The 70,632-nt window shown below is 47.1% G+C and overlaps 18 non-coding genes and 1 pseudogene across 18 annotated transcripts; 3 read left to right on the forward strand and 16 right to left on the reverse strand.

Moving 5' to 3' along the window:
• Positions 1-6,217: 6,217 nt before the first annotated feature.
• On the forward strand, positions 6,218-6,380 carry LOC134899404 (U1 spliceosomal RNA). Its single transcript, XR_010173080.1, has one exon. It is a non-coding gene; the product is annotated as a U1 spliceosomal RNA (small nuclear RNA).
• Positions 6,381-7,050: 670 nt separating this feature from the next.
• Positions 7,051-7,214, forward strand: LOC134899024 (U1 spliceosomal RNA). Its single transcript, XR_010172710.1, has one exon. It is a non-coding gene; the product is annotated as a U1 spliceosomal RNA (small nuclear RNA).
• Positions 7,215-7,366: 152 nt separating this feature from the next.
• LOC134899625 (U1 spliceosomal RNA) lies at positions 7,367-7,529 on the forward strand. Its single transcript, XR_010173278.1, has one exon. It is a non-coding gene; the product is annotated as a U1 spliceosomal RNA (small nuclear RNA).
• Positions 7,530-30,319: 22,790 nt separating this feature from the next.
• LOC134899446 (U1 spliceosomal RNA) lies at positions 30,320-30,482 on the reverse strand. Its single transcript, XR_010173124.1, has one exon. It is a non-coding gene; the product is annotated as a U1 spliceosomal RNA (small nuclear RNA).
• A 152-nt stretch (positions 30,483-30,634) lies between these two features.
• Positions 30,635-30,798, reverse strand: LOC134898834 (U1 spliceosomal RNA). Its single transcript, XR_010172524.1, has one exon. It is a non-coding gene; the product is annotated as a U1 spliceosomal RNA (small nuclear RNA).
• Positions 30,799-31,469: 671 nt separating this feature from the next.
• LOC134899362 (U1 spliceosomal RNA) lies at positions 31,470-31,632 on the reverse strand. The gene has a single exon (XR_010173041.1). It is a non-coding gene; the product is annotated as a U1 spliceosomal RNA (small nuclear RNA).
• A 152-nt stretch (positions 31,633-31,784) lies between these two features.
• On the reverse strand, positions 31,785-31,948 carry LOC134899000 (U1 spliceosomal RNA). The gene has a single exon (XR_010172688.1). It is a non-coding gene; the product is annotated as a U1 spliceosomal RNA (small nuclear RNA).
• A 671-nt stretch (positions 31,949-32,619) lies between these two features.
• LOC134899217 (U1 spliceosomal RNA) lies at positions 32,620-32,782 on the reverse strand. Its single transcript, XR_010172898.1, has one exon. It is a non-coding gene; the product is annotated as a U1 spliceosomal RNA (small nuclear RNA).
• Positions 32,783-32,934: 152 nt separating this feature from the next.
• Positions 32,935-33,098, reverse strand: LOC134898878 (U1 spliceosomal RNA). Its single transcript, XR_010172566.1, has one exon. It is a non-coding gene; the product is annotated as a U1 spliceosomal RNA (small nuclear RNA).
• A 671-nt stretch (positions 33,099-33,769) lies between these two features.
• Positions 33,770-33,932, reverse strand: LOC134899500 (U1 spliceosomal RNA). Its single transcript, XR_010173172.1, has one exon. It is a non-coding gene; the product is annotated as a U1 spliceosomal RNA (small nuclear RNA).
• Positions 33,933-34,084: 152 nt separating this feature from the next.
• LOC134899067 (U1 spliceosomal RNA) lies at positions 34,085-34,248 on the reverse strand. Its single transcript, XR_010172753.1, has one exon. It is a non-coding gene; the product is annotated as a U1 spliceosomal RNA (small nuclear RNA).
• A 671-nt stretch (positions 34,249-34,919) lies between these two features.
• On the reverse strand, positions 34,920-35,082 carry LOC134899236 (U1 spliceosomal RNA). The gene has a single exon (XR_010172917.1). It is a non-coding gene; the product is annotated as a U1 spliceosomal RNA (small nuclear RNA).
• Positions 35,083-35,234: 152 nt separating this feature from the next.
• LOC134898734 (U1 spliceosomal RNA) lies at positions 35,235-35,398 on the reverse strand. The gene has a single exon (XR_010172425.1). It is a non-coding gene; the product is annotated as a U1 spliceosomal RNA (small nuclear RNA).
• Positions 35,399-36,069: 671 nt separating this feature from the next.
• LOC134899501 (U1 spliceosomal RNA) lies at positions 36,070-36,232 on the reverse strand. The gene has a single exon (XR_010173173.1). It is a non-coding gene; the product is annotated as a U1 spliceosomal RNA (small nuclear RNA).
• Positions 36,233-36,384: 152 nt separating this feature from the next.
• LOC134899068 (U1 spliceosomal RNA) lies at positions 36,385-36,548 on the reverse strand. Its single transcript, XR_010172754.1, has one exon. It is a non-coding gene; the product is annotated as a U1 spliceosomal RNA (small nuclear RNA).
• Positions 36,549-37,219: 671 nt separating this feature from the next.
• Positions 37,220-37,382, reverse strand: LOC134899456 (U1 spliceosomal RNA). Its single transcript, XR_010173134.1, has one exon. It is a non-coding gene; the product is annotated as a U1 spliceosomal RNA (small nuclear RNA).
• Positions 37,383-37,534: 152 nt separating this feature from the next.
• Positions 37,535-37,698, reverse strand: LOC134898735 (U1 spliceosomal RNA). The gene has a single exon (XR_010172426.1). It is a non-coding gene; the product is annotated as a U1 spliceosomal RNA (small nuclear RNA).
• Positions 37,699-38,391: 693 nt separating this feature from the next.
• LOC134899559 (U1 spliceosomal RNA) lies at positions 38,392-38,533 on the reverse strand (annotated as a pseudogene).
• Positions 38,534-38,685: 152 nt separating this feature from the next.
• LOC134898789 (U1 spliceosomal RNA) lies at positions 38,686-38,849 on the reverse strand. Its single transcript, XR_010172479.1, has one exon. It is a non-coding gene; the product is annotated as a U1 spliceosomal RNA (small nuclear RNA).
• Positions 38,850-70,632: the final 31,783 nt, after the last annotated feature.

Raw genomic sequence — 70,632 nt, forward strand, 5'->3', positions numbered from 1 at the left:
AGTAATTATTCCTGTTATAGTATAGTACAGTATGGTTGCTGGGGACGTCTTTAATGAAAAGAGAGGGAACATCTAATGTGTCTCCTTATGGGTAAAATACTTGCAAGCTAAGTGCTATGAATAGCATCAGCATGTAGATAAATGCTGAGTGTTAGGTGAGTAATGCAGATAAATAGGGATATCTAATAATTCTATAGAATAGTGGGTGAATTATTAGATATCCCTATTTATCTGCACCTCTAAGCACACTATTTGACTGTCCACACCCTGCTGTGCCTATTACCCATCTCCTCCACCACCCTCAACACTGACCCACACATCATTCACCCACAAAGATACAATAAAGGTAGTTTGGATAAATTAGCTAAATGAAATGGATTTAACCAATTTATCTAAATGACCATTTTTGGATGTTTTCCAGTGTTTGGGAGCAAATGGTCAATTGTCATTTGCTGCCACATATTAGCATAATTTTGTTTCAACTAGAAAAAATAAATGGACAGATAATCTAAGTGTGGATCCAGTTTAATGCTGATTTCAGAGCCAACTATAGACTTGATTGAGGTACTGTGTCCTCGGTACCAAATACCAATTAAAATAATATTGTGAGGTGTGAGGTGTTCAAAAAAGACTGAAAATGAGTGGAAATTATGGTTATTGAGGTTAATAATACTATGGGATCAAAATGACCCCCAAATTCTATGATTTAAGCTGTTTTTTAGGGTTTTTTGAAAAAAACACCCGAATCCAAAACACACCCGAATCCGACAAAAAAATTTCGGTGAGGTTTTGCCAAAACGCGTCCGAACCCAAAACACGGCCGCGGAACCGAACCCAAAACCAAAACACAAAACCCGAAAAATTTCCGGTGCACATCACTACTTAATTAGAACTTCGGTCAATGTGAATTAACCATTGGACTCAACCATGGTTATCCTTAAAACCCAGGGGTCTATTTAAGATCGATCTTAATCGATGTTGGGCTTCCAGGTTGAAAAAAACACACATTTACTAACATTTTAAAATTTATATAAAAAATCATCTGTTCGTAAATGCAGTGCACATGGTTTTGCCCAACTGCTAACAAAAATCCTGCTGCGATCAACTCAGAATTACCCCCCATGTGCACTGCAGGGAAGGCAGATTTAACATGTGCAGAGAGAGGCCCTCATTCCGAGTTGATCGCTCGCAAGCTGCTTTTAGCATCATTGCACACGCTAAGCCGCCGCCTACTGGGAGTGAATCTTAGCATCTTAAAATTGCGAAAGAAAGATTCGCAATATTGCGAAAAGACATCTCTGTGCAGTTTCTGAATAGCTCGAGACTTACTCTGCCAGTGCGATCAGTTCAGTGCTTGTCGTTCCTGGTTTGACGTCACAAACACACCCAGCGTTCGCCCAGACACTCCTCCGTTTCTCCAGCCACTCCCGCGTTTTTCCCAGAAACGGTAGCGTTTTTTCCCACACGCCCATAAAATGACCAGTTTCCGCCCAGAAACACCCACTTCCTGTCAATCACACTCCGATCACCAGAACGAAGAAAAAACCTCGTAATGCCGTGAGTAAAATTCCTAACTGTATAGCAAATTTACTTGGCGCAGTCACAGTGCGAACATTGCGCATGCGCAATAATCGGAAAATCGCTGCGATGCGAAGAAAATTACAGAGCGAACAACTCGGAATGACCACCAGAGTTAGATTTGGGTGTGGTGTGTTCAATCTGCAATCTGATTTGCAGTGTAAAAATAAAGCAGTCAGTATTTACCATGCACAGAAACAAATTAACTCACCCAAATCTAACTCTTTCAGCACATGTTATATCTGCCTCCCCTGCAGTACACATGGTTTTGCCCAACTGCTAACAAAATTCCTGCTGCGATCAACTTGGAATTACCCCCATCGATTGATGTTTTCACACTGCTCGTTCCAACCGCAAAAACTATGAAGAGGATGGGGGCATATACGCAGGGTCCATCCTGTGCATGTGCCTACATTTTCTCCGGGTGCCCCGCAGAAAATGCGAATGCCTCTGCCTGTCAATCAGTAGAGGGCGTACCTTCGCAGGTATATCGCGATCATGAGCCATGTCTCCCATTTTTGTCATTATAGGTGCTCTGTGAGGTGCTGACCATGCCCCAGCCCCTCTGTCTCCCGTGAATAGACATTGTGGCTTATTCAGACCAGATCGCTTCAATTTATTTTCACCCAGCGGGCAATCAGGTCTGCACTGCACATGCGTATGCGCCACAATGCGTAGGTGCGACGGTCCGGAGATCACAAGAAGATTGAGAAGAAGAGGGTGTTTGTGTGGGTGGCAACTGAATGTTTCTAGGGAGTGTCCGGAAAAACACTGGAGGGACCCGGCGTTTTGTGGGAGGATTTGTGACGTCACCTCAATGGCTGAGTAAGTGCTGAGCTGTGCAGCTCTTGTGCACATGTGATCACACACCTGCACAGCAAATTTTCCCTTCCGCTGTAGGCGTCAACTACCTGAGCACAGGGATGCAAAAAACACACCCTAGCGATCAGGTCTGAATTACCCACAATGTGCATATTTGCAGAGCAACAAGCAACAAGCCTTCCACCCCCCCCTTCCCCATGACTATGGGACACTGGGGGGGGGGGGGGTTGTTTGGGTTAGCTGGACATTCCCCAAAAAGTGACTGTCCTGCAAAAATTGGGTTAGTTGGGAGGTATGTGCAAATACATTTATTGTTTTGCATGCAGGGTAAATACTGGCTTCTTTGACATTTAGCCACAAATGCTGCACAGTTGAATTACAGTATTACACTGCAATTAACAGTTATGCTAGGACATTCCTTCTCCCAAAATCTACCTCTCTCTGCATGTTACATCTGTCCCACAGTGGCGTGCGGTGAGGTCAGTGGCTAGTGAGGCACTACAGCCATAATGTCCGCTGAATTCTGCCGATGACCCTTAGCCAATGCCCGCTACTGCCTCTGAGCCGATACCCACTGCCACCGCCAATGGCTTACAAACTCTCCCACAATCAACTGACCCAGCCCTCCACCACTAATTTCTATCTCAGTCCGATGCCGCCAATGCCCTGCTCATTGTTCTTGTGATATATTGTAAATTTTTAAAGAAAAAAAAAATGAGTGTTTGGGACTGGGAAGGGTGAGGGAGGAGGACATGAATGCACTTTTGTTGTCCAGGGCTTCCATTAACTTAAAGGAGAAGGGTCTGAATGGGTTAAAAAAAAATGTGTGAGGTCCCCCCTCCTTAGTATAACCAGCCTCTTTGAGCCGGTCCTGGTTATTTAAATACTGGGGGGAAAAATGGACAGAGGTTCCCCGTATTTAGACAACCAGCACCGGGCTCTTAGACGGGTCCTGGTTCCAAAAATACGTGGGACAAAAGATGTAGGGGTCCCCCATATTTTTAAAACCAGCACCGGGCTCCACTAGCCAGAGAGATAATGCCACAGACGGGGGACACTTTTATGTAGGTCCCTGCGGCCCTGGCATTACCCCTCCAACTAGTCACCCCTGGCCGGGGTTCCCTGGAGGAGTGGGGACCCCTTAAATCAAGAGGTTCCTCCCCTCGAGGCACCCAAGGGCCAGGGGTGAAGCCCGAGGCTGTCCCCAGCACCCCTGGGTGGTGGGTGCCGGGCTGATAGCCATAAGTGTAAAAAAAGAACATTGTTTTTTTGTTGTGGAAGTACAAGGCCCAGCAAGCCTCCCCCACTTGCTGGTACTTGGAGAACCTCAAGTACCAGCAGGCGGGGAAATAACGGGCTCGCTGGTACCTGTAGTTCTACAACAAAAAAAAAATACCCAAATAAAAACACAAACACACACACCGTGACAGTAAAATTATTGAGACAGGCTGTAGCATGTGGATGCATGTAACCCTATAAAAGTGATGGATTGGGTGACTATTACAATACCCACTGTTGCTGTCTGAAAAATGATGGATTTATAGATTGCTCTGCCGAGATATGTTTTTTTTCTAAAATGCACCACAGGTATGGATGGATAGTATACTTGATGACACAGAGGTAGGTAGAGCAGTGGCCTACTGTACCGTACTGCTATATATTATATTATTTATTATTATTATTATCCTTTATTTATATGGCGCCACAAGGGTTCCGCAGCACCCAATTACAGAGTACATAAACAAATAATCAAACAGGAAAACAGCAACTTACAGTTGATGACAATATAGGACAAGTACAGGGTAAATAAACATAGCTACATCAGCAGATGACACTGGAATAAGTATCAGGTGGCAGAAGACTGCTGGATTTGGTGCAGCTGAAGATTATTAAAGTAAGAAAAGAGTAAGCACATGAGGGAAGAGGGCCCTGCTCGTGAGAGCTTACATTCTAAAGGGGAGGGGTAGACAGACAGGGGTGAGACAGATGGGGTACATAGAGAGCGTGGAACAGAGGTTTAGGATGAGATTTGGCTGGGTTTGGTGAAGAAGTGGGTCTTGAGAGCCCATTTGAAGTTTTGTAGAGAGGTGGAGAGTCTGAGGGGGAGAGGTAGGGAATTCCAGAGAAGTGGTGCAGCACGTGAAAAATCTTGGAGGTAGGAGTGGGAGGAAGTAATCCGTAGGCAGGAGAGTCGGCGTGCATTAGCAGAGCGAAGAGGACGGGTGGGAGTGTAAAGCGAGATAAGATCAGAGATGTAGATGGGAGAGGAGTGGTTAGGGGCTTTGTAAGCAAGTGTGAGAAGCTTGAAATGGATTCTGAAAGGGAAGGGGAGCCAGGGAAGGACTAGTAAGAGAGGAGAGGTGGACGTAGTGCATTTGGTGAGGAAAATGAGCCGGGCAGCAGCATTGACGATATATTGGAGTGGAGAGAGGTATTTGTCAGGAATGCCAGTCAGGAGGAGATTACAGTAGTCCAGTCTGGAGATGACCAGTGAGTGGATAAGAGTCTTAGTAGCATCCTGGGTCAGAAAGGGTCTGATCCTGGAAATATTTTTTAGATGAAAACGGCAGGTTTGTAAGAGGTGCTGAATGTGTGGTTTGAAGGAGAGGGAGGAGTCAAGGATTACTCCAAGACAGCGCACTTGGGGGGTAGAGGAGATAGTAGTGCCATCAATAGATAATGAGATTGTAGGAGGTGAGGTTATGCGGGAGGGAGGGAAGATGATCAGCTCGATCTTAGACATGTTAAGTTTAAGAAAGCGCTGGGACATCCAGGAAGAGATAGCAGAGAGACAGTTGGAGATACGAGTGAGGAGAGTAGGGGAGAGGTCTGGAGAGGAAAGATAGATTTGAGTGTCATCAGCATAGAGATGATATTGGAAACCAAAAGAACTAATGAGCTTACCTAGTGAGGACGTATAGAGAGAGAAGAGGACCAAGGACAGAACCTTGGGGTACCCCTACAGTTAGTGGAAGTGAGGGGGAGGTGGAGTCATGAGAGGAGACAGAGAATGAACGGTCAGAAAGGTAGGACGACAACCAAGAGAGGGCAGTGTTACGCAGACCAATGGAGTGAAGGATTTGCAGTAGGAGAGGATGGTCCACAGTGTCAAAAGCAGCAGAGAGATCAAGTAGAATAAGTAGAGAGTAGTGTCCCTTAGATTTAGCAGCATGGAGGTCATTGCATACTTTTGTAAGGGCAGTTTCAGTGGAGTGGAGAGGACGGAAGCCAGACTGGAATGGGTCAAGCAGTGAGTGTGAGGAAAGAAAGGAAGTAAGGCGGTTGTAGACAATACGCTCAAGGAGTTTGGAGGCAAAAGGGAGAAGAGAGATGGGTCGGTAGTTGGAGAGAGTGTTTGGATCAAGGGTAGGTTTTTTAAGAATAGGAGAGATGAGAGCGTGGTTGAAGGCAGAGGGGACAGTGCCTGATGAGAGGGAGAGATTGAGAAGGTGGGAAAGATGGGAACAAGCAGAAGAAGAGATGTGGCAGAGGAGGCGGGAGGGGATAGGGTCAAGTGGGGAGGTGGTGAGGGGACAGGAACGAATGAGGGCCATGACTTCCTCTCCAGATGCATGGGAGAAAGATGACAGAGTTGGTGCGAGGGATGGGGAGGGTTGGTAAGGGATGGGAGAAGGCTGGTTACTGATAGTCTGGTGTGATGTGATGTCAGCTCTGGTAAAAGTATGATTTCTTTGTCTCAGATCTTCCTCTAGCCTTGTTCTTATTTCGAGAGTTCCCTTGTGCTGCCTCAGTTGGATCTCCTTCACTTGACAGGGGGGTGCCCGAGCAGCGACCCTTCCCAGCTCTAGCCCAACTCCTACTAACCTGCCAGGTGAGATACTATAATCACGAAGGTGCTTCTCCCAGGGCAAGGCTCACCCATTGCACTCTGGGTGTGCTGCTCCTGCGATTTCCCCAAATGTGGGAAACTTGACTGCATAATTTGTGTTTCCCCTGGTCGGCTCTCGTATAATTCAGATCTCTTTGTCTCAGGTCTCTCTCCAGCCTAGTTTGCTGTCTGTTTCCACTTCTCTTTTCTTGAGCTGCTCCCTTCTATGCCCTTGCGCACTATCCTGACTTCTCCCGTCTGCTTACTTTGTGCCTTCCAACGCACAATGCGAACTACAGGTAGTGCTGCAGGTCCCACACCCTTTTATTTGCCTTACAGAGCAGCTCTGGAGCTGTTACAGTGCCCAGCTGCTGCAAGAAATCAGCTTGAATGCTTCGGGGCTGGGGCATAGCCAACATGAGCCCCACACCGAAGGAGGGTGGAGGTGTTTAATGCGAACTAGGGGTCATCCAAGCGCCGAAAAATGCTGCCATGCCCTGCACGCCCCTTTTCTCTTTTCATATGCAGACGAGGGTTGAAGCCAACTTTGACCCACTGCTTGGATGACATCACCATATGCAAATCCATCTGCTGCAGGCCTTCCCCCAGGAATGCTTGCACTAGTTGTTGCATTTGGTTTGTTGTTTGGGGGTGCTTCAGTATTAGGTAGCCTTCTGCCCTCCCATGTTCATCTGAAAATATGTGTTCTCCCTGCAGTTGTTGTCCCCAGATGAGAGTTCCCTTGTGCTGCCTCAGTTGAATCTCCTTTACTTGACAGAGATGTGCCTGAGCAGCGGCCCTCCCAAGCCCTATCCCAAATCATACTTATTTTGCATAGGAGATACCATGGTCATGAAGATTGTTCTCCCAGGGTGAGGTTCATTCATTGTATTCTGGGTATGCTGACCCGTATGATTTCCCCAAATGTGGGAAACTCGACTGCATTATTTGTGGTAGTGGGGGACTGTGTTTGTTCTTTCCTCTGGTCAGCTCTGGTAAAAGTCAGATTTATTTGTCTCAGATCTTCCTCTAGCCTTGTTCTTCTTTCGAGAGATTCCTTGTGCTGCCTCAGTTGGATCTCCTTCACTTGACAGGGGGGTGCCCGAGCAGCGACCCTCCCCAGCTCTAGCCCAACTCCTACTTACCTGCCAGGTGATATACTATGATCATGAAGGTGCTTCTCCCAGGGCAAGGCTCACTCATTGCACTCTGGGTGTGCTGCTCCTGTGATTTTTCCAAATGTGGGAAACTTGACTGCATAATTTGTTTTTCCCCTGGTCGGCTCTCGTATAATTCAGATCTCTTTGTCTCAGGTCTCTCTCCAGCCTAGTTTGCTGTCTGTTTCCACTTCTCTTTTCTTGAGCCGCTCCCTTCTATGCCCTTGCGCACTATCCTGACTTCTCCCGTCTGCTTAATTTGACTACAACCACCAATATATTCTGCTGCACTATATATATGCAAAGCTAATTCTGCTGGGTAATTACAACTGACTAAAACCACCAATATATTCTGCTGCACTATATCTATATTTGCAAAGCTAATTCTGCTGGGTAATTACAATTGACTACAACCACCAATATATTCTGCTGCACTATATCTATATATGCAAAGCTAATTCTGCTGAGTAATTACAATTGACTACAACCACCAATATATTCTGCTGCACTATATCTATATATGCAAAGCTAATTCTGCTGGGTAATGCAAATTGAAACATTATTGCATAGTATGTGATTTTGAAGTACTTTTTTAAAGTTTTGAATGATATAGACCCAGTTTAATCTTTGTGGAATGCCTGGTTGTTGTTTTTAAGGTAATTTATTGCCTGGCATTTGAGGGGGTGGGGTGTGGTTACAGATTTCAATTATTGGTTTCACTTGTAATAGTCTTCTACTTAAGTCCAATGGTGTAGGCTGTGCAAAGCCGTTTGGCTGTGCATTTATTGATCTAAGCATGCATTTTTATCAAAGCGTGATAAAATTGACACATAACAGCAGTGTTCAATCAGCATTAATTTATCTTCAGCTGATATCGATTGTGAATTGACGTTTCTTCTCTTCTTGTCACCTACAGGTAATTACAATTGACTACAACCACCAATATATTCTGCTGCACTATATCTATATATGCAAAGCTAATTCTGCTGGGTAATGCAAATTGAAACATTATTGCATAGTATGTGATTTTGAAGTACTTTTTTAAAGTTTTGAATGATATAGACCCAGTTTAGTCTTTGTGGAATGCCTGGTTGTTGTTTTTAAGGTAATTTATTGCCTGGCATTTGAGGGGGTGGGGTGTGGTTACAGATTTCAATTATTGGTTTCACTTGTAATAGTCTTCTACTTAAGTCCAATGGTGTAGGCTGTGCAAAGCCATTTGGCTGTGCATTTATTGATCTAAGCGTGCATTTTTATCAAACCGTGATAAAATTGACACATAACAGCAGTGTTCAATCAGCGTTCAATCGAAGTGAAAAAGAAGGAAAACAGAAGCACACCAATCTAACAAAACAAAGAAAACTGAAGAACTAATAACAAATGTGAGTCACTTACTCCTCAGATCACTCACCTCCTGATTGTTGCATCTGATTACATAGCACAGAACTACCTTACTTGGACATTTCATAAACCATCCATTTCACCTACAAATGCCTGTATCTGTATTATTGTAATTTTGTTTTTTAAGCACAGCTGCACCAATACAATTTTACCTGCAAACACTTAAAACATCTAACATAATTACCATTGCTTCTTAAACCTCTCACAATCCTTTCATTTCTTACACTCCAAATACTTTTCTGCACCCACTTTATCTACGCTTTTGACTCATTTCATACTAAATCTACACCCCTTGAGCCTACACAGCTTTTCTCACCTGCATTTCTGCAATTCTTCTGCTCGGATTGCCTTACAGTCTCCTCTCCTACTTCCACTTTCCCTCAACCTATTTACCTACTTAACACTATGTCAAGGTTTTCTTATACTCCCCACATCACTAAGTGTCTACCTAATAATGTATCTTTAGCCTTCCCCCCTAGTCTCCTCCACCTCCTCCTCTCTCCCCTCCTCTGTCTCCCCTCCATCCCTCTGTTTCCTTCCCCCACCTTTCCTGTTACCCCACTTTCATTCACCTCTGCCCCATGGTCCTGCTACCCCACAACTCAGCCCTGCTCCCTCTCTCCCTTCCCTGTCACCTCCCCACACCCCCATCCACATCACACTGACCTCCCTCCCTGCCCACCTCCTGCAGTTTCCCCTCCTAGCTCAGGCACCCGTACCATCACTACTCTCTCATCATCCCTGCCCTCAAAGTTAATCCCACCTCATCGCTACAGCAACCCTGAAAATCTAATTCACATCTCTCCCACAAACTCATACCCCCTATCCTGTGCCCTCTGGAATGCCAGATCTGTTTATAACAAACTGGTCCCCACTCATGACCTTTTCATTTCCAACTCCCTACACCTACTAGCCATTACTGAAACTTGGATTACGCCCTCTGACACTACTTCTGCTGCTGCTCTCTCTGCTGGGGGCCTTACATTCACACACACACCCCGACCTGGGGGTCGCCATGGGGGTGGTGTTGGGGTCCTTTTACCTTCTAGTTACTCCTACCAACTCATACCACCAGAACCATCCCTTATATTCTTTACATTTGAGGTCCACGCCATATGCCTCTTCCAACCAGTTTATCTTAGAGTAGCTGTCATTTACCGCCCCCCTGGCACTGCTTCCAAATTAATCGACAACTTTGCTTCCTGGCTTCCTCACTTCCTCTCTTCTGACATTCCCACCATTATCCTAGGCGATTTCAACATCCCTATTGACATCCCCACACAATCCCCTGCCTCTAAACTCCTTAACCTCACCTCTTCACTTGGTCTCTCCCAGTGGACCTCCTCACCCTCCCATGTGAATGGGAGCTCACTGGATCTGGTCTTCACTCACCGCTGTGATATTTCTGATTTTTCCAACTCCCCATTTCCCCTCTCTGACCACCACCTGCTCTCCTTCAACCTATCTCTCTCGACTTCCCCATCTCTACCTCCTAAGGCTACCATCACTAAGCGTAACATTGAAGCTATTGACACCACATTCCTTTCCTCCCTGTTTGACTCACTTCTCTCTCCTATTCTCTCTCTCTCATGCCCTGAACAAGCCACTTCCACATACAATGCTTCCCTTACTTCTGCTCTTGACTCTGTTGCTCCACCAACCACTATTCACCCTCACAAATTAACACCTCAACCCTGGCACACCAAATGCACCAGATATCTGCAAAAATGCTCACGTACGGCTGAGCGACACTGGAGGAAATCACGCTCTAAGGCAGACTTCCTCCATTTCAAACTTATGCTCTCATCCTTCAGTGCTGCCCTTTCTCTTGCTAAACAGTCATACTTCAAGAACCTCATCTCCTCCCAGTCTTCCAACCCCCGGCGCCTCTTTGCCACTCTCAACTCACTCCTCTGCCCACCTCCACCTCGTCTCCCTTCCTCACTCTCTGCTCTTGACTTTGCCACTTACTTCACATCCAAAATTGACTCCATACGTCAGGACATCACATCACACCAGACTATCAGTAACCAGCCTTCTCCCAACCCTTACCAACCCTCCCCATCCCTCACACCAACTCTGTCATCTTTCTCCCATGCATCTGGAGAGGAAGTCATGGCCCTCATTCGTTCCTGTCCCCTCACCACCTCCCCACTTGACCCAATCCCCTCCCGCCTCCTTTGCCACCTCTCTTCTTCTGCTTTTTCCCATCTTTCCCACCTTCTCAATCTCTCCCTCTCATCAGGCACTGTCCCCTCTGCCTTCAAGCACGCTCTCATCTCTCCTATTCTTAAAAAACCTACCCTTGATCCAAACACTCTCTCCAACTACCGACCCATCTCTCTCCTCCCTTTTGCCTCCAAACTCCTTGAGCGTATTGTCTACAACCGCCTTACTTCCTTTCTTTCCTCACACTCACTGCTTGACCCATTCCAGTCTGGCTTCCGTCCTCTCCACTCCACTGAAACTGCCCTTACAAAAGTATGCAATGACCTCCATGCTGCTAAATCTAAGGGACACTACTCTCTACTTATTCTACTTGATCTCTTTGCTGCTTTTGACACTGTGGACCATCCTCTCCTACTGCAAATCCTTCACTCCATTGGTCTGCGTAACACAGCCCTCTCTTGGTTGTTGTCCTAACTTTCTGACCGTTCATTCTCTGTCTCCTCTCATGACTCCACCTCCCCCTCACTTCCACTAACTGTAGGGGTACCCCAAGGTTCTGTCCTTGGTCCTCTTCTCTTCTCTCTCTATACGTCCTCACTAGGTAAGCTCATTAGTTCTTTTGGTTTCCAATATCATCTCTATGCTGATGACACTCAAATCTATCTTTCCTCTCCAGACCTCTCCCCTACTCTCCTCACTCGTATCTCCAACTGTCTCTCTGCTATCTCTTCCTGGATGTCCCAGCGCTTTCTTAAACTTAACATGTCTAAGACCGAGCTGATCATCCTACCTCCCTCCCGCATAACCTCACCTCCTACAATCTAATTATCTATTGATGGCACTACTATCTCCTCTACCCCCCAAGTGCGCTGTCTTGGAGTAATCCTTGACTCCTCCCTCTCCTTCAAACCACACATTCAGCACCTCTCACAAACCTGCCGTTTTCATCTAAAAAATATTTCCAGGATCAGACCCTTTCTGACCCAGGATGCTACTAAGACTCTTATCCACTCACTGGTCATCTCCAGACTGGACTGCTGTAATCTCTTCCTGACTGGCATTCCTGACAAATACCTCTCTCCACTCCAATCTATCCTCAATGCTGCTTCCCGGCTCATTTTCCTCACCAAACGCACTACGTCCACCTCTCCTCTCTTACTAGTTCTTCACTGGCTCCCCTTCCCTTTCAGAATCCATTTCAAGCTTCTCACACTTGCTTACAAAGCCCTCACCCACTCCTCTCCCATCTACATCTCTGATCTTATCTCGCTTTACACTCCCACCCGCCCTCTTCGCTCTGCTAATGCACACCGACTCCTGCCTACGGATTACTTCCTCCCACTCCTACCTCCAAGATTTTTCACGTGCTGCACCACTTCTCTGGAATTCCCTATCTCTCCCCCTCAGACTCTCCACCTCTCTACAAAACTTCAAACGGGCTCTCAAGACCCACTTCTTCACCAAACCCAGCCAAATCTCATCCTAAACCTCTGTTCCACGCTCTCTATGTACCCCATCTGTCTCACCCCTGTCTGTCTACCCCTCCCTTTTAGAATGTAAGCTCTCACGAGCAGGGCCCTCTTCCCTCATGTGCTTACTCTTTTCTTACTTTAATAATCTTCAGCTGCACCAAATCCAGCAGTCTTCTGCCACCTGATACTTATTCCAGTGTCATCTGCTGATGTAGCTATGTTTATTTACCCTGTACTTGTCCTATATTGTTGTCAACTGTAAATTGCTGTTTTCCTGTTTGATTATTTGTTTATGTACTCTGTAATTGGGCACTGCGGAACCCTTGTGGCGCCATATAAATAAAGGATAATAATAATAATAATAAATAATATAATATATAGCAGTACGGTACAGTAGGCCACTGCTCTACCTACCTCTGTGTCGTCAAGTATACTATCCATCCATACCTGTGGTGCATTTTAGAAAAAAACATGTCTCGGCAGAGCAATCTATAAATCCATAATTTTTCAGACAGCAACAGTGGGTATTGTAATAGTCACCCAATCCATCACTTTTATAGGGTTACATGCACCCACATGCTACAGCCTGTCTCAATAATTTTACTGTCACGGTGTGTGTGTTTGTGTTTTTATTTGGGTATTTTTTGTTGTTGTAGAACTACAGGTACCAGCAAGCCCGTTATTTCCCCGCCTGCTGGTACTTGAGGTTCTCCAAGTACCAGCAAGCGGGGGAGGCTTGCTGGGCCTTGTAGTTCCACAACAACAAAAACAATATTCTTTTTTTACACACATGGCTATCAGCCCGGCACCCACCACCCAGGGGTGCTGGGGACAGCCTCGGGCTTCACCTCTGGCCCTTGGGTGCCTCGAGGGGAGGAACCTCTTGATTTAAGGGGTCCCCACTCCTCCAGGGAACCCCGGCCAGGGGTGACTAGTTGGAGGGGTAATGCCAGGGCCGCAGGGACCTACATAAAAGTGTCCCCCGTCTGTGGCATTATCTCTCTGGCTAGTGGAGCCCGGTGCTGGTTTTAAAAATATGGGGGACCCCTACATCTTTTGTCCCACGTATTTTTGGAACCTGGACCGTTCTAAGAGCCCGGTGCTGGTTGTCTAAATACGGGGAACCCCTGTCCAATTTTCCCCCCAGTATTTAAATAACCAGGACCAGCTCAAAGAGCCCGAGGCTGGTTATACTAAGGAGGGGGGACCTCACGCATTTTTTTTTAACCCATTCAGACCCTTCTTTAAGTTAATGGAAGCCCTGGACAACAAAAGTGCATTCATGTCCTCCTCCCTCACCCTTCCCAGTCCCAAACACTCATTTTTTTTTCTTTAAAAATGTATAATATATAACAAGAACAATGAGCAGGCAGGCAGCGGGCATTGGCGGCATCGGACTGAGATAGAAATTAGTGGTGGAGGGCTGGGTCAGTTGATTGTGGGAGAGTTTGTAAGCCATTGACGGTGGCAGCGGGTATCGGCTCAGAGGCAGTAGCGGGCATTGGCTAAGGGTCATCGGCAGGATTCGGCGGAAATTATGGCTGTAGTGCCTCACTAGCCACTGACCTCACCGCACGCCACTGTGGGACAGATGTAACATGCAGAGAGAGGTAGATTTGGGAGGGGGAATGTCCTAGCATAACTGTTAATTGCAGTGTAATACTGTAATTCAGCTGTGCAGCATTTGTGGCTAAATGTCAAAGAAGCCAGTATTTACCCCGCATGCAAAACAATAAATGTATTTGAACATACCTCCCAACTATACCAATTTTTGCAGGACAGTCACTTTTTTTGGGAATGTCCAGCTAACAACCCCCCCCCCTGTGGGGGCCGCAGTGTCCCATAGTCATGGGGAAGAGGGGGGGGGTGGAAGGCTCCCTGTAGCTTGTTGCTCTGCAAATATGCACATTGTGGGTAATTCAGACCTGATCGCTAGGGTGTGTTTTTTGCATCCCTGTAATCAGGTAGTTGCCGCCTACAGCGGAAGGGAAAATTTGCTGTGCAGGTGTGTGATCACATGTGCACAAGAGCTGCACAGCTCAGCACTTACTCAGCCATTGAGGTGACGTCACAAATCCTCCCACAAAACGCCGGGTCCCTCCAGTGTTTTTCCGGACACTCCCTAGAAACATTCAGTTGCAACCCACACAAACACCCTCTTCTTGTCAATCTTCTTGTGATCTCCGGACCGTCGCACTTACGCATTGTGGCGCATACGCTTGTGCAGTGCAGACCTGATTGCCCGTTGGGTGAAAATAAATTGAAGCGATCTGGTCTGAATAAGCCTCAATGTCTATTCACGGGAGACAGAGGGGCTGGGGCATGGCCAGCAGCTCACAGAGCACCTATAATGACAAAAATGGGAGACATGGCTCATGATCGCGATATACCTGCGAAGGTACGCCCTCTACTGATTGACAGGCAGAGGCATTCGCATTTTCTGCGGGGCACCCGGAGAAAATGTAGGCACGCGCACAGGATGGACCCTGCGTATATGCCCCAATCCTCTTCATAGTTTTTGCGGTTGGAACGCGTATTACGATCCAAACTGAATTAGGCCCTATGTCTTATATACACGAGCAGTGTGAAAATGGGGGTAATTCGATGGGGGTAATTCCAAGTTGATCGCAGCAGGAATTTTGTTAGCAGTTGGGCAAAACCATGTGTACTGCAGGGGAGGCAGATATAACATGTGCAGAAAGAGTTAGATTTGGGTGAGTTATTTTGTTTCTGTGCAGGGTAAATACTGACTGCTTTATTTTTACACTGCAAATTAGATTGCAGATTGAACACACCACACCCAAATCTAACTCTCTCTGCACATGTTAAATCTGCATTCCCTGCAGTGCACATAGGTGGTCATTCCGAGTTGTTCGCTCGGTAATTTTCTTCGCATCGCAGCGATTTTCCGCTTAATGCGCATGCGCAATGTTCGCACTGCGACTGCGCCAAGTAAATTTGCTATGCAGTTAGGAATATTACTCACGGTTTTTTCATCGTTCTGGTGATCGTAATGTGATTGACAGGAAGTGGGTGTTTCTGGGCGGAAACAGACCGTTTTAGGGGCGTGTGGGAAAAAATGCTACCGTTTCTGGGAAAAACGCGGTAATGGCTGGAGAAACGGAGGAGTGTCTGGGCGAACGCTGGGTGTGTTTGTGACGTCAAACCAGGAACGACAAGCACTGAACTGATCGCACTGGCAGAGTAAGTCTCGAGCTACTCAGAAACTGCACAGAGATGTCTTATCGCAATAGTGCAAATCTTTCGTTCGCAATTTTAAGATGCTAAGATTCACTCCCAGTAGGCGGCGGCTTAGCGTGTGCAATGCTGCTAAAAGCAGCTTGCGAGCGAACAACTCGGAATGAGGGCCATGGGGGGTAATTCTGAGTTGATCGCAGCAGGATTTTTGTTAGCAGTTGGGCAAAACCATGTGCACTGCATTTACGAACAGATGATTTTTTATATAAATTTTAAAATGTTAGTAAATGTGTGTTTTTTTTTCAACCTGGAAGCCCAACATCGATTAAGATCGATCTTAAATAGACCCCTGGGTTTTAAGGATAACCATGGTTGAGTCCAATGGTTAATTCACATTGACCGAAGTTCTAATTAAGTCACCCGTGCTCAAGCATGATATCCTTAAAATCTGGATTGCAATGACAGCATTTGGGAACTATGCCTAAGGGTTTAATTTTTACATTTATCCACTGACAATAAATCTACCTACAATATCCCTGTAACTGTTATGATTACAGTATTTCACTAAATAATTTAATTTGCTGAACCCTCTGTAAAAAGAAATATTAAGATGCTGTAATTCCCAGATGCAGCAAATTTGTTAGCTAGTGGGCAAAACCATGTGCACTGCAGGGATGGGGGAGGGGGGGGGGGGCAGATATAACATTTGCAGAGAGATTTAGGTGGGTTATATTGTTTGTGTGCAGGGTAAATACTGGCTGTTTTGTTTTTACACTGCAATGTAGATTTCAGTTTGAACACACCGCACCAAAATCTAACTCTCTCTGCACATATTATACACCCCCCCCCCCCCCTGCAGTGTACATGGTTTTAGCTAATAAATTTGCTGCTGTGATCAGATCTGAGTTAAGCCCTATGTATTTGGCACTGGCAAAGGGTTAGAGCCTTGCTGTAGAACTCACACCTTTCTTATCATGCATTGTAATATTTCCTATGTCCTGATGTTGTGCTCTCTGCTCCATCCAAGTAAACAGCAATGTAGCGTGGCTATCAAAGAGCGTGAAGATTGCAGATTTCCTGGGATTAATGCTAAAGAATGCTATTATAGAGGCTGCTGCTTTAATTCAAGTGTCACTGGGGTTAAATGGTGTTTTTACCTTAAAAACACAGGTAGAGTATACAGTACAGTGGTAGAGTGGGAGCATGTAGTGCTATTGATTACAGATTTGATGGAGCTTAAACATGGATAAGGTCAATAGCTATAAGAGTTTATCTTGTGTATCCTTTATTCTTAGTCATGGTCAGATAAGATTAGAAAATACCATTTAAGTGGAAATTTCCTGTTAGCTGTTTTTCAGTTTGCTCAACTGTCTGATTAACTGGTCCTAAAAAAGGACCAAAGGAGCTAAATTGCCCTGTGATCTAGCTAAATTGCACCAGTTAAAAAAAAAAAAACTAAGCTGCTGTAATTCCTGGATGTTTCCTTACTGCATCAACAGGAAGTGACAAGAAACAATGTAATGTGGAACCGTACAGCAGAAGGGATTGCGGCTACCCCACAATAAGTGCAGCGGAATGTAAGAAGAGGAATTGTTGCTTTGACTGCAGCATTCCCGGGGTTAACTGGTGTTTCTTCAAGTCACAAGGTATGGAGCTGCTGTATAGTTACTCGCAAGTCAGTAGTTGTATGATGCTCACACCTGTTAAGCTGGATACACACAGAATGCCCTACACAGGGGGTGAAATGAGCGCCCCCCCACCCCCCGTACGCTCAGCACACATCACGCTGTGCTGAGCGGGGGGAGAGATGTGTGCTGAGCAGTTCGCTCAGCACACATCTCTCCCCAAAATCGGTCCGTGAATACGGACCTTTAAACTGGATCCACACTTAGATTATCTGTCCATTTTTTTTTTCTAGTTGAAACAAAATTATGCTAATATGTGGCAGCAAATGACAATTGACCATTTGCTCACAAACACTGGAAAACATCCAAAAATGGTCATTTAGATAAATTGGTTAAATCCATTTCATTTAGCTAATTTATCCAAACTACCTTTATTGTATCTTTGTGGGTGAATGATGTGTGGGTCAGTGTTGAGGGTGGTGGAGGAGATGGGTAATAGGCACAGCAGGGTGTGGACAGTCAAATAGTGTGCTTAGAGGTTCAGAGTCATTGTATGAGACTCTGGCAACAGTGAATTGATGAGTCTGGTGTCCATAGGGTGGGACGCACTAACCTTTTTATGCTATTGAAATAGTTCTCCTCCTGACCGACGCAGTTCCTTGCTCCGAGGTTGGTGTATTGTCCTGTTGCAGCGCCTCTCCACTGTGGTCACAGTGAGCTGTGTGGTGTTGCTGGCGCATGTCAATCTCCCCCCAACCTCCCTCTGGCATTTCAGACCTACGTACGCATGATGGGATCTTGTATGATATGCGCGTGTGCTGTAGAGATGAAAGTGGCGGTGAGGAGGCAGATCGTGAGATGGGGAAACTTTGTGGACTGTTAGCGAAGGGGAGCACTGGGCAATCTGAGTTTCAAAGAGGGCAGCAGAAGAGGTTATTGCATGTGCACTGGTGACAGGTCCATCCTTGGTGGCTAGCCTCAGTGGTAAAGGGGTACATGAGCTAGTGTCCCTTGGTCAGCCATGTACCATGGCCACCTCCCTACCTCCTATATATTCTCCCAAATCTGTCACTTTGTTACGGTCTGCTGCTGGCACTGGTGTATCGTCCTGCAGATGCCGTCTCCGCCCATTGCTGTGACTTCCCCCAGAGTTAGCCACACAGAGTGACAGATCTGGGAAAATATATAGGAGATCATTACTTTCACTTGCAGCCTACCTTATTTTTTGCAGCCTAGCATGCTCCTGACCCCTTCTCTCACTAATACTTATACAACATTCATGAACTCATCTTAAGGTTTCTTTATTATTCAGTCACACTGTCTTGGATCCAAACCATTTCCTGTGGCATTGCAGTCAAACAATTGAGCTATTTACCCTTGCATAGAAAGGTATAATCTAAGATAGAGAATTCTATTTGGAGCTCACCTTGTACTTTGTGAAGAAATAATCAGCATTGTGGCTGAGCAGATATATGGAGTGTGTGGCTGCACACTGCATTGATCTGCTGAGTTGCAATGCTAATAATTTTTTTTTGCAAAGTACCAATAGCTTCATATAATGTTCACAATTTTTATGCAGGATCAAGTAGCTCAATGGGTAGGGTGTTTGATTAGAATTCAACAGGTTATAGGTTTGAATCCTGGGTATGGTAGTTTGAGGTGTTATTTAATAAAGTGTGTTTATATATTAGTCACACATGGCTTACTTGTACAAATGGCATGTCACCAGTTAGTGCTGACTGCTGATATGCCATTTGCACAAGCAAGCCATGTGTGACTGTATATGCATTTAAGGAGGGCCCCCCGGCAATACCACAAACCATTGAGTGTCAAGTATACTAGATATATCTTCATATCTCATGTGCTTTCTCTGAGACCAATCTTGTTATGCCCCTTCCCCACGAGGCATGCGCCTTTTGTCCATATTGCAAAAATAGTGGGGGGGGGGGGCATATAATTCTCTGTCACAGGGCACTAAAAAGTCTAGTTATGGCTCTGGTATGCATTATGTAATCTGGCAGACCATCTCTCCAACACTGGCTGATTGGAATAGAAATCCGGTTATCTATGTGAGCAAATGACCATCAACGATTTACTCTCAAACACTAGAAAATGGACAAAAATGGTCCCCTAAACAAATTGGTTAAATTTTGGGTTTAACCAATTTGTGTAATGACCATTTTTGACCACTTTTCTAGTGTTTGGGAGCAAATGGTTAATTGACATTTGCTCCTATACATTACCAGATTTTTATTCCATCCATCCAGACTGGATAGATAGCCTGACAGATAATTGTGTAGTGTACGCCCAGGATAACTGTCAGTTATGCTTTCTTTTATGATGGCACACAAATGGGTGGGCAGATCCAGGGCAAGCACTGCCCACTCATGCATAGTTGTCAACTGATGTGAAGTTCCAGGGGGCAATCTCAGTTATAAATAAAAGTATCTGGAAATTGTCCCTAGTTTAATAAAAAAAAAAAAAATTGATCAACTCCATTTATTTAGTATGATATCCCAGGTGATAGGATGCCGACATCTCAAACTACAATACCAAGGATTCAAACCTATAACCTGTTGAATTCTAATCAAACACCCTACCCATTGAGCTATTTGATCCTGCATAAAAATTGTGAACATTATATGAAGCTATTGGTACTTTGAAAAAAAAAGTATCAGCATTGCAACGCAGCAGATCCATGCAGTTTGCAGCCACACACTACATGTATCTGCTCAGCCACAATGCTGATTATTTCTTCACAAAGTACAAGGTGAGCTCCAAATAGAATTCTCTATCTTAGAATTATACCTTTCTATGCCAAACTTAGAAGTCGGGCCCCCCACCCTGGGATCCCCCAGAGGGAGGCCCGCCCCGTCATGCGGCAGGCTTGTCCGTTTTGGAAGCAGGCTGACGGGCAGCCCAGGCTTGCTTCAGTCTGGGCTTGGCAGGTCTGGAAGCATGAGCTTGCTTTGGGTATGCCTGACCATGGGTACGCTTTACCTGGAGGATGAAAGGGCCAAGGAAAAGTACTTTTAGCCTTCTACGTGGTAGGAGTCATACTAGGTAGGCAAGTTGTTTTAGCAGTAGCCAGATCAGCTACAATCTTATTGAGGTCTTCTCCAAAGAGAGTGTCTCCCTTGATAGGAAGCACCTCCAGGGTTTTCTTGGAATCCATATCCACCGACCAGGATCTCAACCAGCTGTATAAAGTATTACCTTGGAACTGGCTCTCCACTCCCCATTATCTGGTTATCATGACTTCCTCCGCCAGTTTCCAGACTCGCTTGCTGAAGCTCGGCCACTTCTTCCTAGCAGCAGGCTCCTGGATCACTGGGCAGCAGAGGTGCTTGGGAGCCGGATGGGGGAGGAGCAATAAGGCAGGCAGCCTTTGGCACACACACACACACACACACACACACACACCAAAAAAGAACATATCCCAGTTTAACATAACGCTATGTGGTGCAAGGTATGGAGCTGGTCACTTGTATCAGACCTCTGACATTTGCCTTTTCACCCATATTGCATACTTTTTCTTGCAGGTTGTGTCTTAATTCAAGAAGTGTTCTAAGTACTTCAGCTTAGTATCTTTACTGACCCCTCTTTACCCCACACTACATAACTGACCCCTCTATACCCTACACTACATCACTGACCTTTCTATAACCATCACTGCATTACTGACCCCTCTTTACAGTACACTGACCTCTATATACCTGCTAGTACATCCCTGATGCCTATATTCCCTACGCTACATCCCTGACACCTCTATTCCCTACGCCACATCCCTGATGCCTCTATTCCCTACGCCACATCCCTGACGCCTCTATTCCCTACGCCACATCCCTGACGCCTCTATTCCCTACGCCACATCCCTGACGCCTCTATTTCCTACGCTACATCCCTGACGCCTCTATTCCCTACGCCACATCCATGACGCCTCTATTCCCTACGCCACATCCCTGACGCCTCTATTCCCTACGCCACATCCCTGACGCCTCTATTCCCTACGCTACATCCCTGACGCCTCTATTCCCTACGCTACATCCCTGACGCCTCTATACAGTACAATGCATTACTGATCCCTCTAGACCATACATCCTCATTACATCAGAGAGTTAGTGAAACACTGGAAAAAATAAGGGTATAAGTGGACTACAGAAACTGATGCTCTAAACAAAGGAGAGAGAGAGAGAGAGAGAGAGTAAAGCACAAGGGAAAGTGGGCAATTGGAACACCATAGAGAGAGGAGAGATAGAAATGCCTGAAAAAGTAAAGGGGGTTGGGTATGGCATCCGGCGCTCGGGATTCCAGAGGTCACATGATCCCCAATCCTAATACTAACCCTCTGGGGGGGTGGCGGATAGGGCTAACCCTCAGGGGGTGGCAGCTAGGGCTACCCCCCCCCCTCCTAGTGCCTTCCCTTACACCACCTCCCCTGGTCCGACTCCTAACCCTCCCTCCAATACTCACCTTCGGGATGTTGGCTGTCTGTGTGCCGGCACCAGTCTCCCAAGTGGTGTCAGGATTCCAACATCGGTCAAATGACCGCCGGTATACCATCTGCCGGGATGGTAAATGTATCCTGAGGACAGGTAGTGAGTGTGGAGGGATAGGTGGTTCAGTAAAATGTAACGGCTCAAACTGCGATCATTCACTGATAAATTGATTTATAGCTCTCCCTTTTTAACCATTGCAATTATAAAAGCAATGTTTTTTTAAACTTTTAAATAAAGCTTGTTAGCATCCCCAGCACACTGTATATGCTGGGAGATGTAGTTCTCAATATGAAAACATTTAATTACTGTATGAACTCTAATCCCACAACTGAAACCTGGATGGTGCTCCTGGCAAGTGACATCCTGGCCAAGGGGTAGATACGCCCCTGAGGGTCAGGGCCAGCAACAGAAATCTTGGGCCCCAGTACACTGATATCTCTGGGGCCCCCTTAAGCCCCCCTTAACTTGGCAGAGGGATCTTTAAAAAAAAAAATGGAGCCTTTGACTCGGACCGTCAGTGAGGCCGGCAGGTGGTTTTCATACTGGGCTATCCAGCTCTTCGGTGGCGGTGGCAGGGACATTCAGAAAAGGGCCAGCACAGCAACATGCATAATAATGGCAATACAGTATGGACAACAGGGACTGGACAAAGTGATGGGGTAAAAGGAGGGGGGAGGGTTTAGTTGGCCTGTTGACACTGCAGCATACTTACGACTGCAAGGGATATAGGACTCTTGAGTTCACGGGCCAATTTCATGGCAGTCTCGGATAGGAGGGCATTGTGGATTCACCAAGGGAATGCTGATGCTGACTCCAAGAAGAAAGGGAGTCTCTTCCCTATGAAGGTGAAGCCTTGTTTGGCGACGGCCTAGTTAATTTGATCTCGGCAGCTCCCGCAGGTAAGCCAACCTTCTTGCCCTATGTTCCCTCTCAACGGATGAAGACGCATCATTATCTACCGCAGTCATTTTGGCCCAATAGATATGCAAGAAGTTAAGATTCCCCTTTCTTTGCAGGTAGAGGAAGGAGAAGGAAGAGGTCTGTAGCCTCTTCAAGATCGCAGGAGCAGAGATTGTCCTCTGCTTCTGCCAAATCCACTGCGTGACGCTGGGGCTTTCTTGCAGGAGCCCACACCAGTGGGGGCACGTCTAAAACTCTTCAGTCAGTTCTGGATTCATTCGGACCTGGACTCGTGGGTTTTACAAATAGTGTCCCAAGGGTACAAACTGGGGTTTCAAGACGTTCCCCCTCACCGATTGTTCAAATCGGCCTTAGTCAGCAGGGAGAAGGTTTTTATTCAAGCCTCTTCGTGGTCCCGAAGCCGGACGGCTCAGTCAGACCAATCTAAATTCTGAAATCCCTCAATTTCTTCCTAAAGAAATTCAATTTCAAGATGGAATCTCTCAGGGTAGTGATCTCCAGTCCGGAGGAAAGAGATTTCATGGTTTTGGTAGACATAAAGGATGCCTACTTACATGTTCCCATTTAGCCACTGCATCAAGCTACCTAAGGTTTGCAATTCAGGATTGTCATTACCAATTTCAGACATTGCCGTTTGGTCTGTCCACGGCTCCGAGGATTTTCACCAGGGTGATGGCGGAAATGATGGTTCTCCTTCGCAAGCAAGGAGTCACAATTATCCCGTACTTGGATGATCTCCTGATAAAGGTGAGATCCAGGGACCAGTTGGTGCAAAACATTGCACTCTCCCTGACAGTTCTTCAACAACATGGTTGGCTCCTACACTTGCCAAAATCGCAGTTGGTCCCAATGACGCGGTAGTTGTTTTTGGGAGTCATACTGGACACAGAAGAGGTTTTCTTCCAGGGGAAAGGCTATGGAGATCCAGAGTCTGGTCAAACAAATTCTGAAACCAGCAAGAGTGTTAATCCATCAATGCATTCGGTTGCTGGGGAAGATGGTTGTGGCCTACGAGGCCATTCAGTTTGGCAGGTTCCATGCTAGAGTGTTCCAGTGGGACCTGTTGGACAAGTGGTCCGGATCCCACCTACACATGCACCGGAGGATAATCCTGTCTTCCAAGACCAGAATCTCACTCCATTGGTGGCTGCACAGTTCTCACCTCCTAGAGGGGCGATGGTTCGGGATCCAGCACTGGATCCTACGGACCACAGATGCAACCCTCCGAGGCTGGGGAGCAGTCACACAGGGGGAAAACGTCCAAGGAAGATGGTCAAGTCAGGAAAGTTGTCTCCACATAAATGTTCTGGAGTTAAGGGCCATTTAATAACTGCAGACACAGTACGCACTGGGACGGGTGCCCAGCATCCTCTACAGACTAAGAGAAAAGGATTTACCGGTAGGTATTAAAATCCTAGTTTCTCTAACGTCCTAGAGGATGCTGGGGACTCCGTAAGGACCATGGGGATAGACGGGCTCCGCAGAGTTCATGATCTTCACTGAGGTAACGCACAGCACTGCAGCTGTGCGCCATTGCTCCCATACACCTCACATACTCCGGTCACTGTAAGGGTGCAGGGCGCAGGGGGGGCACCCTGGGCAGCAATATAAACCTCTTTTTGGCAAAAATATAACATATATACAGCTGGGCACTGTATATATGTATGAGCCCCCGCCAATTTTACAGTTTAAGCGGGACAGAAGCCCGCCGCCGAGGGGGCGGGGCTTCTCCCTCAGCACTCACCAGAGCCATTTTTTCTCCAGAGCACCGCTGAGAGGAAGCTCCCCGGACTCTCCCCTGCTTATACCACGGTAGAGAAGAGGGTTGAAAAGAGGGGGGGGCACAAAATTCGGCGCAAATTACATACAGCAGCGCTACTGGACAAACATTAAGTTATTGTGTTATTCCTGGGTTATATAGCGCTGGGGTGTGTGCTGGCATACTCTCTCTCTGTCTCTCCAAAGGGCCTTGTGGGGAAACTGTCTTCAGAAAAAGCATTCCCTGTGTGTGTGGTGTGTCGGTACACGTGAATCGACATGTCTGAGGAAGAAGGCTATATTAGAGAGGAGCGGGAGCAAATGAATGTGGTGTCTCCGCTGACACCTGATTGGATGGATATGTGGAATGCTTTAAATGCTAGTGTAAACTCATTGTACAAAAGATTAGACAAGGCTGAAGCTTTGGGACAGTCAGGGTCTCAACCCATGCCTGATCCTATGTTGCAGGGACTGTCAGGGTCTCATAAGCGCCCACTATCCCAGATTGTTGACACAGATACCGACATGGATTCTGACTCCAGTGTCGATTACGATGATGCAAAGTTACAGCCAAAATTGGCAAAATCCATTCGATATATGATTATGGCAATAAAAGATGTTTTGCACATCACAGAGGAACCCCCTGTCCCTGACAAGAGGGTACATATGTACAAGGGAAAGAAGCCTGAGGTAACCTTTGAGGGGGTCACACGAGCTGAACGAGTTATGTGAAAAAGCTTGGGAATCTCCAGATAAAAGACTGCAGATTTCCAAAAGGATTCTTATGGCGTATCCTTTTCCATCAACGGATAGGTTACGATGGAAATCCTCCCCTAGGATGGACAAAGCATTAACACGCACAGCTACAGTTGGAAAATCAAATTTTTTACCTTATGTTCCCTCAAAGCATAAGAAAGCTCCGCATTATCAAATGCAGTCCTTTCGGTCACAAAGAAACATGAAAGTGCGAGGTGCGTCCTTTCTTGCCAGAGGTAGGGGCAGAGGAATAAAGCTGCACAACACAGCTAGTTTCCAGGAACAGAAGTCCTCCCCGGCCTCTACAAAATCTACCTCATGACGCTGGGGCTCCACTGGCAGAGTCCGGCCCATGTGATGTCATGCAGCTGCTCTGACCACACCTCCTGTTTCTCCGTTGCCGACCCCATTTTGAAACCATGCCCCCGCACCGCTCCATCTCCGACTTGGAAATGGAGTGTTGTTGACCCCCCTCCCACCCCCCCTTCACCGATTCACAGACAGAGGCGATCGCATTATCTGCGGAGTGTCGCAGAAAATGCAGGCGGATGCGTATGCTCTTAGCAGTTTTTGCAGTTGGATTGCGATCCAACCTGAATCAGGCCCCATTACCTATCACAATGCACTGCGGGTAGTACAAAATGGGGTTAATATAGGAGAAAAAACCCCAACCTTAACTGTCCCTGGTGGCTAGTGGAGCGGCTGCCCAGTAAGCAGTGTCCACGCCAGTGCGCACACGGCCCGCCCCCATCAGCGGCCTCGTGATCCCGGAGGGCGGTGTGTGTGTGTGACTGACCTTAGGAAGAAACCGGAGCCTCCGCTGCAGTGACCCAGCAACCGGGGCACGGGAGTATACTGCGCCATTGGGAGTGATGGAGCTGCAGTAAAGAAGTCTATTAGACCTAGCCTGCTGCAGCCCTTGTAGATTCTTATAAAAAAAGTTCTTCTTTTCTTGCCAAAATTAATAGCTAAGAATAGGCTGCCTGAGGCATCCCCCTGTTAAGTGGCCTGCTACTGAAGGCACCAACTACAAACTGAGCTCCCTGTTCATGGAAGCGAGGTTATAGAGGAGGGGGCGCTGAGCATCTTGGGAACAGTCAAAAGCTTTGAGCCTGTTGGTGCCTCAGATCAAGATCCTACTCTACACCCCAATGTGAATCCTTGTGGAGTCCAGTGTACCCCACAGAAGAAATTAATGTGTCACACCCATTGGCAGCAACATTAGAATAGCTGCTGATGGGCACAATTGAGAAAGGAAGGGGGGAAAACATTTGAATCCAGCACATATATGTAATTTGAATATGTAATTTGTACCTTCCTACTTTAAAATGTAATGGATGAACCTCACCCTGTGAGAACTATCTTCATGATCAAGAGACCTCATATGCAAGATAAGTATGTGTTGGGATAGGGCTGTGGAGGGCGGCTGCTCGGGCACACCCCTGTCAAGTTAAGGAGATTCAACAGAGGCAGCACAAGGGAACTCTCATCTGGGGACAACAACTGCAGGGAGAACACATTTTCAGACGAATGTGGGAGGGCAGAAGGCTGCCTAATACTGAAGCACCCCCAAACAACAAACCAAATGCAGCAACTAGTGCAAGCATTCCTGGGGGAAGGCCTGCAGCAGATGGATTTGAATATGGTGATGTCATCCAAGCAGTGGGCATAGTTGGCTGCAACCCTCGTCTGCATATGAAAAGAGAAAAGGGTCACGCAGGGCATGGCGGCCTTTGTGGGGTTGCGCTTGGATGACGCCTAAATCGCTTTATACACCCCCACCCCCCATCAGTGTGGGCTCATGTTGGCCATGCCCCAGCCCCTGAAGCATTCAAGCTGATTTCTTGCAGCAGCTGGACCCAGTAACAGCTCCAGAGTTGCTCTACAAGACAAGTAAAAGGGTGTGAGCCCTGCAGCACCACCTGTAGTTTGCATACACACATATATAGGACAGCATCTCTTATATGCCCCAGGGTCAATAAAATAGTATCCTTATCTAGGGTATCCATCCCCTCAGATAAGGTATCCATCCATGCCGCTACAGCACTACACACCCAGACCGACGCAATTGCCGGTCTGAGTAAGGTACCTGAATGTGTATAAATGGACTTCAGGGTAATCTCCTGTTTGCGGTCAGCAGACTCTTTGAGGGTAGCCGTATACTGGGACGGGAGGGCTACCTTCTTGGATAAGCGTGTTAATGCTTTGTCCACCCTAGGGGAGGATTCCCATCGTAACCTATCCATTGATAGGAAAGGATACGCCATAAGAATCCTTTTGGAAATCTGCAGTCTTTTATCTGGAGATTCCCAAGCTTTTTCACATAACTCGTTCAGCTCGTGTGACCCCCTCAAAGGTTACCTCAGGCTTTTTTCCCTTGTACATATGTACCCTCTTGTCAGGGACAGGGGATTCCTCTCTGATGTGCAAAACATCTTTTATTGCCATAATCATATATCGAATGGATTTTGCCAATTTTGGCTGTAACTTTGCATCATCGTAATCGACACTGGAGTCAGAATCCGTGTCGGTATCTGTGTCAACAATCTGGGATAGTGGGCGCTTATGAGACCCTGACAGTCCCTGCAACATAGGATCAGGCATGGGTTGAGACCCTGACTGTCCCAAAGCTTCAGCCTTGTCTAATCTTTTGTGCAATGAGTTTACACTAGCATTTAAAACATTCCACATATCCATCCAATCAGCAGTCGGTGGAGACACCACATTCATTTGCTCCTGCTCCTCTCTAATATAGCCTTCTTCCTCAGACATGTCGACACACGTGTACCGACACACCACACACACAGGGAATGCTTTTTCTGAAGACAGTTTCCCCACAAGGCCCTTTGGAGAGACAGAGAGAGAGTATGCCAGCACACACCCCAGCGCTATATAACCCAGGAATACACAGTAACTTAATGTTTGCCCAGTAGTACTGCTGTATGTAATTTGCGCCGAATTATGTGCCCCCCCCCCCTCTTTTCAACTCTCTTGTCTACTATGGTATAAGCAGGGGAGAGTCCGGGGAGCTTCCTCTCAGCGGTGCTGTGAAGAAAAAATGGCGCTGGTGAGTGCTGAGGGAGAAGCCCCGCACCCTCGGCGGCGGGCTTCTGTCCCGCTTAAACTGTAAAATTGGTGGGGGCTCATACATATATATAGTGCCCAGCTGTATATGTGTTATATTTTTGCCAAAAAGAGGTTATATTGCTGCCCAGGTGCCCCCCCCCCCCCCCTGCGCCCTGCACCCTGCAGTGACTGGAGTGTGTGAGCTGTATGGGAGCAATGGCGCACAGCTGCAGTGCTGTGCGTTACTTCAGTGAAGATCATGAAGTCTTCTGCCACCTCTGAAGTCTTCTTTTCTTCTCATACTCACCCGGCTTCTATCCTCCGGCTCTGCAAGGGGGACGGAGGCGCGGCTCTGGGACGGACGGCGATGGTGAGATCCTGCGTACCAATCCCTCTGGAGCTAATGGTGTCCAGTAGCCTAAGAAGCAGGACCTTGCAACTCAGAGTAGGGCTGCTTCTCTCCCCTCAGTCCCTCGATGAGGGAATCTGTTGCCAGCAGTGCTCCCTGAAAATTAAAAACCTAACAAAATACTTTCTGTCAGAAAGCTCAGGAGAGCTCCTGAAAGCATCCAGTCTCCACTGGGCACAGTATCAAACTGAGGTCTGGAGGAGGGGCATAGAGGGAGGAGCCAGTGTACACCAAGAACTAAAGTCTTTCTTAAAGTACCCATGTCTCCTGCGGAGCCTGTCTATCCCCATGGTCCTTACGGAGTCCCCAGCATCCTCTAGGACGTTAGAGAAAATAGGATTTTAATACCTACCGGTAAATCCTTTTCTCTTAGTCCGTAGAGGATGCTGGGCACCCGTCCCAGTGCGTACTGTGTCTGCAGTTATTAAATGGCCCTTAACTCCAGAATATTTATGTGGAGACAACTTTCCTGACTTGACCATCTTCCTTGGATGTTTTCCCCTGTGTGACTGCTCCCCAGCCTCGGAGGGTTGCATCCGTGGTCCCTAGGATCCAGTCCTGGATCCCGAACCATCGCCCCTCTAGGAGGTGAGAACTGTGCAGCCACCAATGGAGTGAGATTCTGGTCTTGGAAGACAGGATTATCCTCCGGTGCATGTGTAGGTGGGATCCGGACCACTTGTCCAACAGGTCCCACTGGAACACTCTGGCATGGAACCTGCCAAACTGAATGGCCTCGTAGGCCGCAACCATCTTTCCAAGCAACAGAATGCATTGATGGATTAACACTCTTGCTGGTTTTAGAATTTGTTTGACCAGACTCTGGATCTCCATAGCCTTTCCACTGGAAGAAAGCCTCTTCTGTGTCCAGTATGACTCCCAAAAACAACAACCGCGTCATTGGGACCAACTGCAATTTTGAATAGAACCTCACCCTGGGAGAACAATCTTCATGACCATGGTATCTCCTATGCAAAATAAGTATGATTTGGGATAGGGCTGGGGAGGGCCGCTGCTCAGGCACATCTCTGTCAAGTAAAGGAGATTCAACTGAGGCAGCACAAGGGAACTCACATCTGGGGACAACAACTGCAGGGAGAACACATATTTTCAGATGAACATGGGAGCGCAGAAGGCTGCCTAATACTGAAGCACCCCCAAACAACAAACCAAATGCAACAACTAGTGCAAGCATTCCTGGGGGAAGGCCTGCAGCAGATGGATTTGCATATGGTTGTGTCATCCAAGTAGTGGGTCAAAGTTGGCTTCAACCCTCGTCTGCATATGAAAAGAGAAAAGGGGCGTGCAGGGCATGGCGGCCTTTTGCGGCGCTTGGATGACCCCTAGTTCACATTAAACACCCCCACCCTCCTTCGGTGTGGGGCTCATGTTGGCAATGCCCCAGCCCCTGAAGCATTCAAGCTGATTTCTTGCAGCAGCTTGGCACTGTAACAGCTCCAGAGCTGCTCTGTAAGGCAAGTAAAAGGGTGTGGGCCCTGCAGCACTACCTGTAGTTCGCATTGTGCGTTGGAAGGCACAAAGTAAGCAGACAGGAGGAGAAGTCAGGATAGTGCACAAGGGTATAGAAGGGAGGGGCTCAAAAAAAAAGAAGTGGAAACAGACAGCAAACTAGGCTGGAGAGAGACCTGAGACAAAGAGATCTGAATTATATGAAAGCCGACCAGTGGAAACACAAATTATGCAGTCAAGTGTCCCACATTTGGGGAAATCGCAGTAGCAGCACACCCAGAGTGCAATGGGTGAGCCTTGCCCTGGGAGAAGCACCTTCCTGATCATAGTATCTCACCTGGCAGGTAAGTAGGAGTTGGGCTAGAGCTGGGGAGGGTCGCTGCTCGGGCACCCCCCTGTCAAGTGAAGGAGATCCAACTGAGGCAGCACAAGGGAACTCTCGAAAGAAGAACAAGGCTAGAGGAAGATCTGAGACAAAGAAATCTGACTTTTACCAGAGCTGACCAGAGGAAAGCACAAACACAGTCCCCCACTACCACAAATAATGCAGTCGAGTTTCCCACATTTGGGGAAATCACAGGGGTCAGCATACCCAGAATGCAATGAATGAACCTCACCCTGGGAGAAGAATCTTCATGACCATGGTATCTCCTATGCAAAATAAGTATGATTTGGGATAGGGCTGGGGAGGGCCGCTGCTCAGGCATATCTCTGTCAAGTAAAGGAGATTCAACTGAGGCAGCACAAGGGAACTCTCATCTGGGGACAACAACTGCTGGGAGAACACATATTTTCAGATGAACATGGGAGGGCAGAAGGCTGCCTAATACTAAAGCACCCCCAAACAACAAACCAAATGCAACAACTAGTACAAGCATTCCTGGGGGAAGGTTTGCAGAAGACGCATTTGCATACAGTGATGTCATCCAAGCAGTGGGACAAAGTTGGCTGGAACCCTCATCTGCATATGAAAAGAGAAAAGGGGTATGCAGGGCATGGCGGCCTTTTGCGGCGCTTGGATGACCCTTAGTTCGCATTAAATACCCCCACCCTCCTTTGTTGTGGGGCTCATGTTGGCAATGCCCCTGCCCCTGAAGCATTCAAGCTGATTTCTTGCAGCAGCTTGGCACTGTAACAGCTCCAGAGCTGCTCTGTAAGGCAAGTAAAAGGGTGTGGGCCCTGCAGCACTACCTGTAGTTCGCATTGTGTGTTGGAAGGCACAAAGTAAGCAGACGGGAGAAGTCAGGATAGTGCGCAAGGGCATAGAAGGGAGCGGCTCAAGAAAAGAGAAGTGGAAACAGACAGCAAACTAGGCTGGAGAGAAACCTGAGAAAAAGAGATCTGAATTATACGAGAGCCGACCAGGGGAAACACAAATTATGCAGTCAAGTGTCCCACATTTGGGGAAATCGCAGGAGCAGCACACCCAGAGTGCAATGGGTGAGCCTTGCCCTGGGAGAAGCACATTCATGATCATAGTATCTCACCTGGCAGGTAAGTAGGAGTTGGGCTAGAGCTGGGGAGGGTCGCTGCTCAAGCACCCCCCTGTCAAGTGAAGGAGATCCAACTGAGGCAGCACAAAGGAACTCTCGAAAGAAGAATAAGGCTAGAGGAAGAAATGAGACAAAGAAATCTGACTTTTACCAGAGCTGACCAGAGGAAAGCACAAACACAGTTCCCCACTACCACAAATAATGCAGTCAAGTTTCCCACATTTGGGGAAATCACAGGGGTCAGCATACCTAGAATGCAATGAATGAACCTCACCCTGGGAGAACAATCTTCATGACCATGGTATCTCCTATGCAAAATAAGTATGATTTGGGATAGGGCTGGGGAGGGCCGCTGCTCAGGCACATCTCTGTCAAGTAAAGGAGATTCAACTGAGGCAGCACAAGGGAACTCTCATCTGGGGACAACAACTGCAGGGAGAACACATATTTTCAGATGAACATGGGAGGGCAGAAGGCTGCCTAATACTGAAGCACCCCCAAACAACAAACCAAATGCAACAACTAGTGCAAGCATTCCTGGGGGAAGGCCTGCAGCAGATTGATTTGCATATGGTTATGTCATCCAAGCAGTGGGTCAAAGTTGGCTTCAACCCTCGTCTGCATATGAAAAGAGAAAAGGGGCGTGCAGGGCATGGCGGCCTTTTGCGGCGCTTGGATGACCCCTAGTTCGTATTAAACACCTCCACCCTCCTTCGGTGTGGGGCTCATGTTGGCTATGCCCCAGCCCCTTAAGCATTCAAGCTGATTTCTTGCAGCAGCTGGGCACTGTAACAGCTCCAGAGCTGCTTTGTAAGGCAAGTAAAAGGGTGTGGGCCCTGCAGGACTACCTGTAGTTTGCATTGTGCATTGGAAGGCACAAAGTAAGCAGACGGGAGAAGTCAGGATAGTGCGCAAGGGCATAGAAGGGAGCGGCTCAAGAAAAGAGAAGTGGAAACAGACAGCAAACTAGGCTGGTGAGAGACCTGAGACAAAGAGATCTGAATTATACGAGAGCCGACCAAGGGAAACAAAAATTATGCAGTCAAGTTTCCCACATTTGGGTAAATCGCAGGAGCAGCACACCCAGAGTGCAATGGGTGAGCCTTGCCCTGGGAGAAGCACCTTCATGATCATAGTATCTCACCTGGCAGGTAAGTAGGAGTTGGGCTAGTGCTGGGGAGGGTCGCTGCTCGGGCACCCCCCTGTCAAGTGAAGGAGATCCAACTGAGGCAGCGCAAGGGAACGCTCGAAAGAAGAACAAGGCTAGAGGAAGATCTGAGACAAAGAAATCTGACTTTTACCAGAGCTGACCAGAGGAAAGCACAAACACAGTCCCCCACTACCACAAATAATGCAGTCGAGTTTCCCACATTTGGGGAAATCACAGGGGTCAGCATACATAGAATGCAATGAATGAACCTCACCCTGGGAGAACAATCTTCATGACCATGGTATCTCCTATGCAAAATAAGTATGATTTGGGATAGGGCTGGGGAGGGCCGCTGCTCAGGCACATCTCTGTCAAGTAAAGGAGATTCAACTGAGGCAGCACAAGGGAACTCTCATCTGGGGACAACAACTGCAGGGAGAACACATATTTTCAGATGAACATGGGAGGGCAGAAGGCTGCCTAATACTGAAGCACCCCCAAACAACAAACCAAATGCAACAACTAGTACAAGCATTCCTGGGGGAAGGCCTGCAGCAGATGGATTTGCATATGGTGATGTCATCCAAGCAGTGGGTCAAAGTTGGCTTCAACCCTCGTCTGCATATGAAAAGAGAAAAGGGGTGTGCAGGGCATGGCGGCCTTTTGCGGCGCTTGGATGACCCCTAGTTCGCATTAAACACCTCCACCCTCCTTCGGTGTGGGGCTCATGAGTGCTATGCCCCAGCCCCTTAAGCATTCAAGCTGATTTCTTGCAGCAGCTGGGCACTGTAACAGCTCCAGAGCTCCTCTGTAAGGCAAGTAAAAGGGTGTGGGCCCTGCAGCACTACCTGTAGTTCGCATTGTGCGTTGGAATGCACAAAGTAAGCAGACGGGAAAAGTCAGGATAGTGCGCAAGGGCATAGAAGGGAGCGGCTCAAGAAAAGAGAAGTGGAAACAGACAGCAAACTAGGCTGGAGAGAGACCTGAGACAAAGAGATCTGAATTATACGAGAGCCGACCAGGGGAAACACAAATTATGCAGTCAAGTGTCCCACATTTGGGGAAATCGCAGGAGCAACACACCCAGAGTGCAATGGGTAAGCCTTGCCCTGGGAGAAGCACCTTCATGATCATAGTATCTCACTTGGCAGGTAAGTAGGAGTTGGGCTAGAGCTGGGGAGGGTCGCTGCTCGGGCACCCCCCTGTCAAGTGAAGGAGATCCAACTGAGACAGCACAAGAGAACTCTCAAAAGAAGAACAAGGCTAGAGGAAGATCTGAGGCAAAGAAATCTGACTTTTACCAGAGCTGACCAGAGAAAAGCACAAACACAGTCCCCCACTACCACAAATAATGCAGTCGAGTTTCCCACATTTGGGGAAATCACAGGGGTCAGCATACCCAGAATGCAATGAATGAACCTCACCCTGGGAGAACAATCTTCATGACCATGGTATCTATTATGCAAAATAAGTATGATTTGGGATAGGGCTGGGGAGGGCCGCTGCTCAGGCATATCTCTGTCAAGTAAAGGAGATTCAACTGAGGCAGCACAAGGGAACTCTCATCTGGGGACAACAACTGCAGGGAGAACACATATTTTCAGATGAACATGGGAGGGCAGAAGGCTGCCTAATACTGAAGCACCCCCAAACAACAAACCAAATGCAACAACTAGTGCAAGCATTCCTGGGGGAGGGCCTGCAGCAGATGGATTTGCATATGGTGATGTCATCCAAGCAGTGGGTCAAAGTTGGCTTCAACCCTCGTCTGCATATGAAAAGAGAAAAGGGGCGTGCAGGGCATGGCGGCCTTTTGCGGCGCTTGGATGACCCCTAGTTCGCATTAAACACCTCCACCCTCCTTCGGTGTGGGGCTCATGTTGGCTATGCCCCAGCCCCTTAAGCATTCAAGCTGATTTCTTGCAGCAGCTGGGCACTGTAACAGCTCCAGAGCTGCTTTGTAAGGCAAGTAAAAGGGTGTGGGCCCTGCAGCACTACCTGTAGTTTGCATTGTGCATTGGAAGGCACAAAGTAAGCAGACGGGAGACGTCAGGATAGTGCGCAAGGGCATAGAAGGGAGCGGCTCAAGAAAAGAGAAGTGAAAACAGACAGCAAACTAGGCTGGAGAGAGACCTGAGACAAAGAGATCTGAATTATACGAGAGCCGACCAAGGGAAACAAAAATTATGCAGTCAAGTTTCCCACATTTGGGGAAATCGCAGGAGCAGCACACCCAGAGTGCAATGGGTGAGCTTTGCCCTGGGAGAAGCACCTTCATGATCATAGTATCTCACCTGGCAGGTAAGTAGGAGTTGGGCTAGAGCTGGGGAGGGTCACTGCTCGGGCACCCCCCTGTCAAGTGAAGGAGATCCAACTGAGGCAGCGCAAGGGAACTCTCGAAAGAAGAACAAGGCTAGAGGAAGATCTGAGACAAAGAAATCTGACTTTTACCAGAGCTGACCAGAGGAAAGCACAAACACAGTCCCCCACTACCACAAATAATGCAGTCGAGTTTCCCACATTTGGGGAAATCACAGGGGTCAGCATACCCAGAATGCAATGAATGAACCTCACCCTGGGAGAACAATCTTCATGACCATGGTATCTCCTATGCAAAATAAGTATGATTTGGGATAGGGCTGGGGAGGGCCGCTGCTCAGGCACATCTCTGTCAAGTAAAGGAGATTCAACTGAGGCAGCACAAGGGAACTCTCATCTGGGGACAACAACTGCAGGGAGAACACATATTTTCAGATGAACATGGGAGGGCAGAAGGCTGCCTAATACTGAAGCACCCCCAAACAACAAACCAAATGCAACAACTAGTGCAAGCATTCCTGGGGGAAGGCCTGCAGCAGATGGATTTGCATATGGTTCTGTCATCCAAGCAGTGGGTCAAAGTTGGCTTCAACCCTCGTCTGCATATGAAAAGAGAAAAGGGGCGTGCAGGGCATGGCGGCCTTTTGCGGCGCTTGGATGACCCCTAGTTCGCATTAAACACCTCCACCCTCCTTCGGTGTGGGGCTCATGTTGGCTATGCCCCAGCCCCTTAAGCATTCAAGCTGATTTCTTGCAGCAGCTGGGCACTGTAACAGCTCCAGAGCTGCTCTGTAAGGCAAGTAAAAGGGTGTGGGCCCTGCAGCACTACCTGTAGTTCGCATTGTGCGTTGGAATGCACAAAGTAAGCAGACGGGAGAAGTCAGGATAGTGCGCAAGGGCATAGAAGGGAGCGGCTCAAGAAAAGAGAAGTGGAAACAGACAGCAAACTAGGCTGGAGAGAGACCTGAGACAAAGAGATCTGAATTATACGAGAGCCGACCAGGGGAAACACAAATTATGCAGTCAAGTGTCCCACATTTGGGGAAATCGCAGGAGCAACACACCCAGAGTGCAATGGGTAAGCCTTGCCCTGGGAGAAGCACCTTCATGATCATAGTATCTCACTTGGCAGGTAAGTAGGAGTTGGGCTAGAGCTGGGGAGGGTCGCTGCTCGGGCACCCCCCTGTCAAGTGAAGGAGATCCAACTGAGACAGCACAAGAGAACTCTCAAAAGAAGAACAAGGCTAGAGGAAGATCTGAGGCAAAGAAATCTGACTTTTACCAGAGCTGACCAGAGAAAAGCACAAACACAGTCCCCCACTACCACAAATAATGCAGTCGAGTTTCCCACATTTGGGGAAATCACAGGGGTCAGCATACCCAGAATGCAATGAATGAACCTCACCCTGGGAGAACAATCTTCATGACCATGGTATCTATTATGCAAAATAAGTATGATTTGGGATAGGGCTGGGGAGGGCCGCTGCTCAGGCACATCTCTGTCAAGTAAAGGAGATTCAACTGAGGCAGCACAAGGGAACTCTCATCTGGGGACAACAACTGCAGGGAGAACACATATTTTCAGATGAACATGGGAGGGCAGAAGGCTGCGTAATACTGAAGCACCCCCAAACAACAAACCAAATGCAACAACTAGTGCAAGCATTCCTGGGGGAAGGTCTGCAGAAGACGCATTTGCATACAGTGATGTCATCCAAGCAGTGGGCCAAAGTTGGCTGGAACCCTCATCTGCATATGAAAAGAGAAAAGGGGTATGCAGGGCATGGCGGCCTTTTGCGGCGCTTGGATGACCCTTAGTTCGCATTTAACACCCCCACCCTCCTTCGGTGTGGGGCTCATGTTGGCTATGCCCCAGCCCCTTAAGCATTCAAGCTGATTTCTTGCAGCAGCTGGGCACTGTAACAGCTCCAGAGCTGCTTTGTAAGGCAAGTAAAAGGGTGTGGGCCCTGCAGCACTACCTGTAGTTTGCATTGTGCATTGGAAGGCACAAAGTAAGCAGACGGGAAAAGTCAGGATAATGCGCAAGGGCATAGAAGGGAGCGGCTCAAGAAAAGAGAAGTGGAAACAGACAGCAAACTAGGCTGGAGAGAGACCTGAGACAAAGAGATCTGAATTATACAAGAGTCGACCAAGGGAAACAAAAATTATGCAGTCATGTTTCCCACATTTGGGGAAATCGCAGGAGCAGCACACCCAGAGTGCAATGGGTGAGCCTTGCCCTGGGAGAAGCACCTTCATGATCATAGTATCTCACCTGGCATGTAAGTAGGAGTTGGGCTAGAGCTGGGGAGGGTCGCTGCTCGGGCACCCCCATGTCAAGTGAAGGAGATCCAACTGAGGCAGCGCAAGGGAACTCTCGAAAGAAGAACAAGGCTAGAGGAAGATCTGAGACAAAGAAATCTGACTTTTACCAGAGCTGACCAGAGGAAAGCACAAACACAGTCCCCCACTACCACAAATAATGCAGTCGAGTTTCCCACATTTGGGGAAATCACAGGGGTCAGCATACCCAGAATGCAATGAATGAACCTCACCCTGGGAGAACAATCTTCATGACCATGGTATCTCCTATGCAAAATAAGTATGATTTGGGATAGGGCTGGGGAGGGCCGCTGCTCAGGAACATCTCTGTCAAGTAAAGGAGATTCAACTGAGGCAGCACAAGGGAACTCTCATCTGGGGACAACAACTGCAGGGAGAACACATATTTTCAGATGAACATGGGAGGGCAGAAGGCTGCCTAATACTGAAGCACCCCCAAACAACAAACCAAATGCAACAACTAGTACAAGCATTCCTGGGGGAAGGCCTGCAGCAGATGGATTTGCATATGGTGATGTCATCCAAGCAGTGGGTCAAAGTTGGCTTCAACCCTCGTCTGCATATGAAAAGAGAAAAGGGGTGTGCAGGGCATGGCGGCCTTTTGCGGCGCTTGGATGACCCCTAGTTCGCATTAAACACCTCCACCCTCCTTCGGTGTGGGGCTCATGAGTGCTATGCCCCAGCCCCTTAAGCATTCAAGCTGATTTCTTGCAGCAGCTTGGGCACTGTAACAGCTCCAGAGCTCCTCTGTAAGGCAAGTAAAAGGGTGTGGGCCCTGCAGCACTACCTGTAGTTCGCATTGTGCGTTGGAATGCACAAAGTAAGCAGACGGGAAAAGTCAGGATAGTGCGCAAGGGCATAGAAGGGAGCGGCTCAAGAAAAGAGAAGTGGAAACAGAGAGCAAACTAGGCTGGAGAGAGACCTGAGACAAAGAGATCTGAATTATCTCAGAGCCGACCAGGGGAAACACAAATTATGCAGTCAAGTGTCCCACATTTGGGGAAATCGCAGGAGCAACACACCCAGAGTGCAATGGGTAAGCCTTGCCCTGGGAGAAGCACCTTCATGATCATAGTATCTCACTTGGCAGGTAAGTAGGAGTTGGGCTAGAGCTGGGGAGGGTCGCTGCTCGGGCACCCCCCTGTCAAGTGAAGGAGATCCAACTGAGACAGCACAAGAGAACTCTCAAAAGAAGAACAAGGCTAGAGGAAGATCTGAGGCAAAGAAATCTGACTTTTACCAGAGCTGACCAGAGAAAAGCACAAACACAGTCCCCCACTACCACAAATAATGCAGTCGAGTTTCCCACATTTGGGGAAATCACAGGGGTCAGCATACCCAGAATGCAATGAATGAACCTCACCCTGGGAGAACAATCTTCATGACCATGGTATCTCCTATGCAAAATAAGTATGATTTGGGATAGGGCTGGGGAGGGCCGCTGCTCAGGCACATCTCTGTCAAGTAAAGGAGATTCAACTGAGGCAGCACAAGGGAACTCTCATCTGGGGACAACAACTGCAGGGAGAACACATATTTTCAGATGAACATGGGAGGGCAGAAGGCTGCCTAATACTGAAGCACCCCCAAACAACAAACCAAATGCAACAACTAGTACAAGCATTCCTGGGGGAAGGCCTGCAGCAGATGGATTTGCATATGGTGATGTCATCCAAGCAGTGGGCCAAAGTTGGCTGGAACCCTCATCTGCACATGAAAAGAGAAAAGGGGTATGCAGGGCATGGCGGCCTTTTGCATTGTGCGTTGGAATGCACAAAGTAAGCAGACGAGAGAAGTCAGGATAGTGCGCAAGGGCATAGAAGGGAGCGGCTCAAGAAAAGAGAAGTGGAAACAGACAGCAAACTAGGCTGGAGAGAGACCTGAGACAAAGAGATCTGAATTATACGAGAGCCGACCAAGTTCAATCCCACCCAGGAACGTAATTGACCTTGTTATCAGATTTTGGTGATCTTTAAGTAGACAAGTCAAAATTTCAAACCCCCTCTTATGGTGTAGGGTACCTGGCCTTCTCTGATGTAATCAGAGTTAGATTTGATTCAGTGATTTTATAAAAACAGCTAGGAAGCACAATTTAGCAGTGGGTTGCAGAGAAAAAGAAATATGCTGGCAAAAAAATCCAATTGAGTGATTAAACAGCTCTTCATTTTCTGGCTTTATTTTTATGCTAACAAATTTGTTCTCCTGAAAAGTGTCCACAAAGCCAAGTCTCTGATTAACACCTTTGTAAGGATGGTTTTTCACCTATTACTAAATTAAACTTGCTTCATTGGAAAGGCAGCAAGATGCATCCTCATTTCAATGTCTACTGAAATAATACGGGTTGACACCAGGAAACATTAACGCCACTGCATCCTTGCTGCTTTCTCATGTGGAAGTCTGTTTAATGTGAAAACAAGGTGATATCTAATTAGCACACAGGTAAGGAATTAAGAAAATCTTTATTTAAGGGTGAAGATGTTGCTAACAAAATCGTTGCCCCAATGCATCATTGAAATTCAAGCTGAAAAGATGATTTTAATATATCACTTGTACATTTTGTATTGCTCTTCTGGTGACAATGTAGTTTGTTTTTGTCAATTACCATTTTAATAATAGGGTAAAGATAATTAAGTGGATTTTTGAAAGAAAACAATACTGTCAATATACTATTAAAACAAATTAAAATGGTAAAAGTTATTGTACTTTAAGTAAAAATAAAAGAACCAAAATATCAATCCCAGTTTTGGATTACTTTAATTAACAAAAAAAAAATGCATATAGCAAAGGATAGTTTCAATCTGCCTACCTCTGGGTTATGGGCCCAGCATGCTTCCATTGCAGTACTCTGCTGCACATGTAAGTGCAAGAGAACCTGAAGCACTCACTCATCATGGAAAAGTACCAATGTGTTTCTTCGTTGGTTGGTGGAAGAAACATCTTACAAAAACTCTCCAGATTATTGACTTTTTAAAGTTTTTCTAGGAAACGTTCTAGATAAATGCTTATTAGCCTTTGTCAGTATGTACTTTTTGCAAAGTGTCTCTGTGGCGCAATCGGTTAGTGTGTTCGGCTATTAACCAAAAGGTTGGTGGTTCAATCCCACCCAGGGACGTAATTGACCTTTTGATCAGATTTTGGTGATCTTTAAGTAGACAAGTCAAAATTTCAAACCCCCTGTTATGGTGTAGGGTACCTGGCCTTCTCTGATGTAATCAGAGTTAGATTTGATTCAGTGATTTTATAAAAACAGCTAGGAAGCACAATTTAGCAGTGGGTTGCAGAGAAAAAGAAATATGCTGGCAAAAAAATCCAATTGAGTGAATAATAGAGATGAGCGGGTTCGGTTCCTCGGAATCCGAACCCGCCCGAACTTCAGCTTTTTTTACACGGATCCGAGCGACTCGGATCTTCCCGCCTTGCTCGGTTAACCCGAGCGCGCCCGAACGTCATCATGACGCTGTCGGATTCTTGCGAGGCTCGGATTCTATCGCGAGACTCGGATTCTATATAAGGAGCCGCGCGTCGCCGCCATTTTCACACGTGCATTTAGATTGATAGGGAGAGGACGTGGCTGGCGTCCTCTCCATTTAGATTAGAAGAGAGAGAGTGAGATTGAGACAGAGACACTTGATTTACTGGAGCTTAGGAGTACTAGAGAGTGCAGAGTTTACTAGTGACTGACCACTGACCAGTGACCACCAGTGCAGTTTTATTTAATATAATCCGTTCTCTGCCTGAAAAAAAACGATACACAGTGACTCAGTCACATACCATATCTGTGCTCAGCCCAGTGTGCTGCATCATCTATGTATAATATCTGACTGTGCTCACACAGCTTAATTGTGGGGGAGACTGGGGAGCAGTTATAGGTTATAGCAGGAGCCAGGAGTACATACATATTATTAAAATTAAACAGTGCACACTTTTGCTGCAGGCAGGAGTGCCACTGCCAGTGTGACTGACCAGTGACCTGACCACACTGACCACCAGTATAGTATACTATATTGTGATTGCCTGAAAAAGTTAAACACTCGTCGTGTGACTTGTGTGGTGTTTTTTTATTCTATAAAAAACTCATTCTGCTGACAGACAGTGTCCAGCAGGTCCGTCATTATATAATATATACCTGTCCGGCTGCAGTAGTGATATATATATATTTTTTATATCATTATTTATCATCCAGTCGCAGCAGACACAGTACGGTAGTTCACGGCTGTAGCTACCTCTGTGTCGGCACTCGGCAGTCCATCCATAATTGTATACCACCTACCCGTGGTTTTTTTTTCTTCTTTATACATACTACATCTCATTATCATCCAGTCTATATTAGCAGCAGACACAGTACAGTACGGTAGTCCACGGCTGTAGCTACCTCTGTGTCGGCACTCGGCAGTCCATCCATAATTGTATACCACCTACCCGTGGTTTTTTTTTCTTTCTTCTTTATACATACTACATCTCATTATCAACCAGTCTATATTAGCAGCAGACACAGTACAGTACGGTAGTCCACGGCTGTAGCTACCTCTGTGTCGGCACTCGGCAGTCCGTCCATAATTGTATACCACCTACCCGTGGTTTTTTTTTCTTTCTTCTTTATACATACTACATCTCATTATCATCCAGTCTATATTAGCAGCAGACACAGTACAGTACGGTAGTCCACGGCTGTAGCTACCTCTGTGTCGGCACTCGGCAGTCCGTCCATAATTGTATACCACCTACCCGTGGTTTTTTTTTCTTTCTTCTTTATACATACTACATCTCATTATCAACCAGTCTATATTAGCAGCAGACACAGTACAGTACGGTAGTCCACGGCTGTAGCTACCTCTGTGTCGGCACTCGGCAGTCCATCCATAATTGTATACCACCTACCCGTGGTTTTTTTTTCTTTCTTCTTTATACATACTACATCTCATTATCAACCAGTCTATATTAGCAGCAGACACAGTACAGTACGGTAGTCCACGGCTGTAGCTACCTCTGTGTCGGCACTCGGCAGTCCATCCATAATTGTATACCACCTACCCATGGTTTTTTTTCTTTCTTCTTTATACATACTACATCTCATTATCATCCAGTCTATATTAGCAGCAGACACAGTACAGTACGGTAGTCCACGGCTGTAGCTACCTCTGTGTCGGCACTCGGCAGTCCATCCATAATTGTATACCACCTACCCGTGGTTTTTTTTTTCTTCTTTATACATACTACATCTCATTATCATCCAGTCTATATTAGCAGCAGACACAGTACAGTACGGTATTCCACGGCTGTAGCTACCTCTGTGTCGGCACTCGGCAGTCCATCCATAATTGTATACCACCTACCCGTGGTTTTTTTTTCTTTCTTCTTTATACATACTACATCTCATTATCAACCAGTCTATATTAGCAGCAGACACAGTACAGTACGGTAGTCCACGGCTGTAGCTACCTCTGTGTCGGCACTCGGCAGTCCGTCCATAATTGTATACCACCTACCCGTGGTTTTTTTTTCTTTCTTCATTATACATACTACATCTCATTATCATCCAGTCTATATTAGCAGCAGACACAGTACAGTACGGTAGTCCACGGCTGTAGCTACCTCTGTGTCGGAACTCGGCAGTCCGTCCATAATTGTATACCACCTACCCGTGGTTTTTTTTTCTTTCTTCTTTATACATACTACATCTCATTATCAACCAGTCTATATTAGCAGCAGACACAGTACAGTACGGTAGTCCACGGCTGTAGCTACCTCTGTGTCGGCACTCGGCAGTCCATCCATAATTGTATACCACCTACCCGTGGTTTTTTTTTCTTTCTTCTTTATACATACTACATCTCATTATCAACCAGTCTATATTAGCAGCAGACACAGTACAGTACGGTAGTCCACGGCTGTAGCTACCTCTGTGTCGGCACTCGGCAGTCCATCCATAATTGTATACCACCTACCCGTGGTTTTTTTTTCTTTCTTCTTTATACATACTACATCTCATTATCAACCAGTCTATATTAGCAGCAGACACAGTACAGTACGGTAGTCCACGGCTGTAGCTACCTCTGTGTCGGCACTCGGCAGTCCATCCATAATTGTATACTAGTATCCATCCATCTCCATTGTTTACCTGAGGTGCCTTTTAGTTGTGCCTATTAAAATATGGAGAACAAAAATGTTGAGGTTCCAAAATTAGGGAAAGATCAAGATCCACTTCCACCTCGTGCTGAAGCTGCTGCCACTAGTCATGGCCGAGACGATGAAATGCCAGCAACGTCGTCTGCCAAGGCCGATGCCCAATGTCATAGTACAGAGCATGTCAAATCCAAAACACCAAATATCAGTAAAAAAAGGACTCCAAAACCTAAAATAAAATTGTCGGAGGAGAAGCGTAAACTTGCCAATATGCCATTTACCACACGGAGTGGCAAGGAACGGCTGAGGCCCTGGCCTATGTTCATGGCTAGTGGTTCAGCTTCACATGAGGATGGAAGCACTCAGCCTCTCACTAGAAAACTGAAAAGACTCAAGCTGGCAAAAGCACCGCAAAGAACTGTGCGTTCTTCGAAATCCCAAATCCACAAGGAGAGTCCAATTGTGTCGGTTGCGATGCCTGACCTTCCCAACACTGGACGTGAAGATCATGCGCCTTCCACCATTTGCACGCCCCCTGCAAGTGCTGGAAGGAGCATCCGCAGTCCAGTTCCTGATAGTCAGATTGAAGATGTCAGTGTTGAAGTACACCAGGATGAGGAGGATATGGGTGTTGCTGGCGCTGGGGAGGAAATTGACAAGGAGGATTCTGATGGTGAGGTGGTTTGTTTAAGTCAGGCACCCGGGGAGACACCTGTTGTCCGTGGGAGGAATATGGCCGTTGACATGCCTGGTGAAAATACCCAAAAAATCAGCTCTTCGGTGTGGAAGTATTTCACCAGAAATGCGGACAACATTTGTCAAGCCGTGTGTTCCCTTTGTCAAGCTGTAATAAGTAGGGGTAAGGACGTTAACCACCTCGGAACATCCTCCCTTATACGTCACCTGCAGCGCATTCATAATAAGTCAGTGACAAGTTCAAAAACTTTGGCCGACAGCGGAAGCAGTCCACTGACCAGTAAATCCCGTCCTCTTGTAACCAAGCTCACGCAAACCACCCCACCAACTCCCTCAGTGTCAATTTCCTCCTTCCCCAGGAATGCCAATAGTCCTGCAGGCCATGTCACTGGCAATTCTGACGAGTCCTCTCCTGCCTGGGATTCCTCCGATGCATCCTTGCGTGTAACGCCTACTGCTGCTGGCGCTGCTGTTGTTGCTGCTGGGAGTCGATGGTCATCCCAGAGGGGAAGTCGTAAGCCCACTTGTACTACTTCCAGTAAGCAATTGACTGTCCAACAGTTCTTTGCGAGGAAGATGAAATATCACAGCAGTCATCCTGCTGCAAAGCGGATAACTGAGGCCTTGACAACTATGTTGGTGTTAGACGTGCGTCCGGTATCCGCCGTTAGTTCACAGGGAACTAGACAATTTATTGAGGCAGTGTGCCCCCGTTACCAAATACCATCTAGGTTCCACTTCTCTAGGCAGGCGATACCGAGAATGTACACGGACGTCAGAAAAAGACTCACCAGTGTCCTAAAAAATGCAGTTGTACCCAATGTCCACTTAACCACGGACATGTGGACAAGTGGAGCAGGGCAGGGTCAGGACTATATGACTGTGACAGCCCACTGGGTAGATGTATGGACTCCCGCCGCAAGAACAGCAGCGGCGGCACCAGTAGCAGCATCTCGCAAACGCCAACTCTTTCCTAGGCAGGCTACGCTTTGTATCACCGCTTTCCAGAATACGCACACAGCTGAAAACCTCTTACGGCAACTGAGGAAGATCATCGCGGAATGGCTTACCCCAATTGGACTCTCCTGTGGATTTGTGGCATCGGACAACGCCAGCAATATTGTGTGTGCATTAAATATGGGCAAATTCCAGCACGTCCCATGTTTTGCACATACCTTGAATTTGGTGGTGCAGAATTTTTTAAAAAACGACAGGGGCGTGCAAGAGATGCTGTCGGTGGCCAGAAGAATTGCGGGACACTTTCGGCGTACAGGCACCACGTACAGAAGACTGGAGCACCACCAAAAACTACTGAACCTGCCCTGCCATCATCTGAAGCAAGAAGTGGTAACGAGGTGGAATTCAACCCTCTATATGCTTCAGAGGTTGGAGGAGCAGCAAAAGGCCATTCAAGCCTATACAATTGAGCACGATATAGGAGGTGGAATGCACCTGTCTCAAGTGCAGTGGAGAATGATTTCAACGTTGTGCAAGGTTCTGATGCCCTTTGAACTTGCCACACGTGAAGTCAGTTCAGACACTGCCAGCCTGAGTCAGGTCATTCCCCTCATCAGGCTTTTGCAGAAGAAGCTGGAGACATTGAAGGAGGAGCTAACACGGAGCGATTCCGCTAGGCATGTGGGACTTGTGGATGGAGCCCTTAATTCGCTTAACAAGGATTCACGGGTGGTCAATCTGTTGAAATCAGAGCACTACATTTTGGCCACCGTGCTCGATCCTAGATTTAAAACCTACCTTGGATCTCTCTTTCCGGCAGACACAAGTCTGCTGGGGTTGAAAGACCTGCTGGTGAGAAAATTGTCAAGTCAAGCGGAACGCGACCTGTCAACATCTCCTCCTTCACATTCTCCCGCAACTGGGGGTGCGAGGAAAAGGCTCAGAATTCCGAGCCCACCCGCTGGCGGTGATGCAGGGCAGTCTGGAGCGACTGCTGATGCTGACATCTGGTCCGGACTGAAGGACCTGACAACGATTACGGACATGTTGTCTACTGTCACTGCATATGATTCTCTCAACATTGAAAGAATGGTGGAGGATTATATGAGTGACCGCATCCAAGTAGGCACGTCACACAGTCCGTACTTATACTGGCAGGAAAAAGAGGCAATTTGGAGGCCCTTGCACAAACTGGCTTTATTCTACCTAAGTTGCCCTCCCACAAGTGTGTACTCCGAAAGAGTGTTTAGTGCCGCCGCTCACCTTGTCAGCAATCGGCGTACGAGGTTACATCCAGAAAATGTGGAGAAGATGATGTTCATTAAAATGAATTATAATCAATTCCTCCGGGGAGACATTGACCAGCAGCAATTGCCTCCACAAAGTACACAGGGAGCTGAGATGGTGGATTCCAGTGGGGACGAATTGATAATCTGTGAGGAGGGGGATGTACACGGTGATATATCGGAGGATGATGATGAGGTGGACATCTTGCCTCTGTAGAGCCAGTTTGTGCAAGGAGAGATTAATTGCTTCTTTTTTGGGGGGGGTCCAAACCAACCCGTCATATCAGTCACAGTCGTGTGGCAGACCCTGTCACTGAAATGATGGGTTGGTTAAAGTGTGCATGTCCTGTTTTGTTTATACAACATAAGGGTGGGTGGGAGGGCCCAAGGACAATTCCATCTTGCACCTCTTTTTTCTTTTATTTTTCTTTGCGTCATGTGCTGTTTGGGGAGGGTTTTTTGGAAGGGACATCCTGCGTGACACTGCAGTGCCACTCCTAGATGGGCCCGGTGTTTGTGTCGGCCACTAGGGTCGCTTATCTTACTCACACAGTCAGCTACCTCATTGCGCCTCTTTTTTTCTTTGCGTCATGTGCTGTTTGGGGAGGGTTTTTTGGAAGGGACATCCTGCGTGACACTGCAGTGCCACTCCTAGATGGGCCCGGTGTTTGTGTCGGCCACTAGGGTCGCTTATCTTACTCACACAGTCAGCTACCTCATTGCGCCTCTTTTTTTCTTTGCGTCATGTGCTGTTTGGGGAGGGTTTTTTGGAAGGGACATCCTGCGTGACACTGCAGTGCCACTCCTAGATTGGCCCGGTGTTTGTGTCGGCCACTAGGGTCGCTTATCTTACTCACACAGTCAGCTACCTCATTGCGCCTCTTTTTTTCTTTGCGTCATGTGCTGTTTGGGGAGGGTTTTTTGGAAGGGACATCCTGCGTGACACTGCAGTGCCACTCCTAGATGGGCCCGGTGTTTGTGTCGGCCACTAGGGTCGCTTATCTTACTCACACAGTCAGCTACCTCATTGCGCCTCTTTTTTTCTTTGCGTCATGTGCTGTTTGGGGAGGGTTTTTTGGAAGGAACATCCTGCGTGACACTGCAGTGCCACTCCTAGATGGGCCCGGTGTTTGTGTCGGCCACTAGGGTCGCTTATCTTACTCACACAGTCAGCTACCTCATTGCGCCTCTTTTTTTCTTTGCGTCATGTGCTGTTTGGGGAGGGTTTTTTGGAAGGGACATCCTGCGTGACACTGCAGTGCCACTCCTAGATGGGCCCGGTGTTTGTGTCGGCCACTAGGGTCGCTTATCTTACTCACACAGCTACCTCATTGCGCCTCTTTTTTTCTTTGCGTCATGTGCTGTTTGGGGAGGGTTTTTTGGAAGGGACATCCTGCGTGACACTGCAGTGACACTCCTAGATGGGCCCGGTGTTTGTGTCGGCCACTAGGGTCGCTTATCTTACTCACACAGCTACCTCATTGCGCCTCTTTTTTTCTTTGCGTCATGTGCTGTTTGGGGAGGGTTTTTTGGAAGGGACATCCTGCGTGACACTGCAGTGCCACTCCTAGATGGGCCCGGTGTTTGTGTCGGCCACTAGGGTCGCTTATCTTACTCACACAGCGACCTCGGTGCAAATTTTAGGACTAAAAATAATATTGTGAGGTGTGAGGTATTCAGAATAGACTGAAAATGAGTGGAAATTATGGTTTTTGAGGTTAATAATACTTTGGGATCAAAATGACCCCCAAATTCTATGATTTAAGCTGTTTTGTAGGGTTTTTTGAAAAAAACACCCGAATCCAAAACACACCCGAATCCGACAAAAAAAATTCGGTGAGGTTTTGCCAAAACGCGGTCGAACCCAAAACACGGCCGCGGAACCGAACCCAAAACCAAAACACAAAACCCGAAAAATTTCCGGCGCTCATCTCTAGTGATTAAACAGCTCTTCATTTTCTGGCTTTACTTTTATGCTAACAAAGTTGTTCTCTGAAAAGTGTCCACAAAGCCAAGTCTCTGATTAACACCTTTGTAGGGATGGTTTTTCACCTATTACTAAATTAAACTTGCTTCATTGGAAAGGCAGCAAGAAACACTAGACTAATTGGAGGTGCGCCCTAAAGCAAATTACAATGTTAGGATTAGGGGGTTCGGAAAGACCTCTAGTGTATACTGTCACGATCCGGGTATCTGGACGCCATAACTTACCTTTCAGATGCCTCCTAAGGCTGGCTCAGCGCTCCAGGACCGGATCCCATCTGTTATTCTGATGTCCCCATTCCTGCCTCCTCTCCTGTCACTCTGAGACGCTGTCACAGCGGCGCCATGTTACATCTTGAATGGCATCTCCCGCGGCCTCCGCCGCCGTCCCTGAGTTTCTGCATGCAGGATGTCAGAGTGGCGCTTATGTCAGCCGCGGCCTCCGCTGTTGCCCGCGTGGTTCAAATGTGCACTCATCAGTCTGGCGTCTCCTGTTTACTGTGGCCGGCGCCGCCATTGCTGTTAAAGTTCCCACATGGATTATCAAACCAATCTTCCCTCCAAGTGTCTGCATGGGCGCAGCCATGTTGGATTCTGTCACCTGTTCATTTCCACCAATCCGATGTTTCCATTGTAATCTGCATAATTGCCTAGCCAATCCCTTCCTTGCTGCAGGTATAAGTATTCTGTGCCTGAGCAAGGAAGGCGTCAGTGATTTGGTTGTCAAACCTAGTTCCAGTTTGTCTCTCTCCCGTGGTTGTTTTCCAGGTTCCAGTTACCATCTCCAAACCTCCACTAAAGAGACCCGCTCTAGTCTACCACCTGCGGTGCAGCCTGACTCTCCAGTCCTCTGGGACTCATCTGTTTCCAGTTACAGATTTACCTGCGTCCAGCCTAGCTTCCAGCAGAGATCAGCTCTTCTTAAAGTGCCGGTATCATTTCCGCAGATTACCACTCACCACCGGCACTATTATTTCGCCGCTCTCAAACTCCATATATCAATCATATTTCATCGCTCTCAAGCTTCATTTATTATTTGGCTGGTTCCATCCAGCAATCCACTCCGTGCTTACATCAGTCTGGTTTCAGCCAGTACCCACAGCAGCCATTTTATCCACAGCAGCCCAGCTTTTCCTGGAACACCAGCTAGTATGATCCTGGGCTATCTCCATTGCTACAGTCGGGCCTAGTAAGGACTTTCCAACTAGAAGATAATAAGAACTGTCTCATACTACCAGAGCCCTGTGGTCCTTGCCCTCCTGTAGTACCCAGGAACTGTATTATTTCTCTGCTGATTTTATGTTTCTCTTTTATTACTGCTGTGATGCATGGAGTTTGTCAAAATAAACATCATTGACTTTTATCCTGGTTGTCGTGGGCACGCCTTCGGGCAATTCTTCTACATTTAACTTACATGTCCAGGGGTCTGATACAACCTCCCAGGTTCCACTACACCTCAGCCCCTACAACTGAGGCTGCCTCCAGTCAGCTCAGGCCCTCAGTTGTGACATATACACTGTATATACATTTTAAGATAGGAAGGTACAAATTACATATTCACATTGCATCTATGGGCTGGATTCAAATGTCCCTTTCCTCCCTCAATCGTGCTCGTCAGCAGCTATTCTATTCTATATAAGGAGCCACGCGTCGCCGCCATTTTCACTTGTGCATTGGAGATGATAGGGAGAGGACGTGCAGCGTTTTCTCAGTTTCTGTGTTCAGTGTGCTGCAAATATCTGTGCTCAGTGTGCTTGCAAATATCTGTGCTCAGTGTGCTTGCAAATATCTGTGCTCAGTGTGCTGAAAATATCTACGTTCTCTGCCTGAAAAATGCTCCATATCTGTGCTGCATTGTATTATATAGTATGAGGACAGGGCAGAATTTTGCTGACCACCAGTATATAATAATTAGCAGTACGGTACAGTAGGCCACTGCTCTACCTACCTCTGTGTCGTCAAGTATACTATCCATCCATACCTGTGGTGTATTTTAGTAGTTGTGCGCAGTATATATAGTAGGAGGACAGGGCAGAATTTTGCTGACCACCAGTATATAATATATAGCAATACGGTACAGTAGGCCACTGCTCTACCTACCTCTGTGTCGTCAAGTATACTATCCATCCATACCTGTGGTGTATTTTAGTAGTTGTGCGCACTATATATAGTAGGAGGACAGTGCAAAATTTTGCTGACCACCAGACTTCTACTTAAGTCCAATGGTGTAGGATGTGCAAAGCTGTTTGGCTGTGCATTTATTGATCTAAGCATGCATTTTTATCAAAGCGTGATAAAATTGACACATAACGCAGCGTTCAATCAGCGTTAATTTATCTTCAGCTGATATCGATTGTGAATTGACGTTTCTTCTCTTCTTGTCACCTACAGGTAATTACAATTGACTACAACCACCAATCTATTCTGCTGCACTATATCTATATATGCAAAGCTAATTCTGCTGGGTAATTACAATTGACTACAACCACCAATCTATTCTGCTGCACTATATCTATATATGCAAAGCTAATTCTGCTGGGTAATGCAAATTGAAACATTATTGCATAGTATGTGATTTTGAAGTACTTTTTTAAAGTTTTGAATGATATAGACCCAGTTTAATCTTTGTGGAATGCCTGGTTGTTGTTTTTAAGGTAATTTATTGCCTGGCATTTGAGGGGGTGGGGTGTGGTTACAGATTTCAATTATTGGTTTCACTTGTAATAGTCTTCTACTAAAGTCCAATGGTGTAGGCTGTGCAAAGCCATTTGGCTGTGCATTTATTGATCTAAGCGTGCATTTTTATAAAAGCGTGATAAAATTGACACATAACAGCAGTGTTCAATTAGCGTTCAATCGAAGTGAAAAAGAAGGAAAACAGAAGCACACCAATCTAACAAAACAAAGAAAACTGAAGAACTAATAACAAATGTGAGTCACTTACTCCTCAGATCACTCACCTCCTGATTGTTGCATCTGATTACATAGCACAGAACTACCTTACTTGGACATTTCATAAACCATCCATTTCACCTACAAATGCCTGTATCTGTATTATTGTAATTTTGTTTTTTAAGCACAGCTGCACCAATGCAATTTTACCTGCAAACACTTAAAACATCTAACATAATTACCATTGCTTCTTAAACCTCACACAATCCTTTCATTTCTTACACTCCAAATACATTTCTGCACCCACTTTATCTACGCTTTTGACTCATTTCATACTAAATCTACACCCCTTGAGCCTACACTGCTTTTCTCACCTGCATTTCTACAATTCTTCTGCTCGGATTCCCTTACAGTCTCCTCTCCTACTTCCACTTTCCCTCAACCTATTTACCTACTTAACACTATGTCAATGCTTTCTTATACTCCCCACATCACTCAGTGTCTACCTAATAATGTATCTTTATCCTTCCCCCCTAGTCTCCTCCACCTCCTCCTCTGTCTCCCCTCCATCCCTCTGTTTCCTTCCCCCACCTTTCCTGTTACCCCACTTTCATTCACCTCTGCCCCATGGTCCTGCTACCCCACAACTCAGCCCTGCTCCCTCTCTCCCTTCCCTGTCACCTCCCCACACCCCCATCCACATCACACTGACCTCCCTCCCTGCCCACCTCCTGCAGTTTCCCCTCCTATCTCAGGCACCCGTACCATCACTACTCTCTCATCCCTGCCCTCAAAGTTAATCCCACCTCATCGCTACAGCAACCCTGAAAATCTAATTCACATCTCTCCCACAAACTCATACCCCCTATCCTGTGCCCTCTGGAATGCCAGATCCGTTTGTAACAAACTGGTCCCCACTCATGACCTTTTCATTTCCAACTCCCTACTCCTACTAGCCATTACTGAAACTTGGATTACGCCCTCTGACACTACTTCTGCTGCTGCTCTCTCTGCTGGGGGCCTTACATTCACACACACACCCCCCGACCTGGGGGTCGCCATGGGGGTGGTGTTGGAGTCCTTATACCTTCTAGTTACTCCTACCAACTCATACCACCAGAACCATCCCTTATATTATCTACATTTGAGGTCCACTCCATATGTCTCTTCCAACCAGTCCATCTTAGAGTAGCTGTCATTTACCGCCCCCCTGGCACTGCTTCCAAATTCATCGACAACTTTGCTTCCTGGCTTCCTCACTTCCTCTCTTCTGACATTCCCACCATTATCCTAGGCGATTTCAACATCCCTATTGACATCCCCACACAATCCCCTGCCTCTAAACTCCTTAACCTCACCTCTTCACTTGGTCTCTCCCAGTGGACCTCCTCACCCTCCCATGTGAATGGGAGCTCACTGGATCTGGTCTTCACTCACCGCTGTGATATTTCTGATTTTTCCAACTCCCCATTTCCCCTCTCTGACCACCACCTGCTCTCCTTCAACCTATCTCTCTCGACTTCCCCATCTCAACCTCCTAAGGCTACCATCACTAAGCGTAACATTGAAGCTATTGACACCACATTCCTTTCCTCCCTGTTTGACTCACTTCTCTCTCCTATTCTCTCTCTCTCTCATGCCCTGAACAAGCCACTTCCTCATACAATGCTTCCCTTACTTCTGCTCTTGACTCTGTTGCTCCACCAACCACTGTTCACCCTCGCAAATTAACACCTCAACCCTGGCACACCAAATGCACCAGATATCTGCAAAAATGCTCACGTACTGCTGAGCGACACTGGAGGAAATCACGCTCTAAGGCAGACTTCCTCCATTTCAAACTTATGCTCTCATCCTTCAGTGCTGCCCTTTCTCTTGCTAAACAGTCATACTTCAAGAACCTCATCTCCTCCCAGTCTTCCAACCCCCGGCGCCTCTTTGCCACTCTCAACTCACTCCTCTGCCCACCTCCACCTCGTCTCCCTTCCTCACTCTCTGCTCTTGACTTTGCCACTTACTTCACATCCAAAATTGACTCCATACGTCAGGACATCACATCACACCAGACTATCAGTAACCAGCCTTCTCCCATCCCTTACCAACCCTCCCCATCCCTCGCACCAACTCTGTCATCTTTCTCCCATGCATCTGGAGAGGAAGTCATGGCCCTCATTCGTTCCTGTCCCCTCACCACCTCCCCACTTGACCCTATCCCCTCCCGCCTCCTCTGCCACATCTCTTCTTCTGCTTGTTCCCATCTTTCCCACCTTCTCAATCTCTCCCTCTCATCAGGCACTGTCCCCTCTGCCTTCAAGCACGCTCTCATCTCTCCTATTCTTAAAAAACCTAACCTTGATCCAAACACTCTCTCCAACTACCGACCCATCTCTCTTCTCCCTTTTGCCTCCAAACTCCTTGAGCGTATTGTCTACAACCGCCTTACTTCCTTTCTTTCCTCACACTCACTGCTTGACCCATTCCAGTCTGGCTTCCGTCCTCTCCACTCCACTGAAACTGCCCTTACAAAAGTATGCAATGACCTCCATGCTGCTAAATCTAAGGGACACTACTCTCTACTTATTCTACTTGATCTCTCTGCTGCTTTTGACACTGTGGACCATCCTCTCCTACTGCAAATCCTTCACTCCATTGGTCTGCGTAACACTGCCCTCTCTTGGTTGTCGTCCTACCTTTCTGACCGTCATTCTCTGTCTCCTCTCATGACTCCACCTCCCCCTCACTTCCACTAACTGTAGGGGTACCCCAAGGTTCTGTCCTTGGTCCTCTTCTCTCTCTATACGTCCTCACTAGGTAAGCTCATTAGTTCTTTTGGTTTCCAATATCATCTCTATGCTGATGACACTCAAATCTATCTTTCCTCTCCAGACCTCTCCCCTACTCTCCTCACTCGTATCTCCAACTGTCTCTCTGCTATCTCTTCCTGGATGTCCCAGCGCTTTCTTAAACTTAACATGTCTAAGACCGAGCTGATCATCTTCCCTCCCTCCCGCATAACCTCACCTCCTACAATCTCATTATCTATTGATGGCACTACTATCTCCTCTACCCCCCAAGTGCGCTGTCTTGGAGTAATCCTTGACTCCTCCCTCTCCTTCAAACCACACATTCAGCACCTCTCACAAACCTGCCGTTTTCATCTAAAAAATATTTCCAGGATCAGACCCTTTCTGACCCAGGATGCTACTAAGACTCTTATCCACTCACTGGTCATCTCCAGACTGGACTACTGTAATCTCCTCCTGACTGGCATTTCTGACAAATACCTCTCTCCACTCCAATCTATCCTCAATGCTGCTGCCCGGCTCATTTTCCTCACCAAATGCACTACGTCCACCTCTCCTCTCTTACTAGTCCTTCACTGGCTCCCCTTCCCATTCAGAATCCATTTCAAGCTTCTCACACTTGCTTACAAAACCCTCACCCACTCCTCTCCCATCTACATCTCTGATCTTATCTCGCTTTACACTCCCACCCGTCCTCTTCGCTCTGCTAATGCACGCCGACTCTCCTGCCTACGGATTACTTCCTCCCACTCCTACCTCCAAGATTTTTCATGCGCTGCACCACTTCTCTGGAATTCCCTACCTCTCCCCCTCAGACTCTCCACCTCTCTACAAAACTTCAAATGGGCTCTCAAGACCCACTTCTTCACCAAACCCAGCCAAATCTCATCCTAAACCTCTGTTCCACACTCTCTATGTACCCCATCTGTCTCACCCCTGTCTTTCTACCCCTCCCCTTTAGAATGTAAGCTCTCATGAGCAGGGCCCTCTTCCCTCATGTGCTTACTCTTTTCTTACTTTAATAATCTTCAGCAGCACCAAATCCAGCAGTCTTCTGCCACCTGATACTTATTCCAGTGTCATCTGCTGATGTAGCTATGTTTATTTACCCTGTACTTGACCTATATTGTCATCAACTGTAAGTTGCTGTTTTCCTGTTTGATTATTTGTTTATGTACTCTGTAATTTGGTGCTGCGGAACCCTTGTGGCGCCATATAAATAAAGGATAATAATAATAAATAATATAATATATAGCAGTACGGTACAGTAGGCCACTGCTCTACCTACCTCTGTGTCGTCAAGTATACTATCCATCCATACCTGTGGTGCATTTTAGAAAAAAAACATATCTCGGCAGAGCAATCTATAAATCCATCATTTTTCAGACAGCAACAGTGGGTATTGTAATAGTCACCCAATCCATCACTTTTATAGGGTTACATGCATCCACATGCTACAGCCTGTCTCAATAATTTTACTGTCACGGTGTGTGTGTTTGTGTTTTTATTTGGGTATTTTTTGTTGTTGTAGAACTACAGGTACCAGCGAGCCCGTTATTTCCCCGCCTGCTGGTACTTGAGGTTCTCCAAGTACCAGCAAGCGGGGGAGGCTTGCTGGGCCTTGTAGTTCCACAACAAAAAAACAATATTCTTTTTTTACACATATGGCTATCAGCCCGTCGCCCACCACCCAGGGGTGCTGGGGACAGCCTCGGGCTTCACCCCTGGCCCTTGGGTGCCTCGAGGGGAGGAACCTCTTGATTTAAGGGGTCCCCACTCCTCCAGGGAACCCCGGCCAGGGGTGACTAGTTGGAGGGGTAATGCCAGGGCCGCAGGGACCTACATAAAAGTGTCCCCTGGCTGTGGCATTATCTCTCTGGCTAGTGGAGCCCGGTGCTGGTTTTAAAAATATGGGGGACCCCTACATCTTTTGTCCCACGTATTTTTGGAACCAGGACCCGTCTAAGAGCCCGGTGCTGGTTGTCTAAATACGGGGAACCTCTGTCCAATTTTTCCCCCAGTATTTAAATAACCAGGACCGGCTCAAAGAGGCTGGTTATACTAAGGAGGGGGGACCTCACACATTTTTTTTTAACCCATTCAGACCCTTCTCCTTTAAGTTAATGGAAGCCCTGGACAACAAAATTGCATTCATGTCCTCCTCCCTCACCCTTCCCAGTCCCAAACACTCATTTTTTTTCTTTAAAAATTTATAATATATCACATGAGCAGGCAGGCAGCGGGCATTGGCGGCATCGGACTGAGATAGAAATTAGTGGTGGAGGGCTGGGTCAGTTGATTGTGGGAGAGTTTGTAAGCCATTGGCGGTGGCAGTGGGTATCGGCTCAGAGGCAGTAGCGGGCATTGGCTAAGGGTCATCGGCAGGATTCGGCGGACATTATGGCTGTAGTGCCTCACTAGCCACTGACCTCACCGCACGCCACTGTGGGACAGATGTAACATGCAGAGAGAGGTAGATTTTGGGAGAAGGAATGTCCTAGCATAACTGTTAATTGCAGTGTAATACTGTAATTCAACTGTGCAGCATTTGTGGCTAAATGTCAAAGAAGCCAGTATTTACCCTGCATGCAAAACAATAAATGTATTTGCACATACCTCCCAACTAACCCAATTTTTGCAGGACAGTCACTGTTTTTGGGAATGTCCAGCTAACCCAAACAACCCCCCCCCCCCAGTGTCCCATAGTCATGGGGAAGGGGGGGGGGGTAGCTTGCACATTGTGGGTAATTCAGACCTGATCGCTAGGGTGTGTTTTTTGCATCCCTGTGATCAGGTGGTTGCCGCCTACAGCGGAAGGGAAAATTTGCTGTGCAGGTGTGTGATCACATGTGCACAAGAGCTGCACAGCTCAGCACTTACTCAGCCATTGAGGTGACGTCACAAATCCTCCCACAAAACGCCGGGTCCCTCCAGTGTTATTCCGGACACTCCCTAGAAACATTCAGTTGCCACCCACACAAACACCCTCTTCTTGTCAATCTTCTTGTGATCTCCGGACCGTCGCACCTACGCATTGTGGCGCATACGCATGTGCAGTGCAGACCTGATTGCCCGCTGGGTGAAAATAAATTGAAGCGATCTGGTCTGAATAAGCCCCAATGTCTATTCACGGGAGACAGAGGGGCTGGGGCATGGTCAGCAGCTCACAGAGCACCTATAATGACAAAAATGGGAGACATGGCTCATGATCGCGATATACCTGCGAAGGTACGCCCTCTACTGATTGACAGGCAGAGGCATTCGCATTTTCTGCGGGGCACCCGGAGAAAATGTAGGCACATGCACAGGATGGACCCTGCGTATATGCCCCCATCCTCTTCATAGTTTTTGGGGTTGGAACGAGCAGTGTGAAAACATCAATCGATGGGGGTAATTCCAAGTTGATCGCAGCAGGAATTTTGTTAGCAGTTGGGCAAAACCATGTGCACTGCATTTACGAACAGATGATTTTTTATATAAATTTTAAAATGTTAGTAAATGTGTGTTTTTTTCAACCTGGAAGCCCAACATCGATTAAGATCGATCTTAAATAGACCCCTGGGTTTTAAGGATAACCATGGTTGAGTCCAATGGTTAATTCACATTGACCGAAGTTCTAATTAAGTAGTGATGTGCACCGGAAATTTTTCGGGTTTTGGTTTTGGGTTCGGTTCCGCGGCCGTGTTTTGGGTTCGGACGCGTTTTGGCAAAACCTCACCGAAATTTTTTTGTCGGATTCGGGTGTGTTTTGGATTCGGGTGTTTTTTTCAAAAAACCCTAAAAAACAGCTTAAATCATAGAATTTGGGGGTAATTTTGATCCCATAGTATTATTAACCTCAATAACCATAATTTCCACTCATTTTCAGTCTTTTTTGAACACCTCACACCTCACAATATTATTTTAATTGGTATTTGGTACCGGGGACACAGTACCTCAATCAAGTCTATAGTTGGCTCTGAAATCAGCATTAAACTGGATCCACACTTAGATTATCTGTCCAATTTTTATTTCTAGTTGAAACAAAATTATGCTAATATGTGGCAGCAAATGACAATTGACCATTTGCTCCCAAACACTGGAAAACATCCAAAAATGGTCATTTAGATAAATTGGTTAAATCCATTTCATTTAGCTAATTTATCCAAACTACCTTTATTGTATCTTTGTGGGTGAATGATGTGTGGGTCAGTGTTGAGGGTGGTGGAGGAGATGGGTAATAGGCACAGCAGGGTGTGAACAGTCAAATAGTGTGCTTAGAGGTGCAGATAAATAGGGATATCTAATAATTCACCCACTATTCTGTAGAATTATTAGATATCCCTATTTATCTGCATTACTCACCTAACACTCAGCATTTATCTACATGCTGATGCTATTCATAGCACTTAGCTTGCAAGTATTTTACCCATAAGGAGACACATTAGATGTTCCCTCTCTTTTCATTAAAGACGTCCCCAGCAACCATACTGTACTATACTATAACAGGAATAATTACTGTGGGGGATTATACCATTTGATCTGGAATAAAGGGAAAATATTGTGGAAAGAGTGCTGTAAGTGTATGATATGTAGAACTATTGCCAGGTTCTGACATTTGTCAAGTGAATTACTAATATACATTCAACTAATATTACATAGTGTCCAGTAATTCAATATCAGACTAATTGATATAGTCAATTTGGATCAATAATAAAGACACAACACAGGTAGCGAACCTTGATATTAATAAATGTATTTCCATTTATTATATATGGTAATTACATTATACAAACTTATTGTACTTTATTTCGTGTTTAGACAATTTTAACAAATTTATTAAAAGTTAATTTTTAAATCATCATTTGTGCGCCAGCAAAAGAGACATTCTTTTCTCTTCTCCTTTCCTGCATAACATTACTTGTCTCTGGTAGCACCCCCGAACGTCCTACAATTAATATTTAATATAACTGATGGACATTTATTGGGGCCTCTTCATACAAATATTTAGAATTTAATAGCTGGTGCAGAACACATCCCCTTCCCCCCATTCCCTGTATATCTGGATTCACCAAGGAAATGCTGATACTGACTCCAAGAAGAAAGGGAGTCTCTTCCCTATGAAGGTGAAGCCTTGTTTGGCGACGGCCTAGTTAATTTGATCTCGGCAGCTCCCGCAGGTAAGTCAACCTTCTTGCACTATGTTCCCTCTCAACGGATAAAGACGCATCATTATCTGATGCAGTCATTTCGGCCCAATAGATATGCAAGAAGTTAAGATTCCCCTTTCTTTGCAGGTAGAGGAAGGAGAAGAGGGAAGAGGTCTGTAGCCTCTTCAAGATTGCAGGAGCAGAGATTGTCCTCTGCTTCTGCCAAATCCACTGCATGACGCTAGGGCTTTCTTGCAGGAGCCCGCACCAGTGGGGGCACGTCTAAAACTCTTCAGTCAGTTCTGGATTCATTCGGACCTGGACTCATGGGTTTTATAAATAGTGTCCCAAGGGTACAAACTGGGGTTTCAAGACGTTCCCCCTCACCGATTGTTCAAATCAGCCTTAGTCAGCAGGGAGAAGGTTTTTATTCAAGCCGCTTCGTGGTCCCGAAGCCGGACTGCTCAGTCAGACCAATCTGAAATCTGAAATCCCTCAATTTCTACCTAAAGAAATTCAATTTCAAGATGGAATCTCTCACGGTAGTGATCTCCAGTCCGGAGGAAGGAGATTTCATGGTTTTGGTAAACTTAAAGGATGCCTACTTACATGTTCCCATTTAGCCACTGCATCAAGCTACCTGAGGTTTGCAATTCAGGATTGTCATTACTAATTTCAGACGTTGCCATTTGGTCTGTCCACGGCTCCGAGGATTTTCACCAGGGTGATGGCGGAAATGATGGTTCTCCTTCGCAAGCAAGGAGTCACAATTATCCCGTACTTGGATGTTCTCCTGACAAAGGCGAGATCCAGGGACCAGTTGGTGCAAAACATTGCACTCTCCCTGACAGTTCTTCAACAACATGGTTGGCTCCTAAACTTGCCAAAATCGCAGTTGGTCCCAATGACGCGGTTGTTGTTTTTGGGAGTGATACTGGACACAGAAGAGGTTTTCCTCCAGTGGAAAGGCTATGGAGATCCAGAGTCTGGTCAAACAAATTCTGAAACCAGCAAGAGTGTTAATCCATCAATGCATTCGGTTGCTGGGGAAAATGGTTTTGGCCTACGAGGCCATTCAGTTTGGCAGGTTTCATGCCAGAGTGTTCCAGTGGGACCTGTTGGACAAGTGGTCCGGATCCCACTTACACATGCACCGGAGGATAATCCTGTCTTCCAAGACCAGAATCTCACTCCATTGGTGGCTGCACAGTTCTCACCTCCTAGAGGGGCGATGGTTCGGGATCCAGGACTGGATCCTAGGGACCACGGATGCAACCCTTTCGAGGTGGGGAGCAGTCACACAGGGGGAAAACGTCCAAGGAAGATGGTCAAGTCGGGAAAGTTGTCTCCACATAGATGTTCTGGAGTTAAGGGCCATTTAATAACAGCAGACACAGTAAACACTGGGACGGGTGCCCAGCATCCTCTACGGACTAAGAAAAAAAGGATTTACCGGTAGGTATTAAAATTCTAGTTTCTCTAATGTCCTAGAGAATGCTGGGGACTCCGTAAGGACCATGGGGATAGACGGGTTCCGCAGGAGACATGGGCACTTTAAGAAAGACTTTAGTTCTGGGTGTGCACTGGCTCCTCCCTCTATGCCCCTCCTCCATACCTCAGTTTGATACTGTGCCCAGTTGAGACTGGGTGCTTTTCAGGAGCTCTCCTGAGCTTTCTGACAGAAAGTATTTTGTTAGGTTTTTAATTTTCAGGGAGCACTGCTGGCAACAGACTCCCTGCATCGAGGGACCGAGGGGAGAGAAGCAGCCCTACTCTCTGAGTTGCAAGGTCCTGCTTCTTAGGCTACTGGACACCATTAGCTCCAGAGGGATTGCTACGCAGGATCTCACCCTCGCCGTCCGTCCCAGAGCCGCGCCGCCGTCCCCCTCGCAGATTCAGAAGATAGAAGCCGGGTGAGTATGAGAAGAAAAGAAGACTTCAGAGGCGGCAGAAGAGTTCATGATCTTCACTGAGGTAACGCACAGCACTGCAGCTGTGCACCATTGCTCCCATACACCTCACATACTCCGGTCACTGTAAGGGTGCAGGGCGCAGGGGGGGCGCCCTGGGCAGCAATATAAACCTCTTTTTGGCAAAAATATAACATATATACAGCTGGGCACTGTATATGTATGAGCCCCTGCCAATTTTACAGTTTAAGCGGGACAGAAGCCCGCCGCCGAGGGGGCGGGGCTTCTCCCTCAGCACTCAGCAGCGCCATTTTTTCTCCACAGCACCGCTGAGAGGAAGCTGCCCGGACTCTCCCCTGCTTATACCATGGTAGACAAGAGGGTTGAAAAGAGAGGGGGGGCACATAATTCGGCGCAAATGACATACAGCAGCGCTACTGGACAAACATTAAGTTACTGTGTTATTCCTGGGTTATATAGCGCTGGGGTGTGTGCTGGCATACTCTCTCTCTCTGTCTCTCCAATGGGCCTTGTGGGGAAACTGTCTTCAGAAAAAGCATTCCTTGTGTGTGTGGTGTGTCGGTACACGTGTGTCGACATGTCTGAGGAAGAAGGCTATATTAGAGAGGAGCGGGAGCAAATGAATGTGGTGTCTCCACCGACACCTCATTGGATGGATATGTGGAATGTTTTAAATGCTAGTGTAAACTCATTGCACAAAAGATTAGACAAGGCTGAAGCTTTGGGACAGTCAGGGTCTCAACCCATGCCTGATCCTATGTCGCAGGGACTGTCAGGGTCTCATAAGTGCCCACTATCCCAGATTGTTGACACAGATACCGACACGGATTCTGACTCCAGTGTCGATTACGTTGATGCAAAGTTACAGCCAAAATTGGCAAAATCCATTCGATATAGGATTATGGCAATAAAAGATGTTTTGCACATCACAGGGGAACCCCCTGTCCCTGACAAGAGGGTACATATGTACAAGGGAAAGAAGCCTGAGGTAACCTTTCCCCCCTCACACGAGCTGAACGAGTTATGTGAAAAAGCTTGGGAATCTCCAGATAAAAGACTGCAGATTTCCAAAAGGATTCTTATGGCGTATCCTTTCCCATCAACGGATAGGTTACGATGGGAATCCTCCCCTAGGATGGACAAAGCATTAACACGCACAGCTACAGCTGGAAAATCAAATTTTTTACCTTATGTTCCCTCACAGCATAAGAAAGCTCTGCATTATCAAATGCAGTACTTTCGGTCACAAAGAAACAAGAAAGTGCGAGGTGCGTCCTTTCTTGCCAGAGGTAGGGGCAGAGGAAAAAAGATGCACAACACAGCTAGCTCCCAGGAACAGAAGTCCTCCCCGGCCTCTACAAAATCTACTGCATGACGCTGGGGCTCCACTGGCGGAGTCCGGCCCATGTGATGTCATGCAGTCGCTCTGACCACGCCTCCTGTTTCTCCGTTGCCGACCCAATATTGAAACCCTGCCCCCGCACCGCTCCATCTCCGACTTGGAAATGGAGTGTTGTTGACCCCCCCCCCCCCCTGCACCGATTGACAGGCAGAATCGATCGCATTATCTGCAGGCGGATGCGTATGCTCTTAGCAATTTTTGCAGTTGGATTGCTTATTGCGATTGCAATCCAACCTGAATCAGGCCCTATTACCTATCACAATGCACTGCGGGTAGTACAAAATGGGGTTAATATAGGAGAAAAACCCCCAGAGCTGTGCTCCTTAACTGTCCCTGGTGGCTAGTGGAGCAGCTGCCCAGTAATCAGTGTCCACGCCAGTGCGCACACGGCCCGCCCCCTACAGCCACGCTGGATCACGGTATAAAGTGGGCACAGAAGCCCCTTACCACCCTTTCATCAGCGGCCTCGTGATCCCGGAGGGCGGTGTGTGTGTGACTGACCTTAGGAAGAAACCGGAGCCTCCGCTGCAGTGACCCAGCAACCGGGGCACTGGAGTATACTGTGCCGCTGGGAGTGATGGAGCTGCAGTAAATATGTCTATTAGACCTAGCCTGCTGCAGCCCTTGTAGATTCTTATTAAAAAAGTTCTTCTTTTCTTGTCAAAATTAATAGCTAAGAATAGGATGCCTGAGGCAGCCCCCTGTTAAGTGGCCTGCTACTGAAGGCACCAACTACAAACTGAGCTCCCTGTTCATGGAAGCGAGGTTATAGAGGAGGGGGCGCTGAGTATCTTGGGAACAGTCAAAAGCTTTGAGCTTGTTGGTGCCTCAGATCAAGATCCTACTCTACACCCCAATGTGAATCCTTGTGGAGTCCAGTGTACCCCACAGAAGAAAAAAATGTGTCACAACCATTGGCAGCAACATAAGAATAGCTGCTGATGGGCACAATTGAGAAAGGAAGGGGGGAAAACATTTGAATCCAGCACATATATGTAATTCGAATATGTAATTTGTACCTTCCTACTTTAAAATGTAATGGATGAACCTCACCCTGTGAGAACTATCTTCATGATCAAGAGATCTCATATGCAAGATAAGTATGTGTTGGGATAGGGCTGTGGACAGAGCCGGATTAAGGGGGGGTCACAGGGGGTCAGTACCCCAGGCCCTCTAATCTTAGGGGGCCCCCCTGACCGACGATCATCAGCGCTGCTGAAAGATGTTTTTTTTTTTTTTTTTCATTTCATTCGTTTAAAAAGTCAGGAGCCCGTAGCTTCGACACATTGGTATACCGTGACCTTGTATATAGTTTTTTTTTTTTTAAATAAAATCTGATTGCCCCTGCCTTTTTTTTTACCAGGGGGAAAAAAAAGTAAAATCTATCTATCATATAGTGGGGGCGGCACTCAATGGACTTCATAACGCAAATACTAACGTATTAGAACTTTATTCCTTCATCAGAGTTCACTGATGAAGGCTTAATGTTCCGAAACGTTAGTGCTGTACATGTGGTTGGTACAGTGATTTTTGTTTGCCTCATGATGTCCGTTGAGTGCCGCCTCCACTATGTCTGCTATTAAATCCTTATGGGCCATTGTAAATATTGTTGAGAGTGCCGGGCACTGCTGCATCTGTATATGTATGTAACTAACTATATATATATATATATATATATATCTATATCCTACAGTACATACATGTACGGAAACCCCCAACAAAAATCCTGCGTTTGCCACTGCCCCAGCTAGAGCTGTCCTGCCTCTGACACAACCGCCCCCTGCTGTCTTGCACACTGAAGTCATTCTGCATCGCTGAGTGGCAGCACGAAGGGTTACGCAGCTACTGTACAGTGTACAGCAGTAGCAGACCACACCTCCTCCCAGCGTCTCTCTGAGGAGAGACAGACCAAGCGGATTGAAGCAGAGAATGAACAGACCTCTGACTGCAGCTGATAAAAAGTGGCAAAGGTCAAACAAGTAAAGAAATCTGGATTTTGAAAAGGCGAGTGCCAATCCCACACAGTGTCATCTTCTGTGTGAATGTATGCAGGGCCGGTTCCGGGGCTTCTGGCGCCCCGGGCGGCATTGGGGGTGTGTGGCTTCATACAGGGGGCGTGCATTTACGCCCCCTGTACAGACTGGAATGATGCGCGGTGCGCGATGACATCATCGCGCACCGCACAGTAAAGGACCTCTCCACGAAGGGAAACTAGACGCGTACGCGTCTAGTTTCCCTTCCCAGAGGAAGGCGGCGCCCCGGGCAAAAGTCCTGCTTGCCCGTGGCAAGATCCGCTACTGAATGTATGCCATGAAGTGTGTATGTCAGTAAGTGTGTCAGTGTGTGTTTTTGTGTCAGTAAGTGTGTTAGTGTGTGCATGTCAGTAGGTTTGTGTGTCAGTAAGAGGTATCAGCCAATAAGTGGTGTCTATGTCAGACAGTCAGTCAGTCAGTCAGTCAGTCGTATCTGTGTGAATAAGTGTGTTGTGTGTGTCAGTAAGGGGTATCTGTGTTAGTAAGTTTTCTCTGTCAGTAAGGTGTGCCTGTAGATATGTATGATAATGTGTCAGTAAATAGTGTCAGTAGGGGATATCTGTCAGTAAGTGGACTCTGTGTCAATAAGTGTGTGTTTCAGTAAGTGTTTGTGTCAGTAAGGGTTGTCAGTAAATGTTTGTATCAGTAACTTGTATCTGTATCACTAAGGGGTGGCTCTAAGTATGCATATGCCAGTAAGTGGTGTGTAAGTAAGGTGTGTTTGTCTGTGTCAGTAAGGGTGTCTGTCAGTAAGCGGTGTCTGTGTCATTAAGTGTATGTGTGTCAGTGTTTGTATCAGTAAGATGCGTCTGTGACATGTCAGTAAGTGGTATCTGTCAGTAAGAGGTGTCCATGTCAGTAAGGCAGTGTGTGTGTGCAGCTATGGGGGCAGTATGTATGTGTTCAGCTATGGGGGCAGTATGTGTGTGTGTGTGTGTGTGTGTGTGTGTGTGTGTGTGTGTGTGTGTGTGTGTGAAACTGCATTCAATCGAGGGAGGGGGGACCTACACTGATGGTCTAAATCTGGCTCTGGATGTGGGTACAGCGAATTGCTGTAGTGGGAGGAGCAGGCACACACATAATGGACATTACCAGGGGGGTAGTTCTGATAAGAGGGCCCCCCTATCTAAAGTACCCCAGGCCCCCTGAAGGCTTAATCCGGCCCTGGCTGTGGAGGGCGGCTGCTCGGGCACACGCCCGTCAAGTTAAGGAGATTCAACTGAGGAAGCACAAGGGAACTCTCATCTGGGGACAACAACTGCAGGGAGAACACATTTTCAGATGAATGTGGGAGGGCAGAAGGCTGCCTAATACTGAAGCACCCCCAAACAACAAACCAAATGCAACAACTAGTGCAAGCATTCCTGGGGGAAGGCCTGCAGCAGATGGATCCAATAACAGCTCCAGAGTTGCTCTACAAGACAAGTAAAAGGGTGTGAGCCCTGCAGCACCACCTGTACTTTGCATACACACATATAGGACAGCATCTCTTATATGCCCCAGGGTCAATAAAATAGTATCCTTATCTAGGGTATCCATCCCCTCAGATAAGGTATCCGTCCATGCTGCTACAGCACTACACACCCAGGCCGACGCAATTGCCGGTCTGAGTAAGGTAGCCGAATGTGTATAAATGGACTTCAGGGTTATCTCCTGTTTGCGGTCAGCAGACTCTTTGAGGGTAGCCGTATCCTGGGACGGGAGGGCTACCTTCTTGGATAAGCGTGTTAATGCTTTGTCCACCCTAGGGGAGGATTCCCATCTTAACCTATCCATTGATGGGAAAGGATACGCCATAAGAATCCTTTTGGAAATCTGTAGTCTTTTATCTGGAGATTCCCAGGCTTTTTCACATAACTCGTGTGAGGGGAAAAGGTTACCTCAGGCTTCTTTCCCTTGTACATATGTACCCTCTTGTCAGGGACAGGGGGTTCCTCTGTGATGTGCAAAACATCTTTTATTGCCATAATCCTATATCGAATGGATTTTGCCAATTTTGGCTGTAACTTTGCATCATCGTAATCGACACTGGAGTCAGAATCCGTGTCAGTATCTGTGTCAACAATCTGGGATAGTGGGCGCTTATGAGACCCTGACAGTCCCTGCGACATAGGATCAGGCATGGGTTCAGACCCTGACTGTCCCGAAGCTTCAGCCTTGTCTAATCTTTTGTGCACTGAGTTTACACTAGCATTTAAAACATTCCACATATCCATCCAATCAGCTGTCGCAGAGACACCACATTAATTTGCTTCCGCTCCTCTCTAATATAGCCTTCTTCCTCAGACATGTCGACACACATGTACCGACACACCACACACACAGGGAATGCTTTTTCTGAAAACAGTTTCCCCACAAGGCCCTTTGGAGAGACAGAGAGAGAGTATGCCAGCACACACCCCAGCGCTATATAACCCAGGAATAACACAGTAACTTAATGTTTGCCCAGTAGTGCTGCTGTATGTAATTTGCGCCGAATTATGTGCCCCCCCCCCCTCTTTTCAACCCTCTTGTCTACCGTGGTTTCAGCAGGGGAGAGTCTGGGGAGCTGCCTCAGCGGTGCTGTGGAGAAAAAATTGCGCTGGTGAGTGCTGAGGGAGAAGCCCCGCCCCCTCGGCGGCGGGCTTCTGTCCCGCTTAAACTGTAAAATTGGCGGGGGCTCATACATATATACAGTGCCCAGCTGTATATATGTTATATTTTTTCCAAAAAGAGGTTTATATTGCTGCCCAGGGTGCCCCCCCTGCGCCCTGCACCCTTACAGTGACCGGAGTATGTGAGGTGTATGGGAGCAATGGCGCACAGCTGCAGTGCTGTGCGTTACTTCAGTGAAGATCATGAAGTCTTCTGCCACCGCTGAAGTCTCTTTTCTCATACTCACCCGGCTTCTATCTTCTGGCTCTGCGAGGGGGACGGCGGCGCGGCTCTGGGACGGACGGCGAGGGTGAGATCCTGCGTACCAATCCCGCTGGAGCTAATGGTGTCCAGTAACCTAAGAAGCAGGACCTTGCAACTCAGAGAGTAGGGCTGCTTCTCTCCCCTCAGTCCCTCGATGCAGGGAGTCTGTTGCCAGCAGTGCTCCCTGAAAATTAAAAACCAAACAAAATACTTTCTGTCAGAAAGCTCAGGAGAGCTCCTGAAAAGCACACAGTTTCCACTGGGCACAGTATCAAACTGAGGTATGGAGGAGGGGCATAGAGGGAGGAGCCACTGCACACCCAGAACTAAAGTCTTTCTTAAAGTGCCCATGTCTCCTGCGGAGCCCGTCTATCCCCATGGTCCTTACGGAGTCCCCAGCATCCTCTAGGACGTTAGAGAAACTAGGATTTTAATACCTACCGGTAAATCCTTTTCTCTGAGTCCGTAGAGGATGCTGGGCACCCGTCCCAGTGCGTACTGTGTCTGCAGTTATTAAATGGCCCTTAAATCCAGAACATTTATGTGGAGACAACTTTCCCGACTTGACCATCTTCCTTGGATGTTTTCCCCCTGTGTGACTGCTCCCCAGCCTCGGAGGGTTGCATCCGTGGTCCCTAGGATCCAGTCCTGGATCCCGAACCATCGCCCCTCTAGGAGGTGAGAACTGTGCAGCCGCCAATGGAGTGATATTCTGGTCTTGGAAGACAGGATTATCCTCCGGTGCATGTGTAGGTGGGATCCGGACCACTTGTCCAACAGGTCCCACTGGAACACTCTAGCATGGAACCTGCCAAACTGAATGGCCTCGTAGGCCGCAACCATCTTCCCCAGCAACCGAATGCATTGATGGATTAACACTCTTGCTGGTTTCAGAATTTGTTTGACCAGACTCTGGATCTCCATAGCCTTTCCACTGGAAGAAAACCTCTTCTGTGTCCAGTATCACTCCCAAAAACAACAACCGCGTCATTGGGACCAACTGCGATTTTGGCAAGTTTAGGAGCCAACCATGTTGTTGAAGAACTGTCAGGGAGAGTGCAATGTTTTGCACCAACTGGTCCCTGGATCTCGCCTTTATCAAGAGATCATCCAAGTACGGGATAATTGTGACTCCTTGCTTGCGAAGGAGAACCATCATTTCCGCCATCACCCTGGTGAAAATCCTCGGAGCCGTGGACAGACCAAACGGCAACGTCTGAAATTGGTAATGACAATCCTGAATTGCAAACCTCAGGTAGCTTGATGCAGTGGCTAAACGGAACATGTAAGTAGGCATCCTTATGTCTACCAAAACCATGAAATCTCCTTCCTCCGGACTGGAGATTCCTACCCTGAGAGATTCCATCTTGAAATTTAATTTCTTTAGGTAGAAATTGAGGGATTTCAGATTTCAGATTGGTCTGACTGAGCCTTCCGGCTTCGGGACCACGAAGAGGCTTGAATAAAAGCCTTCTCCCTGCTGACTAAGGCCGATTTGAACAATCGGTGAGGGGGAACGTCTTGAAACCCCAGTTTGTACCCTTGGGACACTATTTGTAAAACCCACGAGTCCAGGTCCAAATTAATCCAGAACTGACTGAAGTGTTTTAGACGTGTCCCCACTGGTGTGGGCTCCTGCAAGAGAGCCCCAGCGTCATGCAGTGGATTTGGCAGAAGCAGAGGACGATCTCTGCTCCTGCGATCTTGAAGAGGCTACAGACCTCTTCCCTCTTCTCCTTCCTCTACCTGCAAAGAAAGGGGAATCTTAACTTCTTGCATATCTATTGGGCCAAAATGACTGCGTTAGATAATGATGCGTCTTCATCCGTTGAGAGGGAACATAGGGCAAGAAGGTTGACTTACCTGCGGGAGCTGCCGAGATCAAATTAACTAGGCCGTCGCCAAACAAGGCTTCACCTTCATAGGGAAGAGACTCCCTTTCTTCTTGGAGTCAGCATCAGCATTCCCTTGGTGAATCCACAATGCCCTCCTATCCGAGACTGCCATGAAATTGGCCCGTGAACTCAAGAGTCCTATATCCCTTGCAGTCGTAAGTATGCTGCAGTGTCCTTGATATGATCCAACGTAAGGAGCATCCCATGTCTCCAGGATATCTATATCGGATGACAAGGTATTCGACCAATTCTTGAATACTACTACTCACCCATGCGCATGTAATGGCAGGTCTAAGTAATGTACCCGTGGTTACATAACTAGAAATAATGTAGCTTCCTGCATACGATCCGCTGGATTTGTGACAGGGCCCCGTGCAGAACAGGGGGTGATTCCCACTTTATTCTGTCCGCAGCAGGAAATGAATAAACAACCGGAAACCTTTTGGGGATTTGAAACCATCTTGTCGAGCTGGCCCAGACTTTCTCAAACAGAGATGGAGGAACGTTACATCAGCTTTCATTATATATCTATATATACATACATATAGACCCCTTTGTCAGGAACAGCAGGGTCCTCAGTGATGTTAATATGTCCTTAATATCCACAATCATGTACTGAATGCTCCTTGCCAATATTGGATCTAATCAGGAAATATTATGGTCGACATAGGAATCAGTATCTGAGTCAGTATCAGTGTGTAGTAACTGGGCAAAATAACATTTTTGCGGGGCCTGAGGGAAAAGAAGCATAGCCATGAACATCACATCTTTTCTCTACGTCTGTGTCTGGGACACAGATTTATCCAACCTCACTCTGATATTACTGAAACTTTCACCCAGTCAGTTATTGGTGGTGCCAACAGGGCCACCATCATATGTCTGCATTCCTAATATAGTTTCCTCTTGGGAAAAACATTCAGCCACCGACATGTTGACACACATGTACCAAGTACCCACAGACACATCGGCTTATGGGGGATAGACCTACAGTAAATCTGTCAGAGGGACAGATGGGATTTTTCAGCTCACAACCCAGCGTCAAAAGTACACAGTCTGGGAAATAATAAACTCTATAGTGATAGACTTGTAACGCTCTATAGATGTGCTGGTGAGGTGAGGAAGAAGCCCCGCCGCTGTAATGGCACGCTTCTGTCCCGCTCAGAAACAA

Source organism: Pseudophryne corroboree, chromosome 3, assembly GCF_028390025.1.
Source record: "Pseudophryne corroboree isolate aPseCor3 chromosome 3, aPseCor3.hap2, whole genome shotgun sequence".
NCBI classification, from domain to species: Eukaryota; Metazoa; Chordata; class Amphibia; order Anura; family Myobatrachidae; genus Pseudophryne; species Pseudophryne corroboree.